Source organism: Electrona antarctica (genome assembly GCF_951216825.1).
Source record: "Electrona antarctica genome assembly, chromosome: 17".
Classification (NCBI taxonomy): domain Eukaryota; kingdom Metazoa; phylum Chordata; class Actinopteri; order Myctophiformes; family Myctophidae; genus Electrona; species Electrona antarctica.
Genome location: NC_136798.1, coordinates 48,101,929 through 48,174,017, shown reverse-complemented (window position 1 = coordinate 48,174,017; position 72,089 = coordinate 48,101,929). Strand labels below are relative to the sequence as shown.

General features: G+C 45.0%; 2 protein-coding genes across 2 annotated transcripts; both read left to right on the top strand.

Moving 5' to 3' along the window:
- The first annotated feature begins 14,099 nt into the window (after positions 1-14,099).
- On the top strand, positions 14,100-67,982 carry nyap2b (neuronal tyrosine-phosphorylated phosphoinositide-3-kinase adaptor 2b). The gene is made up of 7 exons (XM_079525639.1): positions 14,100-14,189; positions 21,348-21,559; positions 32,803-33,173; positions 53,795-55,003; positions 65,141-66,592; positions 66,723-66,826; positions 67,526-67,982. Exons 2-7 carry the CDS (start codon positions 21,378-21,380, stop codon positions 67,805-67,807), a joined length of 3,600 nt encoding a protein of 1,199 aa, XP_079381765.1. The 5' UTR covers positions 14,100-14,189; positions 21,348-21,377; the 3' UTR covers positions 67,808-67,982.
- On the top strand, positions 42,556-44,001 carry LOC306940543 (ATP-dependent RNA helicase DDX3X-like; the record flags this gene model as incomplete). The annotated part of the gene is made up of 1 exon (XM_079525640.1): positions 42,556-44,001. The coding sequence occupies exon 1, from the start codon at positions 42,571-42,573 to the stop codon at positions 43,999-44,001; it is 1,431 nt and encodes a 476-aa protein (XP_079381766.1). The 5' UTR covers positions 42,556-42,570.
- Positions 67,983-72,089: the final 4,107 nt, after the last annotated feature.

Genomic DNA, 72,089 nt, shown 5'->3' with positions numbered 1-72,089 from the left:
GCTTTCTGGCTTTCTGTTCAAACGTTGAGATTGTAAAGGGTCATATATCGCTCATTTCTCAACCTTTTTTAAAAATTAAAACATCTCCATAATCATTGGGAAGTTTGCTTTCATACGCTGTATCACACCCGACTCAATTCTTCTTCAATAAAATGCTACGAGCGAAGACCATAACATTGGGGCCGCAGCAATAGACATGGCGCACGTATGGCATTTCAACTCATTCCTTCGTCGTGACTCGAATAAAATAAAATAAAATAAATGTTATTTTACTGGTGTTTTTCAATAGAAACAAATAAAGAGCGTGTGTGCAACAGTGCATATACGTGCATGCACTATAGGCTATATTTCCTCCTTGTCGGGATGGTGAGCTTTTATCGAATTAAACAATATCAAACGAACTTGTATGTTCGGGGGTTAGACGATTCTGGGAACATTACGCATGGATTGCCAATTTGCCAGCCAATGCTGCGTGTCTACTCGCAGTTCCATTCCGATCTGAAAGGTATATGTAGGTGCCATGTCAAAGGCTTAGTTATTCATTTATGAATCAAATTAACTAGAATAAAGATTTTTACAGCTGTTTTTCATGCTTAGAACAGAAACAAATGAAGTGATGATGTGCGTATATCTCCCTCCCTTAGCATATTGCTGCGCCGCTGTAATGACTTTCCAATGAACACTGCAAGTTACTTAACAAAATAGAGACATAGGCCTACAAGCTATGCACATCATGGCTGTGACAGCTTGTGGATCTGTTCTTTTGAGGCATAAAGGTGACAGCATGCAGTGCAATAGGAATAATTAACTCAAATGTGACAAAGTCATGTCATGTCTATGGTGCCAGTCTGCAGAAATGTAATACCACTTGCGGAAAAGGGCGCATTCCGTATGAGGACATCAGCTGACTCGTAAAGAGAATAGTACGGACATGTTGATTGGGTAAAGCCTCACAACTCCCTTAAACACTCCCATGACTAATTCAAGGCCGTTTTGCTCACACCACGGGGTGTCGAAAGCGCTTCTTACCAGGCCCATAATTGTAATATGACATTGCCCACGCCTCCACGTCTTAAAAACTGTAATATGATATGTAATTAGATTTCACCTGCTTAATCGGGCCCAGAGGGTCTATTCTTTGGAACGCCGCTGATCCTAGGCTAAAAACATCTCCATCTCTATAGCTTTCAAAGCAAACTACAAAAGAATGCTCATGCAGTAGAATATTGTAAGGTTGGTTATAGTTTGAGTTTGAGTAGGTCTGTAGGCAAGAGGTTATTGTAATATATATATACTGCCATCTCGTATATACTGCCAAATCACAGAATTACGACATTAATCTCAGATTTCTGAGAAAAACATCAGAAATGTGCATAAAAGTGAATAATTTTGGAGTTTAGATAACAATGAATTATATGGTTTTGCATAATCACATTATACCCCTAAAATCATATTCAGCTGCCCTTTAGAAACTGCTATCACACAATTTAGCACTCCTGTATGTCAGACGAACAAAATGATACCACATATGTCACATATGTCCCTTTTTAGGGCAACGATATCTCACCCGGCCTAAGGACTCCAGGCCGGTTTACCAGCTCCATTTTGGTGGGGACTAACCTGGACTTGGACTACCTTCAATAAGGACCACTGGTGATCCCCTGGACCACTGGTTGAAAAGCACTGCTTTAGGACAATGTATACTATAAAGCACATAGGCCGCCTACATTGGAAAAGGTAAGATTATAATTCCTGACGATTGACAAATGTGTTTTGACGGCTTACTGACAGTGTATGTAAAATAGAAGGCCCTCTACTCTGTTGAATATGCAAGTGTTACATTATGCAACCACCAGAGGTCAGTGTTCACTGTGTCAAAGTGAGCGGAACATTTGGTAAAACAAATGGAGAGATTAAAGTATACTAACATTAGCCCAGAGGCCACTTAAGGACATTTCATAGATGGCACACAGCTACTGTGCTTGGTGGTTCAAAGAATCAATATGCTCTTAGAGGGTATGCGTGTGACATCATCATGTCACACGCATACCATGTCACAAATGCCTTCTGAGTGGCAAGAAAACGTCTTTCTGGCCTTGACAGCCCATACATCCAAACAGAAAGGTCCTATTTGATTGCATTAAACGACATTAAACAACATTAAATTAACTTTGCCACTCACTTTGCCACTCGATCTGCCATTCAGTTCATGCATACGCATATACCCTCTATATATATGAATATTACTTTTTACACACACACACACACACACACACACACACACACACACACACACACACACACACACACACACACACTGTTTTATTTACCTTCCCCCAAAGGTCTCAGTGCATTCGTAACCTTGAATCGGGCTTGATTTCATCAGCTGAAAACCCTTTGGATAACGACGGAGGGGCCAGTATCACTAATCCACTATTATTTGTATTATTGAACCGAGGCTAATCACTGACTAACTTATTTGTTAATTGTCACCACTAAAAGCCAGCAATAGTCAGCTAGAGAGCTACATGGCCTAATTACTTCAGCAACCCGTGTTCACTGTTTCTCAACCAATTTAGAGACGCGCCAATCTAAGATGTCATATTTTCAAATGGGGGGGGGTCGCTACTATACAATTACTACTACCAGCTCAGTGGCCTTGTGGTTAGAGTGTCCGCCCTGAGACTGGGCGGACACTGGGATCGAACCGCGGGTTCGATCCCCGGCCGGGTCATACCAAAGGCTGTAAAAATGGGACCCAATGCCTCCCTGCTCGGCATCAATGGGTTGGATTGGGGGGGTCAAATCAACTAATCAAATGATTCCCGAGCCGCTCCTCCTTGGCCGCTCCAAGAGATGGGTCAAATGCGCGCGGAGAACACATTTCACAGCGGTAACGTGTGTAACAAATCATACGACTTTGACTATAGTGGTTCTCAAACGTTTCAATTTAACTCTGAGAGTGTACTAATGCGGGTCCATTTGTACTCTCTCAGAGTCCTGTAAGGGTCCATTTGGAACCCCCGACCTATAGAAATCTGTTAAAGGGAACTGTTAAGGAATCGGACCGTTAACAGGGAATCGTTGAGGAACCGGAATCATTCAAATCCTGAAGGTTCCCAACCCTAGTTCTGACAGCCTGTATTATTGGTTGCTTATACAGTACCTTATAGTCCGGCAGCCGACAGGCTTCTTTTGTTTAAAGTGGGAAATTTGGTATATAGATATTTTGCATTGGCCTAAAATATTGTCTATATAAATACATTCATGAATCCACTTGCTGACCGGCTGTTAGTATTGGGCTTTTTTCTTTTTTTTTAGGCAAAATTGTCAAAAATGTCAAACTTTCCATATGCTTTAAGTAGCATGTGACATGTCAAACTAGGGGGTTTTCATGATTCTGAATCCATTTCAAGCATTAGTTTTGCACAAAAAACACTCCTTGGGCTAAAAACGGCCATAGGCATCATGATAAATGTGATGAGGTCAGCACAAATGTGATGAGGTCAGCACATTTTGGGCAAGTGGCTATGGCTGTTATTGTCTCAAGGAGTGTATTTTGTGCAAAACTAATGCTTGGAATGGATTCAGAATCACGAAACCCCCTAGTTTGACATGTTACATGCTACTTAAAGCAAAAGGAAAGTTTGACATGTTACATATGCTACTTAAAGCAAAAGGAAAGTTTGACATTTTTGACATTTTTGCCTACCATAGGATGTTAATGGTATAGGGTCACAAGAAACCCCTATATGCCCAATACCGACAGCCGGTCAGCAAGTGGATTCACAAATATATTATGTACAGTATATAGACAATATTTTAGGCCAATAAAGACTATATACCAAATTTCCCACCCGTCCACCTCGACTGCCGGACTAATATGTTGTGTTGTTTTTGCTCATAGCGTATATACGTGCATGAACCAGAAAGCACAATGTGTCTGTGTTGCCTGTATAGTGGGAACCAGGTCAAATTAGCTGCAATGTAACCAGGTCACATGGTAAATATAAAACAATGAGCTGATACCATGACCTCTTTGTTCTAACGAGCCACCAACGAGCATTAGAAAGGCAATTATTAAAGGGATAGTTCAGATTTTTTTTTAACTTAAGCTGTATGAAATACTTGCCATTAATATAGTGGTTGTAACTGTATTAATTGATTGCCCGTGTCCCGTGGTGGGAGTTCTGTTCTGGTTTTGGAGAAATATTAAACTCCGGTCATTTTGTGGGCTGTAATTAGCCCTGTTATTAGCCCGGTTATTAGCCCAGTAAAAGTAAATTAGTTCACAAAACTAACGTCATTTGTATTGTTGATCTATTTCTAAAATATTAGCGCAACTTTCGTTAAATTTTGACCCCTCTATCACATGGAACTATTTTTTGGGCGTAGTGATATGGACACAAAAAACCGTTACGTGTGATAGAGGGGTCAAAAATGAATGAAAGTTGCACAAATATTTTAGAAATAGGTAAACAATACAAATGAAATGACGTTAGTTTTTTGGAATAATTTACTTTTAATGCGTGGCTCCATCTCGTTTTTTTCCCCTCAATGAGATGGCAGTAATAAGCCTTCGTATCATTGCATTATAAAGTATTTGTTCAGTAACAGTGGTTTCCCCCGTATCTACAGCTCGATATAAAATACATTTTCAGGAGGGTTGCCATTACATCCATCAGGCAGTGTTGATTTTGTCGACGAAAACTAAATGGAAAATACATAAAATAAACTAAGCTACGATGACTAAGACTAAATATGGTGACAATTTCGTCAACAAATAAATAATAGACTAAATGTTAGGAAGGGATTGGTGGACAAGATATCATGTAATATCATGTAATATTATGTAAGTAATTTTACACTTGGTTGCATGCTGAAAATATCAGATCTGCAAGCTCACAACACGTCACAGGGCAACGCGTTGTGAGCTTGTAGATCTGATATTTTCAGTAAGTGTAAAATCAGCCATCACGACGGCATCAAGTCGACTGAATGAACTGCAGATTTGGTCGACTAAAATATTATGACATTAAGTCGACTTAAACTAGACTAACACTAAAACATTCCAGGTGACTAAAATATGACTAAAACTAAATGAAGTTTCATTCCAAAGACTATGACTAAAGCTAAAATAGAAATTTGCTGCCAAAAACAACTGCTATATAGCATGTATACACAAAATTGGAATTACAAATTGAAGGGCCTCTATTTGAGCGTGCCTGCAAAACGGCATTCACTTCTGCCCACAGGGGGCACCACAAGCCCTTGATGTCTGTATCCCCCCATGGCAGCTCTTCAGCATTGTAATCGCCCGGCATCGGACCCAAAACTCTGCCGTGGCTCGGGTCGCTCTGCTGCTCATGACTCTGGGGGTCAGCAGAGCAGAGGTCCTTCTCAGGTCCAGTAGAGTCAATAGACAGTGTGCGGAAGCATTAGCCCATCAGTTCTAGCCCTCTAAACTGGGGATTTAAGGGGCTTATATGAGGTTAACCCCCCCCCCCCCAGATTGGAGACTAGAACAGCCGCCTGTTGGAGAGATTATACAAACACTCCCCACTCCCCCATTTTCACCTCTCTGTCTTGATAGAAGGGAGTGTGTGAGTGGGTGGGTGGGTGTGTGTGTAGATGTGGGGTTGCAGTGGGGGGTCTTTAGGGGCATGTCTGTGCTTGGCGTCCCTGGAGAGAGGGAGGGACGCCGGCAGGCAGTAAATGAGTGTCGAGAAGCTTGATTATTAAAGTGGAACATGACCTCACGCTGTGCTGCTGAATGCCCATAAGTATCATGAGGATGCGTTCATTTCCAAATCTTGCTCAAAGGACTCTTTTTAACCAGATTAACACTGGCTGGCCCTCCCTATTTCCTTTTTCTTTTTCCAAATCTCTTTAGTGATTTTTTTGCAGACAACCCAAAAGAAAGTGCATAAATGAAAAAGAGCTCTGCCTTTTTACAAAACAAAACAAACGGGCCATCCCTATTTTGAGCAAATTGTATTTTTGGAGGAAAATAGGCCAAACAAAATAGGCAAATAACCACAAATATGGGGAAAAATAGGCAAAAAAAGAGGCAAATAACCACAAGAAAACATCTGTGCATGCATGTGTAGTGCCTGTGTGCGCGCACGCTCTGCTGCCCGTTGATGTGAACTTGCCATTTTCCAATTTTACTAGCCACATTTGGAGCCACTACTCCAAAAGTGTATGCGTGCGTGCGTGCGTGCGTGCGTGCGTGCGTGCGTGCGTGCGTGCGTGCGCATGGATGTGCACTGTGCAGCCATACAGGAGGCTACATCTGTCAGGTGTCGTGTGCGTTGTTGGGTCAGAGCTGGAAGCTTCTTTCCGCTCCACTGCTCTCCACACAGCGGAGATGTGCAGGAATGGAGGAGAGTAAAGCCACGCTGAAACTTTAATGAGAGTCTGACATCTTCAGCCTCCCTCCTCCTCCGTCTTACTTTTGGTTCTTTGCCAGCAGCGCCCTCCTCCTCCTCATCCTCACCTGCATACATGAGCGCTCTCCCCATGAGCAGTGTTGTTTTTGGCAGCAAATTTTGAGATTAGTTTTCATCATAGTCTCTCTCGAATGGTTTTCACTTAGTTTTAGTCACATTTTAGTCACCCGGAATGTTTTAGTGTTAGTCTGGTTTTAGTCGACTAAATCTGCAGTTGATTTTGTCGACTCAAATGTGTTTTGGCGGGCCTTGATGCCGTCGTAATGGCTGTTTTTATACTTGCTGAAAATAGCCAATCTACAAGCTGACAATAGCTTGTAGATCGGCTATTTTCAGCATGCAACCAAGTGTAAAATGACTTATTCTGGATCTCATGTCCACTAGTCCCTTCCTAACATTTTAGTCTAGTTTCTATCTGTTGACGAAATTGTCAATACATTAAGCTTAGTTTTAGTCATCGTAGCTTAGTTTTTATTTAGTTTCCATTTACTTTCCGTCAGTGAAAAAAGGTAGTCGACGAACATTTTTTGTCTTAGTTTTAGTCGACAAAAACAACACTGCCCATGAGCGCAGAAAAGCACAAGTGAGACCACAGACACTTTTAGGTATCTCCTCCTCTCCCAGAATTGAGACACACACACACTGCTGTATATATATATATATATATATATATATATATATATATATATATACACAGCAGTGGTTCTCAAATGTTTTCATGTCAAGGACCCCCACATTTGACACTCATTAGCCTGCGGACACCCCCCGACCCCCCCCCCCCCTATTTGAAAATGCATGCCAGGGACCCCCATATGAGAAGATTTCTACGGCTCTAGCAGTGATTCTCAACCCGTTTAATTTCAAGGACCACCCAGTTTGACATGCATTAGTCTATACGGACCCCCATGTAATGGCATTTCTAACTCGGAACCCCCCATTCATATTGTAAAATCAACGTTAAATGGACCCTTATGGGTCTGTAACTCTGAGAGTGTACAAAAGTACACTCTCAGAGTTACAGACCCATAAGGGTCCATTTGGTTCCAAACTATCATTTAGCTGGGGACCCCCTGGAACTCCCTGAAGGACCCCTGGGGGTCCCCGGACCCCACTTTGGGAACCACTGATCTACAGTACATCCCATATACACTTATTGAGAAATATGTTCAGAATCATGCCTGTAGTGCCATTACTTCATGTCTGACAACCGGTTCTTGACAACGAAACAAAAAAATAATAATGGATAGAAAAGTCGATGGCTTGCTGCTGCTCTCGTAATGGCTGTGGTGGTGTCGAATCGATCGGGTCTAATGGTTGCTACAGACACTTCATTACCCAGTTACAGTAATGGATCAATTCCGTGTCATTACGTGGTTGATTTAACTGCATGTGAACGGTCGCACCTGTATGATGATGGGTGTCTATTGTTCATTGTCAGTCAATTAACCAAACTTAAGCATTCATGGTATAATCTATACGTGTTAAAGTAAAGTACCACTGAATGTCCATCATGTGTAGGCGATTCCCTATATGTCCCTGACAGTCTATTGGTGCAGAATGATTGAACCCATTTAGACCTGAGGACGATTCCATACAAATGCCTTCTAAATCCTGACAGTTTTCTGAAAAAAGTTCAATGTCAGTCGTTCTCAAACGTTGTCATGTCAAGAACCCCCAAAAATATTTTGCTCTGCTGTCGGGAGGAAACCTCATAACTCCAAAATGTTCATTTTTCAGGAAATAAAAAATGAAGAAAGTCTTATATTTTAAAGCAATACAGCCTCATCAAAGTTGGTGTTGTAACTTTATATTGTCAATTACTTCCATGAGAGGGGGAGAGGTGGTGGAGTTAGTTGCTTTAGCAGACAGTTTGAGGGTCCAATGGAGTTAAGAGGTTTTGTCCAAAGCACTTTTTACTACTTTACGATATGTAATTGGCCGCCGACCCCCATCTGAAAACATGTTGTTATGGTTCGATTATGGTGGGTTGAAATTGTTATTTCATGATCAATTGATTGATTGAATAGTTTATTGAACATAAATGTGAAAATAGCAAACGAGAGTACAGTCAAACACTCAGTTCAAAAGGGATAGCACACAAGATAAAAGTCCTTGCGGTCTTGTTTCCATTTAGGCCCTCCTATGCAATTCATTCATACACATGAAGAATAACAACAATATCAATCAATCAATCAATCAATCAATCAATTAAAAACAAGTATAATCACAAGAGCTTTGATCAGGCATTTGGAACTGCTGTAGTGGCAACACAGAGCTTACATTTAATAATAGTGTAGAGTTCCACATTATAATTAACTGTCTGAAAAAAAAAAAACGTGACAGTGAGAGCATTTGGAAGGATTTTATGGAGCCAGCTCTGGTTTAGAACTGATCCTACTATCCTACTAATTATTCCATAAAATCTATCTTTTGTTCAGTTGGTACCTTACATAAATACACCATTGATGTGAGTTTTGCGTGCCTAATGTTTCTGAGCTGTGATGTGTATAAAGAGACTCGAGACGGTTTTCCTTGCAACTGTTTGGACCCAATTAAGGAGTTGCATGGTGACCCTTTGGGTGTGGTTAGGGCTTTACATGCGCAATTACACGTATGGCTGTGCTCTATAGGTTGTCTATAGGTTGTTTTTTGTCGTGTTTCCCAAAAAAAGACATAGTGCCCGATCAAGGCCGCACACATGACTTCTGTGTGCGCGCATGCGCTGCACTCCTGTTTAAGCTATACGTGGGACCCAAAAGTTATTTGTCTTCTCCATGTATGGCTGCAGGGTTTGATGAGGTCAGGGTTTGATGAGGTCAGACCGGAACATATGGAATGCCAGAACAGGTCTGCTCCATATATAGAAGGGTTTGATGAGGTCAGATCAACACATTGAATTGAATTCTGTACTGGCCATATACGGAGCGTGTCTTGAGTGTACAGGGTTTGATGAGGTCAGATCAACACATGGAATTAATTCTGTACTGGCCATATATAGAGCGTGTCTTGAGTGTACAGGGTTTGATGAGGTCAGATCGACATATGGAATTAATTCTGTACTGGCCATATATAGAGCGTGTCTTGAGTGTACAGGGTTTGATGAGGTCAGATCGACATATGGAATTAATTCTGTCTTGGCCATTTATGGAGCGTGTCACAAGGCATGATGCGGACTGACTGACTGTGACTGACTGACCGGAGATGCAGGTTTTCATAGTAAACTGTGACCTACACTACGGTCGCATAAAGATGCCTTTGAAGTATTGAGTATTGAAGGAATATTGAAGGCTTTCAATGGCTGACTGTTTAGGACATATATGCAGAACAATGCAAGATCTTGTCATCAGCATAACAGTAGAATGCACTGGAGGCCTATAGAGAAGACATAATAGAGCGCCGAAGTCCTGACGTCACTCGCTCATCCCCTGGTTCTGCCTGGTTCACGGAAGTAATTTCTCTATGGAGAATAACATGGGCTCATCTTAAAATCGTTTCATATAAGCGTTGTGGTCCAGAAATAAAGCGTTATTGCGTTATTGTCGGGGAGGTGTCTCTGTATCGTTTGCGACAGTCAGTCTCATATGATACAGTCTGTCTCTAGCGAAAATGTAACTAATTCAGCAGCAGTAACAATAGCGTTTTCTCTCAGTCAGTTGATTCTTCATATATCCATATGAGTGAAACGGCCGGGATGACATGTTTATTTTTCAAACACAGTTCTTATATGAGACGATCTAAAATCCACCTGTGGGGATTACAATGCAAATAAAAAGCACATGAACCCGTGGATTTGCGCCCTCTCTACCGATATTGACTGTCAGACTTCGGTGCTCTATATCATTAATGTAAATTAACAGTATTATTAATGGTCCAGATATTAGAACTTACAGTAACTGATCCCCGTGTGGAATGTGTTTAGCAAAAACATACCGCATTTCACTCATTTGAGCACAATATAAATTGGACGTGATTTCTTAAAGTTATATGCAAGCATGTAATTGGCTATCTTAAGGTGTGTGTGCGCACGGGAATGCCACAGGCAATTACATCATAACACTTTTTTCTCTCCATGCTGTCCCTATAAGGCAAGGCGCTGCAGCATCGCTCCCGAAACAAAGCACTGTTTTTCCAAGGATTATTTGTTTAACCCCGTCACCCCCAAAGAGTCATTTCTAAAACAAGCAGACTGTGTGCCGTACTGTCTGTGTTCACTGACCTCTGCATGAGGGGGAGATGTAAATGATTCTTTTGATATCGTACACACAAGCCGCAGGCATGCAGAGGTTAGACCAGGGCTCTTGCATTGCGTTGCGTTGCGTGTGTGTGCGTGCGTGCGTGCGTGCGTGCGTGCGTGCGTGCGTGCGTGCGTGCGTGCGTGCTCGTGTGTGTGTGAGTGTGTGACGTGACCCGCTCTGACTGTGAGCGTGAACGCCACGCTTTGTATGTGACCAGTCGACCACACGGGGACGACTGGCCCCGGCCCCCCCATGCACACACAGTATAGACGACGGGATCTTTTTGACAGTGCATTCTATTCCAATGAGATCATAGCGAGTTGCTATTTATAGCGTGGGGGGGGGGGGGGGGGTCACGCACGCACGCACACGGCGCAGAGAGAAAGCCTTTCAACTTGACGCAGAAGGAACACATTAAGTATACTGTCATAATCACAAGTTTATGACTTATTTCAATCTCCCATATTCCTCATAACGTAAAACTAAAAGTATATAATTGGGGGCCTTTGCAGGCGAGTATAGTTTTCAATCCATCACCCCCTCAGGGTTCATCCCTGACCTGCTAAATTCATTCTTCCTGTGCTGATGGCTCTTTTTTTTTTTTTTTTTACATCCCCTCCCCTCCCCCTGCTTGCTTTATATCAAGCCCCCATCATCCTCCTTTTTCCCCAAACTGAGCATCTAGAATGTTTTGTGTGTGTAAACAGGGTTTTGGTGACTCCGAGTCCTATCCACCCACCCGCCCACCCCGCTCCTCCTCTCCACACAGTATACCCATTATTTATTGCTAGACAGAGCAAGGGATGGATGGAGGGAGGGTGGAAAGTGTGGGGCTGTATTAGGAGGGGAGGAGGGAGCGGGTTGGCGGGGGGGGAGGGAGGTCTGGGGGAACGGAGGGAAGGGTTTGATGAAAACAACAGATCGCTGCTCCCCTAATCCTTTTGTGTCGACGGTGTTAATCCATCCGAGCAGACCCAGACCCTTACCCCCCCACCCCCCCCCCCCACCCCCCCCCCGTTGCCCTCACTTCTGCACCATAATGTAACCAAGCGCTCCCTCTCGTCCCACCACATAAACAACTGATACCAATACCACCCCCCCCCCCCACACCAGACAGTAAAATTCAAACAGCAATAACACGGCAGCAGCCAGCCAGCCAGCTATAGTGCACATACGGGCTCTATATCTTATCTCCCCACATGGCAAAAAAGACACAACAGCCTCAGTCTCAACTCTGTCCCGTGCTTGTGTACAGTATGTGTTCGTCTGAAATAACCATAACTCCCTGCAGGGAGGAGAAACACCCTCTGTCATCCTTTATTTGCTCACATTCTTTTGTTTTTGTATGCATAATATATTATATTTTTTTAATGTTGCATCAGTGTGCGGTTTGCGAGTGTGCAAAGTTTTTTTTTCTTTTTTTCCTTTGTCCTTTTTTGGAAATCTTTTAAAAAAAATGCACTTTTGTTTTTGTGTTTTTGGTTTGATTTTGTTGAATGCTTTGTTTTGTAGGCTTGGCTTGTTGTGCACGTAATAACGAATGCACCTGAGAGCAGCAGCATGCATGGTGCATTCACTGCCACTGTTGTATCATAGATAGATCTTGTTTATGAGAGAGAGAGAGAGAGAGAGAGAGAGAGAGAGAGAGAGAGAGGGAGAGAGAGAGGGAGAGAGAGACGGGGGTGAAGCTGTGGGTGCCGGGGGAAGAGTAGGTTGTGTCTAATGAGGTCACACCCTGGCAACCCGGTGACTCCTCCCACTCAGCCCACCTACCCCCACCACCCCAGCCCCCACCCACTCACCCCCACCCCCAATCCACTGACTAACCCCATGGCGGAGTGCTATAGAGCAGAGAGCTCTCCATGGTGCTGAAAAACAAACCCAAAAACAGACTATACACAGTTGCAGCGACAGAAGCGCACCATACAAAAAAGACCTAGGATGGGAGAATCGCGAGCGGGGGAGCGGGGGGTGGGAAGACTCAGGTATGAGTTGTTGTTGTTGTTGTTGTTATGAGACAGAGCTGGAGAGCACAAGGCAAAAAAGATGGGATCTTGAGAGAGAGAGAGAGAGAGAGAGAGAGAGAGAGAGAGAGAGAGAGAGAGAGAGAGAGAGAGAGAGAGAGAGAGAGAGAGAGAGAGAGAGAGAGAGAGAGAGAGAGAGAGAGAGAGAGAGAGAGAGAGAGAGAGAGAGAGAGAGAGAGCGCATGCGGAGGGGAGGGGGGGGGATCTAATGAGGGGAAGTAAAGAGATTTGCTGGGAGGACGCGGTATAGCTACAGTCAGGCAGGCAGTGCATGCATGGTGGTGGGGGGGCGTGTTCTTTGTGTTGTTGATCTGTGTGTAGTTTCAGGAGCTCTCGCTCGCTCTCATCTGCTGAAGCACAGGCCAGCTGAGCAGACCTGTGTTTCTGCGGACGGACGGGCGGCCAGGAAGCAGAGAGAGCAGCGACCACCACCACCACGGTCACCACCGTATAACACTCGGACGCGCACGCTGCTCTGCTCCTTCCTCGCCATCCAGCGCTGTGCACCGTGGACAGAGGATTCTTAATACTGACTTATTTCTCCCCTGTCTCACCGTGTTGTCTCTGTTTGGACAGTTCGGGTGGAACAAGTTCACGAAGGAGACAAAGATTCGACACGAGGATCAGCGGCTTGCTTAACTTGGGCTTATTGAGACGGAGCCGGTGTTCTGTTGCTGCCTGCAGCTGCGATGGGAGTTTAATGCGCGAGTGCGTTAAGTGTGTTTATATGTATGTGCCATGCCGGCAGTCTTGGGCACGGTCTGTTGTTGCTGCTGCTGCGTGGCATCTTCGCTCTCTGGCGTGTCGTGCAGATGTGTGGAGGAGGAGTGAAGTCTTTCTACATTTTTATCCCACGATTTTGCAACCCATTTTTTTCTCCACCCTGCAAGTGTGTCAATTATCTAATGTATAATCCTGGGGCGCTATACACTTCCTCCTTTGCCAACCTGGGGAGAGCAACGGACTGACCTCATGCTTCCTTCTATGCATGAGGAGGAGTCCAACAAGCCGCTTCTTGTTTTCACCTGACAGGGGAGAAGAAGAGTTTCCACCGGTTGGACATATACAGTAGCGCGTGGAACGGAACACGCTTACTCCAACCAGATACTTTTTTTCCGCCCCTCCATCAGGCACCCCCGGCTGGCCAGGGGGAGGCAGTTTGGAGGAGTGACCACCCCCCCCCCCCCCTGGCGGTGGGCCGCTGGGGATCACTGCCCAGGTGGAGGAGGTGGAGGAGTGTCTGGTGGTCCGCCTGACCCTGCCGTCGGGTCTCAGGGACGCCGCTTAGCGAGGTTTGGACCGTACGACGATGGATGGACGTCTGTGTGGATTTAAGAGGAATAGTAGTAGTAGTGCACTGGTGGTGTCGTCGTCCCGGGATCAGAGGTCAGAGTTCGAGGGCGTGCACAGTGCAGGGACTCACTCGGGGAAGACGACACATCCGTTGGTCAACAAGCCGGCAGGGACGCAGCCCCGTTGTAAGTATATACTCACAACAACACGCACGCACGCACGCACGCACGCACGCACACGCGGGAATATGTGGGCCAATACGCACTGCTATTAGATGTTCCTACGTGCATGCAAACATATATGCATACAGCATAAATGCAATCAGAGTCACGACCATTTCCGGCACTTTTGTAGAAAAGTTGATCTTTGTGCGTGATTGCGTGCGCATGTCTGGGTGCGTGTGTGTGTGTGTGTGTGTGTGTGTGTGTGTGTGTGTGTGTGTGTGTGTGTGTGTGTGTGTGTGTGTGTGTGTGTGTGTGTGTGTGTGTGTGTGTGTGTGTGTGTGTGTGTGTGTGTGTGTGTGTGTGTGTGTGCACACGTCACTGGACTGGCCTTGCGATCTTTCTGACACTGCGTCCGTATACAATATCCACGCCGCCCCTTCTCCTGTGACACAGTTGCCTGGAAACGGCCACGGTGGTGTGCCACTTTTCATTTCCGCTTTGAGCAAAGTGTGTGCCACCTCTCGAGGTACAGACCAATAATAGTTGTTGCAGGCTGTCTCGTCCGCTTTATATGAAATGGAAAGAAAAAAAAGATGAGTTGAAATGAAGGTTTGGAAGCACAAGGAGGGATGTCAATGTGAGAGAGAGAGAGAGAGAGAGAGAGAGAGAGAGAGAGAGAGAGAGAGAGAGAGAGAGAGAGAGAGAGAGAGAGAGAGAGAGAAAACGGGGGGGGGGGCTGAAACAGGGAAATAATAGCAAACAAATAAGACAGAGCTCAAGAGATGAGGGCAAAACCATTGCAATCTATTTCAGATTGTTGTTATTAAAGCGATAGCCCCCTTGAGATTCCCTCCTCATTTTCAAGGAGGGAACCATAAATATTTTTGAATGTATAACAACAATACTTCACACATTAAAAGGCTCCCGGGAGGCAGGAGAGGAGAGAGACCATGCAGTGTGAAGTGAAAAGGGCTTCATGCAGGCTGGTCAAAACAGGGCGCGATAAACAACTGATTCCAGTGCAGAGCAGTGGCTGCTGATGCTGCCATGCCAGGCTTATACAGGGATTAGGCAGAAAAGCTTAATTCAGCTCCAGCACAGCAGCGTTTGAACTCTGGGAGCCTATATCCCTATATACCTATATGCACACACTTCACACACACACACACGCACACATACACACACACACACACACACACACACACACGCACACGCACATGCACACGCACACACATTTCACCAGAACCCCTCACTCCTCGTCAACCAGCCCAATTTATCCCCCCCGTACAGCCTCACACATCTCTGCCTGTGCATTAGTGATAAGGCCTTTCACGATGAGGTGCCATGTTGACCAAGTTTGAACATGAGCTTCTGAGGAGGAGGCGGCGATTCTGTCGCTGGACGCTTATCGCTGCTCCCCGGATGCCTGTAAAAAAATATATATATAAATAAAATCACACCCGTGTGAAGTGAGGGGTGCTCTATTCATCATACATCATCGTCATCATCAAGAATGGTTGTCCCGGCCTGGGCCGTGGCTCAGTGGCCCAGGCACCTTGGCTGGTAACCCAGTCTGGCAGCGTGCCGCGGGTTCGACTCCCGATCCCGACGGCCTTTACTGCATGTCTTCCCCCCATCTCTCTCCCCATTTCCTGTCAGCCTACTGTCTGTCCCTCCATACAAAATATAAAATAAAGGCGAAAGCCACAAAAAAACAACATAAAAAAAAAATAATGGTTGTCCCTTATTGGCCAAGAGTTCCCACCGACATACCCAGCCGATTTGCTCAGACACATACAGACGTATACATTCTCCATCCATTGTCCATGGCATTTCAATGTTTGTGTTCAGACAACACAAACGTTAAACACTATAGCTGTTTATATAGGAGGGGCTGGCGCCCCTCAAAAAAACAAAAACGATACAAAGGAGTCCCGGGGAACGATGGTGTTTGGGTGCGGAGCGGGGCCCGATGAACCCAGTGACCTATACAGTACAGTGTAGCTCCCATGTGGGGGTTATTCACAGATAGACGGGCAGAGGTATAGAGGGATGCTGAGATTGGCCAGACAATGGCTGCTGCTCTCTGGCCCTGCAAGCTCCATCTGGCTGCCCTCCAACACCCGTACGCACGCACACACACACACCCACACATTTGCATGCAGGCACGCACGCACGCACGCATGCAGTCACGCACGCACACACAGTCACACACGCAGGCATGCACACATGCACGTACGCATGCGCACGCACGCACGCACGCACGCACGCACGCACGCAGAGGCAAATACAGTGCCCGCAAGCCCCCTCCCCCCACACACACACACTCACTCACACTCACTCACACACACACACACACACACACACACACACACACACACACACACACACACACACGCTCATACTCTGCTTCTCTCACACGTAAACAAGCATGAGTCTTAGGCTGATCTGAAAACGCTGACCTACATAGAGAGCATGCGCTGCAGCCTTCTCTCTGATCATCCACCACTGACTCCGACAACACATCCACACACTGGGGACTGCTGCGTGGATAGCAGATCTATACAAGCTCATAGCGCGGTACTTGGTACTATATGAGCTTGTAGATCTGCAGTATAGCATGCACGCTTTTTACACACTTGCACATTGGACACGCACGCACATATACATTATATATGCACGCACACATCATTAGCTGCTCGGTGTGATGTTTGGGGGATCTCCGTAATACGTGGCTGCTATTTTTAACCTGTTTAGTCCTGAGGACGATTATACAAATGTCTTCTAAATCCTGACCGTTTTCTGAAAAACCCCATGTTTCTATGTCAGTGGTTCTCAAACTATTTCATGTCAAGGACCCCCAGAATTATATGTATTTGGCCGCCGACCCCCATCTGAAAATATGTTGTTCCAGGGACCCTCCTCCCAGAAGCAAAGATTTGAGTTAAAAACGCCACACTTTCACGATTTTTCAAAAATAGCAGACCTACAAGTTCATAGCGCGGGACTCTGTGCCGCGCTATGAGCTTGTAGATCTGCTATTTTTCAACAGATAAAGCATAACATAATGCTTTAAAACAACCAAAAGGGGTTCCCCGCCCAGAATGGGTTAAAATACCATCCTATAAGTCGGAATGAATCAAAGCAGGGCCCCCGATGAATGCAGAGGCTATATAACTGACGTCAGGATGTCTCATACGACACTGTATGCTTAGTGAAGTCTGCTCGTCGTTCATGACAGCTTTGCCGTTGGAAAATATAGAATATAGTCCTCTACAGAATCAGGGCACATGAAGCAATAAAGGACAGCTTTAACATACATACTTCGGAGCTCCTTCAAAACATTTTGATTGATGTCGCCAAATGTGGCCAAATGTGCGTCTGTGTGCCTAGCGAAATCCTCAGTGCTCGTTTATCCATTTGTAAACTCTCGGGGAGCGAGCAAATGTAACCAAAATGGACCCTTCATCCGGGTCCATTTTGGTTATACGTTTGCGCACTCCCTGAGTTAACTTGGCGCTAAGGATATTACTGTGTGACAGTGGCACAGGGGGTAGAGTGGCCGGATTCGAACCTGGGCTCCCCCAGAGTTGGTGTCGAAGTGTCCTTGAGCAAGACTCTGAACCCCTACTTGCTCCTGATGTTGGTGCCTTGCATGGTTTCCTCTGTCATCGTGAATGGGTGAATGTAAATATATAAGTAAAGCTATATAAAACTATATAAATGCAGCATTCACTGCGTCCATGTGCATTTCAGTCCACTTAGGCTTTGTTTATTGCATTGGTGAGATCTATACGCCGAGTGTGTTAAAGTGGCCAATCTGCTAGAAAAGAGCCCATTTCGCGTTCACTCGGTTCATTCCGGCCAAACTGCCATAAAATGTTCTTTGATTGGATCAGTGGAAGAAGAGATGAGCGATCTCCATCGATCCAGGACCATCATGAAAGACCCTTGAAACCCCTAACTGGTTTATCACCCTGTGAGGGGCCTTAACCCTATTTAAAGGGGCATTGAATGCTTGTGTACAACTGTACATTGTCCAGTAAGTATCCTCATGTCTTTCCTTCAGACTAATGCACCAGTCCAGGATACATTTCTTTGCATCTTGCAGCATATTTTGGCATGAATCTATAGGAGACTATTAAGGACCAGTAGAGTCATTCTTCTCCATATCAAGACAACTGTCTGAAGTGGTCAAAGGCTGGGGGGAGGGGGTAATTACAGTGAGCTATGGCAATCCCTTGACTGTGTTTGTATGTATGGGCACCGCAATGTGTGTATGCGTTTTCGTTAGAGATGTCCCGATACTGTATCGTTATCGGAATAGTATCTGTATCGGCCCTTATTTGGTCATATCAGGTCATATGACACCCCCTGTGTCATAAGGGGTTGACACTATAGCAGGTAAATAAAATGTTGGGGCATGTGTGGAGTTTGCTTTCGAGTTCCCCAAACTGCAAGTGCACATTTGAGTGAGGAGTCTGCTATTAACACAACACGAGATATATAAACAAGATATATAGCTATAAACACAACACGAGATATATAGCTAGATAGCTATAAACACTATTCCCCGGTCGGTGGACTTCAAAATAAGATATTTTTTTCTTTTTCTATTATTATAAATATTATTCTCTGGTATCGGTATTCGGTATCGCTATCGGCTAACACACAAATTGTGGTATCGGGATCGGATCGGAAACGATAAAAGTGTATAGGGACATTCCCTAACATGTACTGTAAGAGGATGGAAGCTTTGCATGTGCTCTTAGGATAAATGCGACCGTTTCTGACGGAGGCTAAGTCATTGATTCTTTTTTTTTCATACAGTATGTAAGCCAGGGAATCATAGCTTCAAAGTGACATTGGTTGTTCAGTTTGACCCACCAGTTTTGGAGATATGGCTTATAGAGTAATGTCTTGCAGAAAACAGCGAGTTCAGAAAACAGGCTTGAAAGGTTCACTTCTGTGGACTCTTAACATTACACATTTGAAGCATTTATTTCATGATTATTATTATGTCGATTTCAGCTCTGACATTTATTTCAGACATTTTGGATTAAAAACAAAACAAAAAAACAGTTCCCGCCATCAAAAAGAATCACAAATGACAACACTTGTCATGACGCGAGGCTCCCGGCCAATACAAGCCCCACATGTGTTGTTTTTGGCAGCACATTTCTATTTTAGTTTAGTCATAGTCTTTGGAATGAAACTTAATTTAGTTTTAGTCACATTTTAGTCACCTGGAATGTGTTAGTGTTAGTCTAGTTTTAGTCGACTAAATCTACGGTTGATTTAGTCGACTGAAATGTATTTTGGCGGGCCTTGATGCTGTCGTAATGACTGTTTTTACAGTCATTACGATTACAGACAGTGTTCTTACAGACAATAGCAGATCTACAAGCTCGCGACACAATTGTGAGCTTATAGATCGGCTATTTTCAGCATGCAACCAAGTGTAAAATGACTCCCTTCCTAACAGTCTGTTTTTTTTGACAAAATTGTCAGTATATTTTTGTCTTAGTCGTCATATAGTTTTAATTTAGTTTCCATTTAGTTTTCGTCTTAGTTTTAGTCGATGAAATCAACACTGCCCCACATGCCCCGTGGGCGTGGCAACAACTAGATAGACCCTAACAACAGCAATACATCTCTTTCAGTCAGTGTGTCACAGTTCTTGTCGAGCTGATGCAATCTTGCGCCATCCCGTGTATAAACAGTACAGAGTACACTTCTCAAGACTGACCTTGGAAATCGAAGGCTGAATGAACAATTAACCGCTTAAAGTAAACCCTATGTTCTTCATCGACCGGAGTCCCCCAGGGGCCTATCTATAGGCTCCCCTCCTTTTTTCTCTTCACACTAAATCTCCTCACTGAACGATAGCATGCATCTGCGAGCTCTCAACTCGTCTCAGCTTGACGCTTGTAGATCTGCTGGTCTAGTCAACTGCACCTTATATGCACCTGCTGCTACTTGGCAGCACCTTGTGTACGCATCGGAATATAATGCTGTACATCTTTTCGATTATCTTTTATTATCTTTTCGATTATATTAGCAGTGGTTTTCAACCAGTACGGTCCGGGGACCACGAGTGGTCCACCTGGAACCCCCTGTTCCTGCAGGTGGTCCCCAGCTAAATGATGGAGAGTTGGTAACCAACTAACCGACCCTTATAGATCTTTAACTCTTGACTCTTGAGAATGAAAAACAAAATGAAACCAAATGGGTCCATTTGGTTAAATTGTACACTCTCAAGAGTTAAATTATTGTTAAATACCCGCATTAGGCTACTTAATTTACAAGACGTTAGACAATTAGAGCATGTGAAATAATGATAATTTTGATCAACGTTTGCCTTACCTCTCCTATGGTACCAAATCAATAGAGCGCCAAAGTCCTGACGTCACTCGCTCATCATGAACGTTTTTCTCTATGGCGAATAACATGGGCTCAGACCTTTGGAGCATAACGCCGAAGTATTTGCAGCTTTGATTCACGAAAATCCGGTGGAAAATAGTCCCATGGTTTGTTGTTGAAGAGAAAAACATGCCGGCATCATGATGCGAAACAAAAACAGCCTGCATGCACAGCATGTTGTAGTCCAAACAAACCCCCGTTCATTTGCATTGAACTCATTTTCCCAGAAGCCCTAGCAGCCCAGTGCATGCGGCTAGATGTGGCCCCCGGGCTGCCAGTTGCCTATGTATGGCCTATAGCAGTGGTTCCCAAAGTGGGGTCCGGGGACCCCTAGGGGTACCTGAGGGAGTTCCAGGGGGTCCCCAGCTAAATGATAGTTCGGAACCAAATGGACCCTTATGGGTCTGTAAGACCCTTATGGGTCTGTATTAAATTAATAGTGGTTTTAAGATATAAATTGGGGTACCAGAGATAGAAATTCCATTAAATCGGGCGTCCGTATAGCATAATGCGTGTGAAACTGGGGGTCCATGAAATTAATGTTTCGGAATCACTGCTAGAGCCGTAAAACTCCTCCCTTATCGGGGTCACTGGCATATGTTTTCAAATGGGGGGTCCGTGGCCTAATAAATGTTGATTTGGCACGGAAAAGTTTGGGAACCACTGGCCTATAGGCGTACATGCAGTTAACAATACAATTATGTTTATTTTTTGGGGGCAAATAGACTCAAAATGTTTCCTGTGCTTCTCCGTCAGAATGCTGCGGGGGAGGTGTAGACTTGAAGAATGATGAGCTCCAAAGAGGAGGAAACGCTCCGTTTTTTCCACTATGTCGAAGAGAGCGGTCTGAGAGCCTACAACGGCCTTCTGGCTCAGAACCTGGACCAGGCCCGGAATGAGAGGAACCATCGCACGTACCTGCAGGAGAAGAGAGACAAGAAGAGAAAACAGGAGGAAGCCATAAAGAGGTATGAGGAAAACCACAAACATGGCCAGCTGGGCCGTTTTCATGTCATATGAAAGCAGGGAATCATAGCTTCAAATTGACATATATTGGTTGTTCAGTTTGACCCACCAGTTTTGGAGATATGGCGAATACAGCAGATAACAGCGTGTGTAGAGTTTGCCTGTGCTGTGCTATTAACACATTTTGGATCAAATATAAATACATTTCGGGTTTTTCTCCTCTGGTGAAAAGCTGGAGGTTGCACGATGGCAGGCTCTCAGTCAAATCTGGTCACATATAGTGACCGATTCTAAGACGGTTCAAGGCTGAAGGTTATTGATCGGCTTTGTGACAAATTATGCAAAACTGAACGGCTGAACGATTGATCGTTCGCACATCCTTTAGGTCTCATATCCGGCATACTGTAGAACGGGTATTTTAGTCGACTAAATCTACAGTTGATTTTAGGCGGGCCTTGATGCCGTCGTAATGACTGTTTTTTTTTTCACTTGCTGAAAATAGCTGATCTACAAGCCCACAACGCGTCACAGCGCGATGTGTTGCGGTGGTGCGTCGCGGTGGTGCATCATCGTATAACAAAACACAGAAGACAGTTGACTGCATGGCCTTAAGTATAGCCTATACCTGCTGCTATATATTATTATATCACATGTTATAGCATTGTCATTGGACCATGTCATTGATCCTGGCGACGCACGGTTATATAGATTCACTGGTCGGGAAAACTTGGGATTCCAATTCTCGCGTACCAGCAGAGGTACATGTATACCGGTGGTTGGTTCAGGCCGCAATAATCGTTATGCAAAATCCCTTAATTGCAATTGTAGGGAGTTGAGGCATCACATTTCGTTTGAGTCGGTTCCACAGATAATAATTTGTAAAAATTCTATAGTTCAGACCCACCGTTTTGGCAACCGAGTTTGGACACAAAGGAAGCTTTGTCAGTTGTTGTTCTTATCCGTGCTTTCATACAAAACATAAATCTTATAGCCAAGACAACTAAACGGCTATACAGTACAATACAGTACAATACAGTCAATTATACAATTATAATACAGTCCTACTGTAGTCCTACTGTTTTCCTTCCTTCTGGATATCATCAGTGGAAAGTAAGTATACCTTAACAGGGGGCGCCAAAAGTCCCAGACAGCCACCATATATATTATTATTATATATATTTGTTTTAAATCCCCATGTTAAAAAACACGAAGAACACGACCTTGGCAGTCCAGGACATCATGAAAAAGAAGTTAACTAAGTCCTTGGCAGCCATTGAGTTTTAATTACACTTTTAGTTTTGAGGCCGTTTTACTTTACTGGAGTATTCACACTTTTCTATACTTTTACTTCTACTCCACTACATTTCAGAGTCAAATATTGAACTTTTACTAGAATTATATTATTTAAATGTAATGAAAAAAGAGAAAGCGTTGTGGGCTTCTAGATCTGCTATTTTCAAAAGAGTTTTTAATGCTTGTGAAATGGGATATTCTGCACTGCTGCAACTGTTTCCCCCGCGACCCAACTCTGGATAAGCGGTTGAAGATGGATGGATGGATGGATGGATGGATGGATGGATGGATGCACAATGAGTACTTTTACTTTTGGTAGCCTACAAATGTTTACGCCAATACTTGTGTACTTTTCACTCAAGTATTTCGTTTTTTAAAACAAACTTTTACTTGTAACAGACTATTTTTTTTACATTGTGGTATAGTGGCAAAACTTGTGAGTATATACTGCTGGATATATAGTTAGATATTCATTACAACATCTTCCTACGTATATTGTTGATCATTCCGTATCACTCTGTTCTGGAGGAAGGTAGAACTAGTTAGAAGTGTTTCTGGTGCTTGTTGGAGTATCTCGTCCTTGAGCCACGCATCCCATTTCTCAAGATTAATCTAGATGCAGATAGGTTTCAGCTGGTCCACTACTTCAGGGAAAGGGGGAGAGGGTGGTAAAGAATTGGGCCAAGTGGCCGGTGGGTCCCTGTGGCCATGCAGGCGTGGGTACGTTGCCATGTGTTTTTGGGCTGCCATGCAGTGTGTGTGGACCGGTTCACCCCCCTTCTTCTCTATGGAGGATAATTAATTGTTCACTTTTAGACTTATTTGGGACTTGTCCTTGGACCGAGGTCAGCGCTGCTCCATTTTTTGAGACGGAAAGCTTTTCGATGTAGAGAAGGCGTGAGAGGGAGTGCGGTGAGAGAAAACGTCAGCGTACCGTGTGTGTGTGTGTGTGTGTGTGTGTGTGTGTGCGCGTGTGCGTGTGCGTGTGCGTGTGCGTGCGCGCGTGTGTGTGTGTGTCAGATGGGATGCACAATATTGTTGGAGACAGTGGTGTAAAGTACATTTACTTAAACATATATTCAGTGATTTCACTTAATTCTTAATTTTTGTTTTGTTGTGATAATCCTCCCTACTATAGAGTGTGCTGACCATATAAGGAGTTCCTCCCTGTCCCCAGTTAACCCCTGGGGTCAAAAAAGCTTAGGTTTTGTTCATAGCTAGGTGGCCCAGCCTTCATCCAATCAGGATAGAGAGGGACCTTCCGCCAATCATGATCGAGTGGGGGCGGGCCTTGGTGTGCGTGCTGTTGGCCTGTTGCGTGTGTGTGTGTGTGTGTGTGTGTGTGTGTGTGTCCCACTGTAGTGCGTGCATGTGCACATCTTGTTACTGGGGCGGACCCGGGGTTTTTTCATAATCACCCAAATCACTGAATGCTCTTTTAAGTATTTACTGTACTTAAGTACAATTTTGAGTTATTTGTACTATACTTGAGTACGTCAAATTTTCAGTACTTCTACTCCACTATTTCAGAGGCAAATATTGTACTTTTACTGCACTACATTTATTTTAAAACGTTAGCGTAGTTACTTAGCATAGTAGATAGCATTGTGAGCTTGTAGATCGGCTATTTTCAAAAGATTTTGTATTGGAAAACTTGACATGGGACATTCTAGCTGCATTGTGAGTACTTTCTACTTTTGTTGTTACATGTTGTACCAACACTTTTGCCCTTTTTCTGCAAGTCAATTTTGAATTCCGAACTTTTACTTGCAACGGAGTATTTCTATATTAAAGTATTGATACATTTACTTAAGTGATACATTTGAGTACAACCAGTGGCCGGAGCTCAAACTGTTGCTGATGAATAGCATTGTTGATTTGGACGCTGGAAATGACACACGTTGCTGAACTTTGCAGTCATGGTTCATCTTAAATCAAAGGTGCCGCAACCTCATTCAGACTAAGGGCTCCATTTTCGTCGCCGCTAAACCCCTTATCCCTAAACTACTTTCTTTTTTTCTTTTTGTCTCCACCAGGCCGAAGGCATGGGGGGAGAGTATGTTTTGCACTCCGTCCGTCCGTGTGTCCTTCCTTCCGTCCGTCCGTCCTTCCGTCCGTCCGTTATCAGCTAATCTCCGGTACCGTTGGCCCGATCCATGCCAAACTGTGCACACACACTCCATGGATGCCAACGATGAACCTCTGCCCCACATATTCCTCAACGGCCTGTTATAGCGCCACCATGAGGCCGATTTAGGCAAAACACATTTCTGTAGATTACCCGTACACATTTTATCCATACATCACACAATTCGGTATACACTATCTACATAGTCATGTGATCAACACGGATTTGCACCATTTCCTATCTTCCATCCTGATTGGCTAATATTGGCTTCCAAAGCTCACATGAATGGTCCGTTTCGAACAAAATGCCACAAATCACAAAAACAGTGTGCAATTTCCGTGAAATTATACACGCACATTTCCACTAGGCCGAGGACGACATGCCACTCATTATTTTCCAAATCAGCCTCATGGTGGCGCTATAACAGGCCAATTCCTGTTTTTAGCTATAACTGCATCAATCTGTATACTTATGTATGCGCACTCCCTAGAGGCCATGGAAAAACATTTCCCCTGCATCCCTCCACATCTGCCAGTTATAGTTCCACCATGAAGCCGATTTCTGCTAAACACATTGCTTATGTTAGTCGCACAGATTTCATCCAAATCTCACGCAAGTCTGTAGTCATGTGATCAAGACGAGTGTTGGATTTCTCAGATTCTACACTGATTGGCTAACATTGCCTTCCAAAGTTTTCAGGAGTGGCCTGTTTCGTTCAAAATGCTGCACATCCAGAATTCTATCCTCAGAGATGCTATGAGTGATCTGGCTCTGCATTTCCTCAACAAAATGAAGAAAATTGTTGCAAAAAACAAACAAACAAAAAAACATGTTTATATTACTCCTAAACATTTTGCCAAACATCACACACAGTCCTATCCTCCTGGTGGAGACCTGTGCCCAGAAGGGCACTTTTTCTAGTTTTTACTATTTTGCAAAACATTTTTGAATAGTTAAAATGGCCAGTCTACAAGCTCACAACGTATCAATGTAGATAGGTGAACTATTACTAGTGTGTGTGTGTGTGTGTGTGTGTGTGTGTGTGTGTGTGTGTGTGTGTGTGTGTGTGTGTGTGTGTGTGTGTGTAGCCACTAGGTGTTGCAGCACGGACACGTGCGTGCACACTGCACATACATACATACATACCGGTACATACATACATACATACATACATAGCCTACATACATACATACATACATACATACATACATACATACATACATACATACATACATACATACAGTATACGCTTGGCCTTTACCAGGTATGCCATCTGGTGGCTAATGAACCAAATACAAATCTCAGAAGTTGAAGCAGTTTTTAAGGACCCACTTTTAGGCCAGTGCAATAGAGCATGCTCTGCTCTTGCCTTTTTTTTAAACCTTACCCATTTTAACCAAATACATACATACATACATACATACATACATACATACATACATACATACATACATACATACATACATACATACATACATACATAGCTCTGCATATAATCTATAGTTACCGGTATACTGAATAGCTACAGTATTGGACACTTATACTCTATAGTTACCGGTATACTGAATAGCTAGAGTATTGGACACTTAAGTGATTGAAAGAGGGCATGAATCAACTAGATGCATTTTTTTTGGTTTCATCCCAGAGGACGGTACATTGAGTATTACTGTCTTTTGATGGACAAACAATTAATCTAATGACACAGTACGAACAAAAAAAGCTTGCGTCCGAAAGGCTCACCGGGCAAACATTGCATCATGCATATCATAGTATCATAGAATCTAAAGTAGGAAGTATTTTAGCAGCTGCTGTTGGGAGTTTTAGCTGCGCATCAGATGATTACATTGACATGGTTTTGGAAGACATGCAGGCCATGACCAGATGTGGCTCTCCTATTATAACCGATAGGATTTATTTAGAACACAAAATTTCATCATGATCATTCATCGCATTCCTCTCAAAATTCGACTTCTTATTCGACCCCAGCAGCGGGTCCATTTGGTGTGCTAATTTTTTATTATTATTATGTTTTATCCCACGATTTTGTAACCCATTCTTCACCCCTGTGTCAATTATCTAATGTGATCCTGGACTCTACACACCCTCCGCCAACCTGGGGAGAGCAACGGACTTGAACTCATGCTTTCCTTCAATGCATGAGTGTCCAAGTCGCTCCTTTACACCTGACCGGGGGGGGGGGGGGGGGGGGGGAGTTTCCCAGATTGAAGGAACACATTATTCCAACCAGTTCCTTTTCCCGCCCCGGCTGGCCAGGGTGAGGCGCTGTTCTCCTTTAGTCACCAAGTAAGTAGCCTTGCCGGAGCCTATCTCCGGTTTCTGTAGCGTGAGGCAGCTTGATGTACAAGTACACCCCCTGGACATGACGCTAGTATGTCGCAGGGACTTACCCCCAATCCAACCCTTGATGCTGAGTGTCAAGCAGGGAGGCACTGGGTTCCATTTTTAGAGTCTTTGGTATGACCCGCCCGGATTGAACCCCGACCTCCCAGTCTCAGGGCGGACACTCTAACCACAAGGCCACTGAGCTGGTCATTTTTTAGTCACCAACCTAGCCTTATATGACTCTCCAGCTGACCCCGACTGGATGATCTACACCGTATATACCCGTAGATTCTAGTACGGGTATACACACTGGCACTCATTTTAGGGTTTTTAGCATGTTCACATGTGACATGCATATAGCTAGGTACTAGACCATGCAAGAGCTTTTAAAGGTTATAGCTGCAGTAAAATCCCCCCAAAAAATCAATCCTAAAAGGAGCCAGTGAAGTGCAGCTAAAAACTGCTGTTAGTATTGTGCTCTTTTCGCTCCTGAACTTGAATGAACACATGCATTGTGAACAAATGTGTTTAGAAATCCCTGTCGTATACACCGCATCTCCACTATAGCTAAAGAGTGCTGGGTTACGCCCCCCTAAAATAGCCGATCTACAAGCTCTTAGCTTGTACTGTAGATCTGCTATTTTTGTCCAAAAAGTGCCCTCTTAACGGGATCTCAGCCCCTGCCTCTCTCTAGCACTCTCTGCACGTCACTGACTGGGCCATGCCTGAGGAGAGGTATACAGTACGTGGCATAATAGTGTCCTGTCATCTTTCGAGGCGTCATGTCCGCCCGCTATAGTTGCCCCCGAGGCTAACATTATGAATACACCAATCACCGGAGGAAGAGGAATGAATGAATGAATGAATGGATGGATGGATGGATGGATGGCTGGATGGATGGATGGATGGATGGATGGATGGATGGATGGATGGATGGATGGATGGATGAATTAATGAATGAATACGTGGATTTATCAGGAGGCCGTTTAAATAGGTCACTGAGACGACCCATTTCGACAGTGTAACCGAGGGAGGAGGGTGCATGTGTGAGGATGCGTGAGCTGCACACGCGTGTTTATATATATATAAACACGCGTGTGCAGCTCACGCTGTATAGCGTAGTATACGCTCACGCAACAAGAGAACAACATCATGAAAGAAAAGGAAGTACGGTTTGTTGGTCAGAAATGTGCGTGCGTGCGTGCGTGCGTGCGTGCGTGCGTGCGTGCGTGCGTGCGTGCGTGCGTGCATGCGTGCGTGCGTGTGTGCGTGCGTGCGCGTGGGTGGGTGCACACTCGTGTGTGTGTGTGTTTGTGTGCGTGTGTGTGTGTATGTGTGTCTATGAGAGAGACAAAGAGAGAGAGAGATACTGTAGGAGTGCACACAAACATAATGTGCGCTATATAAATGGACATACACACATGTAAGTTCATACACATAAGGAACTGGCCTGTTCTGACATCACAACACTCCATATTTGGGCATATGCCCTCCCTGACATCACAACACTCCATATTTGGGCATGCCCTGACATCACAGCACTCCATCTTTGGGCATGCCCTGACATCACAACACTCCATATTTGGGCATGCCCTGACACAAAACTCCTCTAGTATGGATAATTGTAGGAACCATGCACACGGACGGCAGAGAGAGAGAGAGAGAGAGAGAGAGAGAGAGAGAGAGAGAGAGAGAGAGAGAGAGAGAGAGAGGCCTGTTATACAGAGATGAAGTCTCAGTAGCAGGAGATGTGTTCTGCCTGGTGACAGCTGGAACTGCCAGAGGCCAATCACATCCAAACGTGGCTTTGAGTGAGGCGGGTCTTCCTGCCTGCTGCCATTCCTGCACTATAGGTATATTTCTGGTGTTGTTGCCTCTCTCTCTCTCTCTCTCTCTCACACTCCCAGAGAGAGAGACTGGGAGTGTGCACATACCACATGTGCACACATACTGTACTAGTATACAGTATAATGCAAGGACACACTTATTTGTTTATACACATTTATTTATTTCACAAACCCATGGATGTGTGGGTGTAACGCACGCACGCACACACGCGCACACATACAGTCTTTCTCTGAAAAATAGCAGTGTGGTTTGTTCTGTTTTTGTTCAGGTGATATACTTCCTGTCACATGGTGTCACGCAGTGTTGATTTTGACAGCAAATTCAGATTTTAGTTTTATAGTCAATAGTCTCTTTGAATAGTTATCATTTAGTTTTAGTCACATTTTAGTCACCTGGAATGTTTTAGTGTTTAGTCTAGTTTTAGTCTCAGTCTCTAGTCTTTAGTTTCAATCTACAGTTGTTTTCTGATTTTACACATGCTAGAAATGGCCGATCTACACTGTGAGCTATTTTCAGTCTCAGTTTTAGTCATCGCGTTGTTTTTATTTACTTTTTATTCCATTTTCCTCTGTGAAAAAAGGTATACAGTCGACGAACATTTTTCGTCGTAGTGTGTCAGTCGACCAAATCAACACATGCAGGTGTGTCACGGTGAGAGCAGTGCTGCCCGGCGACAACTATCTGTTCCCGTCAGAGAGCACCTGTGGTCTGTCGTCCAGCCAGCCAATCACTGGGCAGACATCCTATAAATAACACAGTCACTTACAACCGCCAGTCTCTCACAACCGCCAGTCTCTCACAACCGGCATGCACGCACGCACGCACGCACCCACGCACCCACGCACCCACGCACCCACGCGTAGAAAGGCAGAGATAACGGCCTGTGCTTTTTGTCTATGCTTTTAACCACTTTGACCCTATACTTGGTTGACCCGCGAGTCCCCCCCCCACACACACACACTCAACAAGGCTCGACACCAGTAACGTTTTCCTCCCGAAAATAACATGCGTCGCAACAACCCATGGTGAGCTTCTCAGCCAATCGGGTCCCGGGGGTAATTGTTTTGAGTGCTAGGATTGTTCTTTTTTTCAAGAGATGCATCCGTATCGTGGATGGGGGAAGCGCACTTTACAGAAAATAGCAGATCGACATTTAAGATCGAAAGCTTCCCCCATGCACACACGTTTATTGTTGGGTTTTTTTAATAGATTGTCGCGACGTCACATGACACATTGTGGGCTCTGTACAGATGTAGTGGAGTATGTATAGTATCAATAAATGTAAATACTCGGGTAAAGTAAAAGTACCTCGAACTTGTATTAAAGCAAAATACTTGAGTAGTACAGTATACTTTGAACAAAATGTATAATTAGTTACTTTCCACCACTCTCTGTGGCCTATATTTTGTGGTCCTTGAAATGAAAACTATTGAAAATCAATGTTGTGCTTGTTGCTGCTTTAAAAAATAGCAGATCTACAAGCTCGTAGAGCGGCACACAGTGCTCTACGAGCTTATAGATTAAATGCTTGTAGATTAAATGCCATTAACAATAAAGATAATTGAATGTTTGTTTGAGAACTACTGCTCTCGTTACAGTACACACACACACACACACACACACACACACACACACACACACACACACACACACACACACACACACACACACACACACAAACATACAGTAGACTGTCTAGAGCTCCACGTGCACTTTGTTATTACCGTGTGGAGCAGCAGCTGGTTTTGTGTCTGGTTGGTTGCCGTGGCAACCCTGGCTGTTGCTAGGCAAAGCTAAACCCCCTGACCACTGAGCAGCATACCCCCCCCCCCCCCCCCCCCCCCCCAGTACCTTCTGCTCTGACACCATGGCTGTATGGGAGGGAGCAGGAGTCAGCAAAGACACGCACGCACGCACGCACGCACGCACGCACGCACGCACGCACGCACGCACGCACGCATGCACACAGACACACACACAGACACACACACAGTCACACACTGTATACATATCGTCAGTGTCGGGCGGAAACCATGTACTGTATCTGTATCTCCATTTTTTCGCAGTCAATGTAAAAATGTACCAAATGAATCCGGACCCAAATAACAAAATAAGAAGAATATAACACACACAGTCACTGTCCTTAAAGAGTTGAATCATATTGAGTAACTTTTAAGTCTTTTTTTTTTACAATTTCCTTATTATTTATTATTTAGTTTCCATATTATACTTTTCCACATTGTCAGTGTACTCTAGCTACAGTAAAATAGTATACTGTATATTTAAAGGCTTCAAAGTCTTAGTCATCAAATAATACTTCCCCAATAATCACCATGGAGTCAGTCATCATTAGCACTCCATTCAGGCTAATCATCTATTTAGATGGATCGATTGCGTTCAGGCCACTGGACGTGCGTGCGTGCGTGCGTGCGTGCGTGCGTGCGTGCGTGCGTGCGTGCGTGCGTGCGTGCGTGCGTGCGTGCGTGCGCGTTGCATTGTCAGAGTTTCACTCAAAACAAAGCCTTCCACTAGCTGTGACACGAATGCACAAAGAAACACACACACACACACGCACGCACGCACGCACGCGCACACGCACGCGCACACGCACACACACACACAGGTCGTCAGCTAAATGGGATTTGAAAAAGCGACAGGTTGCTCAACATAAATGTTCGTACAGGACGAGCATATATATTATGCATGAAGGTCTGCCATAGTGTGCATTGTTGACTCTAGTCCACACGCTATAGAAAGAACACAATGTTCAGGGGAAACGCTCACTTGAACCCGTTTAGACCTGTGTCCGATTCTTCTGAAAAATCTGAAAAACTCTGAAAAAACCTATGTTTCTATGTCAGTGGTGCTCAACCTTTTTCATGTCAAGGACCCCCAGAATTATATGTATTTGGCCGCGGACCCCCGTCTGAAAATATGTAACCCCCGAAGCAAAGAATTTAGTTAAAAACCTTAGCTCAGAACGAATATATATATACATATTCAAAGTTTGGGCCACATTTTCAAGATTTCTCAAAAATAGCAGATCTACAAGATCTATAGCGCGGCACCGAGCGCTATGAGCTTGTAGATCTGCTATTGTTCAATAGCTATACAGTATAACATACTGTAATCCGATTCCTTAAAACACCAAAAGGGGTTCCCTCCGTGAATGGGCTAGAAAAGGCCGCCTGAATGACAGCTTTGTAAAAAGAATAACCTCACATTTTAGATGACTGCATTTGCTTTACATGTGGAGTAATATTTGAGAGCAACTCAACATGATCTCGGTGGGTATGATGCTTCCAATCCCTTCACTCTGCAGCCTCAGTCTGTCATCAAGCATCATGTCATTTATCATTCAAAGTAACATCAATATTTCTCCTTTCCCCCCATCTCCTCTCTCTCTCTCTCTCTCTCTCTCTCTCTCTCTCTCTCTGTGTCTCTGTCTCTGTCTCTCTCTCTCTCTCTGTCTGTCTCTCTCTCTCTCTCTCTCTCCCTCCCTCTCTCTCTCTCTCTCTCCCTCTCTGTCTCTGTCTCTCTCCCTCTCTCTCTCTGTCTCTCTCTCTCTCTCTCTGTCTCTCTCTCTCTCTCTCCCTCTCTCTCTCCGCCTCTCTCTCTCTCTCTCCCTCCCAGGACGGGCGAGGACACGGCCACCGAAGGCAAGCACCTGCGCATGGGCTCCATGACCATGCCGGCCATGCCCCACCAGGTGGAGCGCGTGCCCCACCCCCACCACCACCACCACCACCCCCCGTCGCCTCACGCCCTCACGCCCTGCGGCACGGCGGGCGGCGGCTTCTCCGCCGTGCGCTCCCAGTCGCTCCACTCGGTCGGGGGTGGCGGGGGCGGGTGCGGCGAGGAGGAAGCGGGGAGCCCCACCAACAGGAAGCAGCCGCCGCCCAAGCCCCGGCGCGACCCGGCCACCAAGCTGAGCATGTCGTCGGAGGCGGTGGACCGCCACAGCCCCACGCTGCAGTCCGCCTGCCGCGGGGAGAGATGTGACGGTGAGCGCCTCCACACCACACGGCCGCCATTTTGAATTTTCGTTTTCTTCATGTCATATGACAGCAGGAATCGTAGCTTCCAATTGACATATCGGTTGTTCAGTTTGACCCACCGGTTTTGGAGATATGGCTTATAGAGTAATGTCTTGCAGAGAAACAGCGAGTTGCGAGAACAGGCTTGAAAGGTTCACTTCTGTGCAGGTCTCTACACCTAGCTACATGTTTCACAGCATATATATCATATTTACATGTAGATTTCAGCTCTGACACTTATTTCAGAAATGCTCTAGTATGTGAAGAGTCTGCCTGTGCTATTAACTCATTTTTGAAAAGCTGGTGAAAAGCTGGAATTTGCGCGATGGCAGGCTCTCAGTCAAATCTGGTCACTATATTCTTCTGTTGTTTTCCAGAAGTGATTACTCTACAAAAGGTCTCAGTCATTCAGAAATAGTGTGTTTTCATGAGCTGGTCACTGAGCTCCCATCGACTCCAGTGCATTCTGCATGCCAAACTTCCGGGTTTGTTGTTTGGCTTTGTTTGGCTCCCATGAAAGCACCCATGAAAGTGTCGTGGCGCAGCCCATGCAGTCACGTGACCATGTCCTTTCCTTCTCAAAGCTTTCTTGGGTTACCCTGCAGGGATCTCTTCTACAACTGTGGTATTTCATTACAAATTATGAACATAAAACAACAACGCGTATAAATGTGAGACAATAAGAGGAGATACAATCTAACCAACAACCAATTAAGTGCTGTACAAGATGAAAAGCAAAGCATCAATATGCATAACATACACGTGCGTGCGCCCACTGCACTAAACATCCATATGCACCAAGGGCTCTATTTTCGTCCATGCTAAACCCCTTATACCTAAACTACTTTTTGAGTGGTGCAACCACTCCAAGGAACAGCAATGCCCCCGTGTCCCATGTTTAGGGTACCAATAGGGGCAAAAGTGGCGCTGTTGTGCTAGAAACAGAGAGAGAGAGAGAGAGAGAGAGGTAGTGTTGCACTGTTGCCTGTTGCTTGCTAATTACAATGTGGAGCGTGCATGAGAGAGAGAGAGAGAGAGAGAGAGAGAGAGAGAGAGAGATCTTGTAATTCCCCCACACAGTAAAGGTCTCCACACACCGGGCGCGACACATCGGTTTTCCGAAAAACGCGGCCGGTGTGCAACCACCTTAACTCTGTCATTTCTCGACCGTTTCGGACACGGTTCGCGGCTCGCCGGAAACGGGTCGACATACGGTATATACGTATATAAAATTACATAAATAACATGGGCTCAGGTGAGATTAAACTAAAGATATGGAACATCTTGAGTAATAAAGAGAGTATAGGAAAAACGTCAGAGGTTTATAGTGACAGGCAGGCATGGGGTGTGAATGCACGTGCACGCTCAAAAAGCACATAACTATTAATGTGATATGTTTGTGCCACAAACACAGGCTGGTCAGAATATGAGTCTCTGAGGGCTGACAATTCTGCGGTGTGATTGTGTGCGTGTGTGTGTGTACAGAATAATCATAAAAACACGCAGGCTGCTGCTCCAGCAGAACGAGGTTACTGAAGGACAAAGTCACGCGAAAACACACACACGCACACGCACACACACACACACACACACACACACACACACACACACACACACACACACACACACACACACACACACACACACATTTAAAAGAGATTAAAAGAGGATAAGTTTTAGCCTTACTTGACCGCACTCAGCTTTTTTTTTTCTCCATCCACTGCCTGGGATGATCTACTACTACTAATGTCTGCTTTGTAGCTAGTTGTGCGTGGGTGTCACCGCGAGAAAATAGCCGATCTACAAGCTCACAATGTGTCACAGCGTGACGCGTTGGGAGCTTGCAGATCGGCTATTTTCGGCAGCGCAAACTAAATATTATAAACTCAGGCTTTTAATTCATTCGGCCCAGCGGAGATCCGCAAAGGGAGTGACGACCGACCGGCCGGTCCAATTTACAATGCGCCCCGTCTGAGAACTACCCATGTGGAAAACGCATGGCTCCCTGGAGTATACAGTTTTTTCTTTTTTAAAGGAGATGGCAACGTCTCTGTGTAGAAGCCATGCATGGCCATGGAGACTCCAGAGCATATTTTGTGATCATATGCCTGGGTTGGTTTGGGTTGTCATTTCTGGAGCATACTGTCTGTCCCTCGACGCGTCTGTCTTGGCCTGGAACGCTGCCCTGCGGTCCTCCTCAGTGCCGAGGAGAGTATAAGTGTCCTGATGTGACCTCGCCCGCCCGGCAGGCTCTTATAATATTTTGGAAACCCATCCCGCTTCTTCGCGCTTTTTTTGGTTTTGTTTTGTTTCGTTGGCCGTTCCATGCTCTATAGTAACCTTCGTCGCAGCAGGGTGGCAGATGGAGCAACGTGTTGCTGCATGCTTTCCTGCGGCCGGTTCGTCGTCATCGCTCACTAGTCTCATAGTCACTTGGTTGTAGTCCAAAATCACCACTTTATCCCATTTAGACCTGACCTCGAAATTTAAAAAAAATCTTCTAAATCCTCCAGTTTTCTGAAATAAATATTTTCACGATTTTTCAAAAATAGCAGACCTACAAGCTCGTAGCCCATTTTGGGTTCCCGCCCAAAATGGGTTATTATCCCCCCACCCCCCACCCTGAGCCCGGCTGTCAACGCACGCGCTCGCCAGGCTAAAGGGAAAGGGGATGACGCAAAAAAAAAAACACAAGCATATACTTTATTCAAAAATAATTCATTGAATGCAAAAATGCCATTTGGGTTTAGTGACTTTGCCTTCAGGTCATGAATGATGGTCAAATACGGATAATTCTGGGGGTCCTTGACATGAAAAAGGTTGAGCACAACTGACATAGAAACGTTTAGGATTTAGAAGACTTTAGTTTTTTTAGAATCGGCCTCAAGAATGGCTTATACCCTCGTATATGCTTACTGTAGTGAACGCCAGTCGCCTCCGTACTTTCCCTGTTCTTGTTTATGTTCCCTCTACACACCAAGGGCTCCATTCTCGTCACCGCTAAACCCCTTATCCCTAAACTTCTGTCTTTTTTTTACTATTTTGAAAAACATTTTTGAATACTTGTAGCCTGACAGACAAGTTGTGAGCTTGTAGACTGGCCATTTTGACTATTCAAAAATGTTTTGCAAAATAGTAAAAAAAAAAAAAAGGCAAAGACGTTTAGGGATAAGGGCTTTAGCGGTGACGAAAATGGAGCCCTAAATAAATCTCTTCACCAAAAACCAGCCGATCTACAAGCTTGTATTTTGCTGCTATTTTGTTTGGCCATTGTTTCCACCGGAAAAATATGGGATGGGAAGTGGTATAAAACGAGCATAAACAAGCACTGCCAAATCTGTAGCAAGATATTTAAGAAATCTCCTAGCCTTCAAATGGAGGAGCTGTGTGAGAGAGAGAAAAACTCACAGACTGAACAGTGTTGATTTCGTCGACTAAAACTATGGCAAAAAAATGTCGACTATACTTTTTTTCACTGACGAAAACTAAATGGAAACTAAATTAAAACTAAGCTATGATGACTGAAACTATAAGACTGAATGTATGGACAATTTCGTCAACAAATAAAAACTAAGATGTTAGGAAGGGACTAGTGGACAAGAGATCCACTAGTCCATAAGTCCATAAGTCATTTTACACTTGGTTGCATGCTGAAAATAGACGATCTATAAGCTCACAACGCGTCGCAGCGCGACGCGTTGTGAGCTTGTAGATCGGCTATTTACAGCAAGTTTAACAATATCCACTATGACGGCAACAAGGCCTGCCAAAATATATTTTAGTCCACTAAATCAACTGTATAGATTTAGTCGACTAAAATCGTATGACAGTTAGTCAACTAAAACTAGACTAACGCTTAAACATTCCAGGTGACTAAAATGTGACTGAAACTTAAATGAAAACTATTCAAGAGAGACTACTAAAACTAAAAAATATAAACGTGCTGTCAAAAACCACACTGTGACTGAGTTGACTCCATTTCAAGCATTTGAATGGATGCTGGGTTGCCAACGTGATGCGCAGGGAGTAAGCCAGCCCTGCCTTCAGATTGGTGGGGCTCTCTCTCTCTCTCTCTCTCTCTCTCTCTCTCTCTGTGTGTGCAGCACAGATCTTCCTGGGCAACCACGGCAACCATCCCACGGAACACAAGACCCCCCTCCCCCCTGCTGCCCGGCCAATCGCGGCGTCGCTAAGGCGTCATCCGGGCCAATCCGGTTCGCGAGAGGCGCCGAGCGTCGAGGCTGCATGCGTGCGGGCCAATGGGAGCGCGAGTGTGGGGGTGTCCCTAGGCTTGAGGGGAGGGTTGTTGCTGTAGCTCGCTGTAGCCGCCGACTGGAGCGGGAAGGGGGAGGGGCCACGTCAGAGCATAGAATTCATTCAGGAGGAGCGATTGACCTAGATTCTGTTTTTCCCCAGGAGGAGGAGGAGGGGGGGGGGGAGGGGGAGGAGGGGGGGTAAACACACCCGCTACAGGGGGAGGGGAGAGAGAGAGAGAGAGAGAGAGAGAGAGAGAGAGAGAGTGCAAGAGATGGATAAAGGATGGATTCATCATCACATCACAAGATCCATGGTGCATCTCTGTTAACACGGATGTGTGTGCACGCACGCACACACGCACGCACGCACGCACGCACGCACGCACAAACGCACGCACGCACGCACGTGTTCCACTATACTTGTTAGGACAGCGTTGAATATATCCGGAAAATAGCAGTATACTATAGTAACAGCTTTGAGCTTGTAGTTTGGCATTTTTTGGGTGCATGACACCAGCACGCAAGTATAAAGCAGGTATATACTCTCACACGCAAGAACGCACGCACAGACGCACGCACGCACGCACACACGCACACGCACACACACACACACACACACACACACACACACACACACACACACACACACACACACACACACACACACAGTACTCATATAGATTAAACAAACATGGACACACTTCATCAGCCCAGTTTAAACACACACCAGGTGCACATCTCATTAACACGCCATTAGCCGGGTTAATTAAGCAGGTTAATGAGAAGCACCTTTGGACTCTCAATGGAAAGGCACGTTCAACAGGCAAACGTGTATCTGCAGATGCCCTATATATTCATCTAAACCTGCAATGTTGAGGACCAAACAGGTGATGCAAACAAATGAATTAGCTCTATACGTGATACCTTTTGAAATACCAGTTCAAAAGCCACATCACCTCTCAGTGGTGGGAAAAAACAAGATTTTAAAAAGTAGGCTACTGTAGAAGTACTCTGTTAGTAACTAAAACTCATCCTCTTCAAAAGTGTAAAAGTTACAAAAGTATATAGGCTATTGGCTATACAATATATCTGCAGTATACAAAACACATTTATCTCATTGGATTGCATTGATTGATTCCTTATTGTGTTCATCACAGTATAAGGCCTCATTCACACCTATAAAGACACGCTTGTGGCCTGTGTCTTCTGTGTGTTATGGCCGCCTCAATGCATTTCCAATAGGAGTCACATGGTTTGATGACACAACATTTGTTGCATGGATGTCTTGTGTGTCTTGTGTCTTAGGTGTGAATGAGGCCTAAGGTTGCAGGCGGAATAGGTAAAGCACTGGTTCTCAATGTGGGGGTCTGTGGACCCCCAGGGGAACTCCTACAGGGCCTGTAATTCCTGAGAGTGTCCATTGGGCAGTCATGGCCCCCTGCAGGCACGTGCAGAGAGTGTTGTAGAGAGGCAGGGGCTGAAATCTCGTAAGAGGGCACTTTTGGCCCAAAATAGCGAAAATAGCAGATCTACAAGCTTGTAGATCAGCTATTTTCGGGGCGCAACCCAGCACTCTTTAGCTAGTGGAGATGCAGGTGTAACGACATGGATTTCTAAACAAATTAGTTCAACGCAAAATGCTTGCTTTCAAGTTCAGGAGACTTCGGGAAAAAAAAAACAATTCTCCTGAATGCTGCCTTCCGGCATGGCATGGAAAGGAGAGGAGGGCATTTGCATTTCTTTCACCATAGTAAATGATGCATACGTGGTCTGGAGAGGGCAGTTGATTTACAGATGGGTAAAAGGGGCAGCGGCTGAATCCCCCTTTGATGTCTATGTGTGCACGTCCACGATGGCGCCCACCCTCCTCCTCCGGCCTCCTCCCAGCAAGCCAAAAGAGACGTCATGATGACGTTACGATGACGTCCACCGGTGACGTTCAGGACTTCCAGGATTGGGCCAGATCACGGTTCATGTGGGGGACGATCTTTACTTCATTTCCAGGACGTCTTCACCTGTTGAAATATTTATGACTTGAAGTTGATCTGGCCTCGATCAGACTCTCTCTGTACGTCCGTCTTATAGTGGGCAGAATTTATGTTGGTTGAAATCAGGGGATATTCTGGGCCAGATATGACTAGTGTTGGTTTGACTTGATCTGGACCCATTAGGGTCCATTTGGTTCCATTTGTCCACTCTCAGAGATACAGACCCATAAGGGTCCATTTGGTTCCAAACTATCATTTAGCTGGGGAGACCCTGGAACTCCTTCAAGGACCCCTGGGGGTCCCCGGACCCCACTTTGGGAACCACTGGCTTAGCAGACTCGACCCCGTTCGACTCGAGTTGCGACCCGATAGGCAGAGAATAGTAAATCCTGTTCTGGCGAGAGCGTTTGCCCCAGACTGCCACTCACAGTGGCTATACTGGCCAATCACAGCGCGTCCTTGCACAAGTGAACTGGCCAATCACAGCACGTCCTTGCACAAGTGAACTGGCCAATCACAGCGCGTCCTTACGCAAACCTGCAACCATTTCCATGGTCACGTGCTTTTACAGAACTGGCGGACATTTTTGAGAGGCGCGTGCCCAATGCCCCTCCTAAGTCCAGCTTTGAGTGTTTGTCCAAACACAAACATTGAAGACGAAGGTGAGGACGCAAATTGTGTTTGGAAACACTCGACTGGTTCAATATTAGGCAGGAAAAAAAGAACTGAACTGGTTCAACTCCGGTGGAAAAGGATCACAAAATGAACATGATGATTGTTCCTTTTGTAGACTGTGATCCCAGAGATATAAGAATCAAATCAGACAGACAGACGCCTGCGATTTGAACTTGGGTCTCCTGAGTGGAAGTCCAACATCTTAACCTCTAGGCCAAAGGGTATATGCCTATATGGACCGGGGGAGACATTAGACTTTTGAGGCCATGCTGGCTGTGGCTCTGAGCTACATCATGCTGGGCAAGACCGTCCTAGCCTGTGTTTTTTTGGGGGGCAGATGTTGCGGGATTTTGGCGGAAGTACAGCTCAAGGAAATGTTAATTACATTGACATTGCTTTACAAATCAGTTTACATTCTCCGTGAATGAAACAAGTGTTGTGAATGGTCGAAAAAACATTGTATCCGGGGGGGAAATACCATCTGACGGATGTTCCCGGACCGACACTTCCGCCGATACCGTCTCTGCCTTAGGTTGTGACCAGGCTTTTCTCTCTGCCTTAGGTTGTGACCAGGCTTTACTCTCTGCCTTAGGTTGTGACCAGGCTTTACTCTCTGCCTTAGGTTGTGACCAGGCTTTACTCTCTGCCTTAGGTTGTGACCAGGCTTTACTCTCTGCCTTAGGTTGTGACCAGGCTTTACTCTCTGCCTTAGGTTGTGACCAGGCTTTACTCTCTGCCTTAGGTTGTGACCAGGCTTTACTCTCTGCCTTAGGTTGTGACCAGGCTTTACTCTCTGCCTTAGGTTGTGACCAGGCTTTACTCTCTGCCTTAGGTTGTGACCAGGCTTTACTCTCTGCCTTAGGTTGTGACCAGGCTTTACTTTCTGCCTTAGGTTGTGACCAGGCTTTACTCTCTGCCTTAGGTTGTGACCAGGCTTTACTTTCTGCCTTAGGTTGTGACCAGGCTTTACTCTCTGCCTTAGGTTGTGACCAGGCTTTACTTTCTGCCTTAGGTTGTGACCAGGCTTTTCTCTCTGCCTTAGGTTGTGACCAGGCTTTACTCTCTGCCTTAGGTTGTGACCAGGCTTTACTCTCTCCCTTAGGTTGTGACCAGGCTTTACTCTCTGCCTTAGGTTGTGACCAGGCTTTTCTCTCTGCCTTAGGTTGTGACCAGGCTTTACTCTCTGCCTTAGGTTGTGACCAGGCTTTACTCACTGCCTTAGGTTGTGACCAGGCTTTTCTATCTGCCTTAGGTTGTGACCAGGCTTTACTCTCTGCCTTAGGTTGTGACCAGGCTTTACTCTCTGCCTTAGGTTGTGACCAGGCTTTTCTCATCGCAGATGAGTAAGGAAACTGCAATTATAGAGATGAGACCACATTTAAGAAGACAACATCATTTGTAAGTAGAAATATATCAAATTGAAGCTGATACAGCAGTTAATGCATATTCTCTAATAATCCTATGTTAAAATTGGCTTCAGGGAGGACCGGTGTGACCTCACGCTCATGTCAGCCAATAACCATAAAAGGAGTTCCCAATGCAGCGAAACGCCCAAATATGGAGTGTTTTGTGCATCGGTCATCTCCACATATGGGCACAAACGGGGGCATGCTCATATTCGGGCATGCTGACGACATCGGGGAACTCCATATACGGGCGTGTCAGCGTGCACATATATGGGCAACGCGTTGGACCGAGCGCTCAGTCTTTTGTTCCACCGCAGTCAAGACAGCCAGAAGGTCGAATCAGCTCGGCAGCTCGACGCAAAGGATACCCGAAAGGATAATTTAGTAGAGAAGAAATCCCTTGTCTTTAGTTATGAGTCATGTGGTCGTGGATAATTCACACGGTGTAGAGCAGCAGCGCGCTGTCCTAGACCGTACCTCCACTGCGGACGGACAGGGTGGAGGAGGAGGCACTGGCAGGCACTACATTCCGCCTCACTTGAGGAACAACGACGCCTCCAAAAATGAAGGCGGAGGACGCGGCAACGGATCTGCGAACGGGTACCACGACGGCCGCGGCATGGACGCCGCCGGAGGGCGTGGCGGACCACCACTCACTCGCAGCGATAATAGGGGGTACGGCGGAGGAGGAGGTTTCGGCGGCAAAGAAGGAGGCGGCGGCGGTGCATGGGGAGGAGCTCCCAGGGATAGGGGCCAGTCTGCCGGCTTCGGTGACCGAGGGGCGGGTAACAGAGCAAGTTTCCAGCGCGCGGGGGGCTTCGGTGGCGGTGGTGGCGGTGGAGGAGGAAGCCGGCGCTGGCAGGAGGACTCCAGAGACGACGAGGATTGGTCCAAACCCACTCCGGCTAACAAGCGCGTGGAAAACGAGCTGTTCTCCGGGAGCAACACCGGCATCAACTTTGAGAAATACGACGACATTCCCGTGAAGGCCACCGGAAACGACTGCCCTCCGCACATAGAGAGCTTCCAAGACTTGGACATGGGGGAGATCGTCATGGACAACATCAATCTGACAAAGTACACTCTGCCCACTCCGGTCCAGAAGCACGCCATCCCCATCATCAAGAAGAAGAGGGACCTGATGGCGTGTGCCCAGACTGGCTCCGGTAAAACCGCCGCGTTCCTGCTGCCAATGCTGAGTCGGATGTACACGGACGGGCCCGGAGCTGCCCTGCAGGCCGCAAAGAACACCGGTCATGAGCACGGAAAGTACGGACGCCGTAAGCAATACCCCCTGGCCCTGGTTCTGGCTCCCACCAGAGAGCTGGCCATGCAGATCTACGATGAGGCGAGGAAGTTTTCCTACCGCTCCAAGGTGCGTCCCTGCGTGTTGTACGGTGGCACCGATGTTGGCCAACAGATCAGGGAACTGGAGAGGGGCTGCCACCTTCTGGTGGCCACACCCGGGCGTCTGCTGGACATGATGGAGAGGGGCAGGATCGGTTTGGATTACTGCAACTACCTCGTGCTGGACGAGGCCGACCGCATGCTGGACATGGGCTTCGAGCCCCAGATCAGACGTATCGTGGAGCAGGACACGATGCCACGCAAGGGCACTCGCCAGACCATGATGTTCAGCGCCACCTTCCCCAACGAGATCCAGAGCTTGGCGCGAGACTTCCTCGAGGACTACATTTTCCTGGCTGTCGGCCGCGTTGGCTCCACCTCTGAAAACATCACCCAGAAGGTGGAGTACGTGAGGGACAATGACAAGAGGTCCTACCTTTTGGACCTTCTGAACGCCACGGGCAAAGACTCCCTGACGTTGGTGTTCGTGGAGACCAAGAAGGGCGCCGACTCCCTGGAGGAATTCCTCTACAAAGCGGGCTACAACTGCACCAGCATCCACGGAGACCGCTCCCAGAGGGACAGAGAGGCGGCTCTCGGCGAGTTCCGCTCCGGACGCTGCCCCATCCTGGTGGCCACGGCGGTGGCCGCCAGAGGACTGGACATCTCCAACGTGAAGCACGTCATCAACTTTGACCTGCCCAACGACATCGAGGAGTACGTCCACCGCATCGGCCGCACAGGCCGCGTGGGCAACCTGGGCCAGGCCACGTCGCTCTTCAACGAGAAGAACAGCAACATCACCAAAGATCTGCTGGACATCCTGGTCGAGGCCAAGCAGGAGGTTCCCCAGTTCCTGGAGAGCATGGCCTACGAGCACCAGCATAAGGGCAGCAGCAGCACCCGTGGGCGCTCCAAGAGGTCCTCCGGTGGTGGTTTCGGAGCCAGGGACTACCGTCAGACGTCTGGAGGTGGCAGCGGTGGTGGGCGTGGCGGGCGTAGCACCAGTGGACATGGAGGAAGCCGTGGCTTTGGTGGTGGCGGCAACTACAGCAGTCATGATGGCTACGGTGGTGGAAACTACAGTCACTCTGGAAGTACGGACTGGTGGAGCAACAACTAGTCGCCATAGGAGGCCGCTATGCCAACCCCATGGAAACCACATGTTAAATTTAGCCAGACGATAACGCCGGCGTGGAGGTCCGGGCACCCTATAGGCTGCAATGCCTAGGGCGCATGCCTAGAAGTGACCTTTGCTGCATGTCACATTCCATCGCTCTCTCCATTTCCTGACAGTCAAATCTTTTAAAAAAAGTAAAAATAACAATCCTTGTTTTACCACACCCAGCAAGCCAAATGGCGTCATGATGTTGTTACGGTGACGTTCAAGACGTTCAGGCCAGATCACAGCCCATATGGGGATGATCTTTACGTCATTTCCAGGACCTCTTCGCCAGCTGGAATAATATAGCTTATTCTGGGCCAGATCTGACTAGTCTTGGATTTGACTTGAACTGGCCCCAATTGAGATGTCACTAATTCGTCAATGTCCTGACCGTGCTTGCTGGCGTTACATTGATCATAAAAAAAAATTAGAAATACAAAAGTAACATTTTTTTTTCCAGAGAGAAATTTAGCATTTAGGCGGATGCATTGTACTTACACATGAATGCACCAATCATAAAGTAAAATACAAAAAAATGCGATATACCAAATGTATTAAACACAAGTAATAATAAAAGTAATAATAAAAACTCAAACTCATTTTTAACACTCCAGTTCCTTTTTTTGTTAACCCTAGAACACTAAACACGGGTGATTTTCACCCGGATGATTACATTTTTGTAATTTTCATAACTTTGCTGATGTCCGAGGTGGGTGGGTCTTTCAGTATCTTCATGGTGCTCAGTGACATCATTGAAATTAGGTTTGTTTCCCTGCCCACATCCCTTTTCTACAGGCAGGCGTTCTGGTACATTTCACCCGTGTTTAGTGATAGTGTGATAGAGAAAAATCCCATACACCCACAACAGACTTTTTTTTCCTTCTTCACTGGACGAACCATTCCCACACGTCCCAGGAATGTGTGGACCAAAGGAGAAGTTCCCAGCTCCATTTTTGACCCTCCTATGTCCAGCTTACACTGGGCGCGTTCGGAAATACCACACCGGAGCGCACTCACCTATTAGTTTGCATTGCACAGTGGGCTCAGTGCGCTATTTCCGAACGCGCCCATTGTCTTAACACGAACATTGAATGCCATTGACAATGAATGGCCAGCTTTGAGTATTTGCGTAAACACAAACATTGAAGACGAAGGTGAGGAAGCAAATTGTGATTGGCCAGGAATGAGATGATGATCATGATGATGTATGGTGATAAGAGCGCCCCTCACTTCATACGGGAGTGATTATTTTTAGGGATAAATAATATGCACGTTTTTACCCAATCTTTTCCTCCCTATGATAGGCTCCCCATGCTATCTATATTTTGTTTTTGTTTCTTGTGAAAAGCCATGATGACATTAAAGAAGAGTACCTTCAAGTTACCATGTATTGCTGTACTTTAACATATTTTGATGAGAAATTGTTTTTATTTTTAGTGAAGGTGTGACAAAAATATGTTTTATGGTTTTATGGTTAACTATTATGTAGGAGTGGTTAGTGTCTTTTGAATTTATGTTGTCATTTCACCTAATCAACTTGGCCAAGACCTCTGAGTTTGGTAGGCTATTTGGCGAAAAGCATTAGAAATGTAAAGTCAAACCTTGGCAACACTGGGGTGTTGTGGCTCGTGCGAGGCTTCAAATTCAACTTCAAATTTATTGCAGGGACATAATGTAACATACGACACTGAACCCCTAATTGCTCCTGATGTGCTTGCTGGTTGGTGCACTTTGCATGGTTTCCGCCGCCATCGGTGTATGAATGTGTGTGTGAATGGGTGAATGTAATGCACAAATCTATGTAAAGCACCTTGGATGAAGGCGCTATATAAATGCACCATTTACCATGTTATGATTCCAGATTGGGACAATTCTCAGTGAAGACTCACTCTATATCCTCGACAGGCTCATTTTATGGACATGGTAGTCTTTGAAATAGCCTATTGCGATCTTAATCAACAAAGTCATTAAGCTCTGCAGTGCCAACACTTGCTGAGGTTTAAACGACAATTCAATGCTGGAACTTGTTATACGTGAGACATGTTTAATGCATACATGCACAATTGAAAAACGGAGTCAGTTTATTTTTTTTAATTTTCATTGAATGTTTCTTTACAAGGAGGTAGCCTAGCCTTACTAGCCTATAGGTATCAATAAAAAAAAATCAAAATGGCTGCATAAGGGCCACAGCATCCTAGAGGATATATAGCGGGGTGTTGGCATTTCCCGATAGGCGCGTGGGCCGCAGTTTACAGTGCACCACCATTTTATTTGTCAGTAGTTTTTTGTAATATTGCTGCACATATACAGATGTGGAGGTGGCCAAAGACAAAGAGTGTCCACTTCCTAATTGACTCGATCAGGGACGTGCAGAGTGTTAGAGAGGCAGGGGCTGAAAACCTGTAAGAGAGGGCACTTTTTGGACAAAAAATGTGAAAATAGATGATCTACTTGTAGATCAGCTATTTTCGGGGCGCAAACCAGCACTCTTTAGCTAGTGGAGATGCGGTGTAACGATATGAATTTCTAAACAAATTTGTTAAACGCAAAATGCATGTGTTCAAGTTCAGGAGACTTCGGGGGAAAAAAGCAATTCTCCTGAATGCTGCCTTCCGGCATGGCATGGAAAAGAGCGGAGGGAATTTGCATTTCTTTCGCCATAGTAAATCGTGGTCTGGAGAGGGCAGTTGTTTTACAGACGGGTAAAAGGGCAGGGGCTGAAGCCCCCTTTGATGTCTATGTGTGCACGTCCATGGACTCGGTCATACACTTCCAGGTGCTCGTTTATGGACATCTACAGTACAAGTAATAATCAGTTTGTGTGCTCAGCGTGGCTTCACGTTGCGCCGTTCAGAGTATGGGTTTTAATGCCGTTCAGACTATGGGATTCATGGGTATGTCTCCCAGTGTTGTTTTTGGCAGCAACATTTTATTTTAGTTTTAGTCATAGTCTCTTGATAGTTTTAATTTAGTTCTAGTCACATTTTGGTCACCTGGAATGTTTTAGTGTTAGTCTAGTTTTAGTCAACTAAATGTCATAAGATTTTAGTCGACTAAATCTACAGTTGATTTAGTCAACAAAATGTTTTTTGGCGGGCCTTGATGCCGTCGTAATGACTGATTTTACACTTTCTGAAAATAACCGATCTACAAGCTTACAGTGCGTCGCAGACTCGCAGCGCGACGCGTTGTGAGCTTGTAGATCGGCTATATTCAGCATGCAACCAAGTGTAAAATGTCCACTAGTCCCTTCCTAACATTTTAGTCTAGTTTTTATTTGTTGACAAAATCAATAGTAGGCCTATATTTAGTCTTAGTTTTAGTCATCATGGCTTAGTTTTTATTTAGTTTTTAAAAAGGTAGTCGACAAACATTTCTCGTCATAGTTTTAGTCGACGAAAACAACACTGGTTCAGAGTATGGGTTTCATGCCGTTCAGACTATGGGATTCATGGGCATGTCTCCCTATTGGCTTAGAGGCAGCCTAGAGACGAGGCAGCCAATCGTGAAAAAGTGTCCAGTATGGTCGCTACTAGAGGTCGTAGTAAATGTAGTCCAGGCGCTTTTCCAGCACCTGGCAATAAAAAAGCCTCTGGCTCAATTAAAGGGACACTTCACCCTTTTTTCAAAACTTTTAGAAGATTTAGAACACTTTCTTGGGGGTCTTTATGTGTGCAATATGTGGGTTTTAGATATTTTAGATTTTAGCAGTGAGCCCAGTGTCTCTGATGTCATGGACTCTGGGCACATGGAACAACTCTGGTCACAATGGAATGTTGACAAAGATGTCCACAGCAAGCCAACATGGCAATGATGACCCCTGCTTGTCAAAACAGTAAAGCAAATGCACTGTACCTTGAAGTAAATGAGCTAACAGAGAAGAGATTGTTTTCTCTCCTCTATAGCGCATAAACAAAATAAAGAATTGACTATAAGTTGACTTATACTCAGGCAAAAACACAGAGAACTAGAAAAAGTGCCCTTCTGGGCACAGGTCTCCACCAGGAGGATAGGACTGTGTGAGATGTTTGGCAAAATGTTTAGGATTAATATAAACATGTTTTTGAGGCATTTTGTTCCAAAAATGTGTTTTGCAAAAATCAACCTGTTGGTGGCGCTATAACAGGCCAATGTGAAAAGGGTGGGATATATTCCTCAGCCTAGTAAGAAAATGTGTGAAAGATTTCACGTAAATTGCATGCTGCGTTCATGATTTGAGGCTTTTGTTCAAAACGGGGCAATCTTGCAAACTGTGAAAGCTAATTATAGCCAATTAGGATGGAATATGAAATATCGGACAGATCCGACTTGAGCACATGACCATAGAGATAGTGTGTAACGATTTGTGAGATTTTTGGACAGAATCTGGAGGAGTAATATCAAAAAATGTGTTTTACAAAAGTCAGCCTCCTGGTGGCGCTATAAAAGGCAGATGCGGAAAATGCAGGTCAACGGTTTGTCCTTGGCCTCTAGGGAGTGTGCATGCAACGTTTCACGCAGATCGGTGCAGTTTTAGGTAAAACATGTGAAAAGCTGCCTCATGGTGGCGCTATAACAGGCCGTTCTGGAAAATGTGGGGCAGAGGTTCATCGTTGGCATCCAGGGAGTGTGTGTGCAAAGTTTGGCATCGACCGGGTTAACGGTGCCGGAGATTAGCTGGTAACGGACGGACGGAAGGACACACACACGGACGGACACACGGACGGACACACACACACACGGACGGAGTGCAAAACATACTCTCTCCCCATGCCTTCGGCCTGGTGGAGACAATAAAGTCGGAGGCAGATGAAGGCAATGTTGTTCACGGCTTCAGGAGACTAACACACATACAGATAGTTCTGGCTAGTTTATAAAGAAGCCCAATACACAAGGAATGGCTCGAACAGACAGTCGTTTGACACCCAGACCAAATGGTCAAAGTTAACATATCTCCATATTAGGTGTGGCCACAGTAAGCACAGCAGGAACTCGGGCCATTTGCTACCATCAGCAAGAGAATAGTTTTACCATAGAATGCAAGCTGTGGGGCCTACTACTGCCTATGTGTCTGACATGTCCTGTGGCCTCTCACCCATGAGGGGAGACAAGAGACTCAGGTTTACACTTTAGTTTAAAACAATTATGTATGCTATATTAATGTGAATTGTGGTTCCATAATACAAAATGTACATGTACAGTAAGGACTTGAGTAAATGTACTTGGTTACTTTCCACCATCACCTTGTTACCTATATCTGATCGACGTTAGTGTTTCTGTAGTCGTGTGTGTGTGTGTGTGTGTGTGTGTGTGTGTGTGTGTGTGTGTGTGTGTGTGTGTGTGTGTGTGTGTGTGTGAGGACAGACCAATAAGGCTGTCTTTCTGCAAAGACTGCTTTCTTCCCGTTGGACCCACCGAGATGGCATAATACTGGAAACGTGTGCATTAGTGTGCCCCAGTTTGGCTTTAGTGTGTAATGTGTGCGTGGGCATGTTGTGCTCCCTGCCTGCGTGTGTGTGTGTGTGTGTGTGTGTGTGTGTGTGTGTGTGCGTGCGTGCGTGCGTGCGTGCGTAGTAGTGGATGTGTCGTGACGTTGGTGAGTCATACGCTGCCGGGAAACCGTGCATGCGTCTGTCTGTACAGTACCATCTGGTATCTGAATTATTAAAAGGTGTAAAATCTGCAGTTTGAAGATTTTTTTAGACACGGTCCGGCTCTTAACCCGTTCAGGACGGGAGGATTAACCCCTTTTTTGGTGTTTTAATGATTTATGTTGTACTTTTATATAGCTATTGAAAAAATATCAGATCTACAAGCTCGAGCTTGTAGATCTGCTATTTTTTTGAGAAATGTGGCACAAATCTTTGAATATTATCTTCTTTCAGAGCGAACGTTTTTAACTCAAATATTTGCTTCTGGGGGGGTCACTGGAACTACATATTTTGTAGTGGGGGGTCGGCGGTCAAATACACAATAATTCTGGGGGTCCTTGACATGAAATAGGTTGAGCACCACTGACATGAGAAACATATGTTTTTCAGAAAGCTGTTTCTTCAGAAGACATTTTTTGTTTTAGAATGCATGGGCCTCAGTCCTAAATGGGTTAACTACACTTTACCCCCCCCCCCCCCCCCCATCATCATCATCATCATCAGGAAACAGGGACAGTGCTTACCGGAAGCCCTCCTAGGCTCCTCGGTTGGCTGACCTAGAAATACATACCAAAGATACAGCCATGGTACTATATATATAGTGAAAGTGGTTCTCAAACATTTTCATGAAGGATCCTGCAAGATTGGGGGTTATTTTTGTCTTTGTCTGTTATTTGAAAAGATTTTGTGCCAGTTAAAAATGTCCTAAATTATTCCTTTATTTATTTCAATATATCGGATATATTTTCTGATATAATTGATTGCTGTTATGGCCGATAACCGATATTACGGTTGTCAACATGATCTCATTCTGTATTAAAGGGATAGTTCAGACTTTTTGAACTTAAGTTGTATGAAATACTTGCCATTAATATAGTGGTTGCAACTGTATGAATTGATTGCCGGAGTCCTGTGGTGGGAGTTTTGCTCTGGTTTTGGTGAAATATCAAGTAGTTCCGGTCATTTTGTGGGGGGCACTGGGGGCCACGCAGTAAAAGTAAATTAATCCACAAAACTAATGTCATTTGTATTGTTGACCTATTTCTAAAATATTAGTGCAACTTCCGTTCTTTTTTTTACCCCTCTATCACACAGAACTATGTTTTTTGTGTCCATATCACTACGCCCAAAAAATAGTTCCATGTGATAGAGGGGTCAAAGTTGAATGAAAGTCGCGCTAATATTTTAGAAATAGGTCAAAAATACAAATTACGTTCGTTTCATTTACTTTTACTGCATGGCCCCAGTGCCCCCCACAAAATGACCGGAACTACTTAATATTGACCAAAACCAGAGCAGAACTCCCACCATGGGACTCGGGCAATCAATTAATACAGTTGCAACCACTATATTAATGGCAAGTATTTCATACAACTGAAGTTAAAAAAATCTGAACTATCCCTTTAAAAAGTTATAATAATTTTGTCCATTCTGAAAAATGCATGTAACAGGGTACATGCAGGCTTATAGGCAAGCCAGATTTAACTTTAATACCTTGTATTTAATATTGTGAGCTTGTAGATCTGTTCAAGCTGTTACTTTGGGCTTGTTTATCTCTAAAGACAATTAGACCCATTAATTAAATCGGTCCGATTGATTATTTATGCAGGTTAATAAACTAGAATCGGGCCGATACCGATGTGTTTGCCGATTCATCTCCCATCACAAATACTGTAATAACTCATTTGGGGACCACGTCTCACCCCCGCAAGGACCACTTCACCACTTTTCAACCTATCTTCATATAATAGGTCCTCACTAATAATCATGATAAAATGGCACGATTTTTTTCTACTCAGTCTGTGTCATAGGAGGGCTGTGGGCAGTTTAGAAACCGTCTTCCAGTGACATCATTTAAATTTGTATTGAAATGTATTGCAATTGTTATTGAAATGTATTGATTTATTGATTTTTACAAAAATTTAGATTAGATTTTCATTATCATGAGAACGATGGCTTCCATTTTCACATTGCAACTTTTCAGGACTAGAAAGCCTGCAGGTTTTATTAGCTTGTATTCCCCATCGATGATGTCACTGGAAGACGGTTTCTGAACTGCCCACAGCCCTCCTATGAGACACAGACCGAGTAGAAAAGAATTGCGCCATTTTTTCATGATTATTAGTGAGGACCTATTATATGAAGATAGGTTGAAAAGTGGTGAAGTGGTCCTTTAAGAACCACTGCTGTAGCGTAGAAGTGTGCCTGCGTAGGCTTATCATCACCAAATGGGAATGTATGCTTTTCAGCACAGCGCTAACTAGCCTTCAGAAATACTATAGTGTGTAAGCGTGGCTTCCCTGCACCATGTCTAAAGAGATTCACACGGCAATGCTACGTCACCGCAATCAGAAAGAAGCACCCTGCTGCTGCCGTGACCCACTTACTGTACTGGCGTACGCGTGTTACTGCTATATACACTGACGTACTGTATACTGTACTGTATAGCGGTGCTGCTGTCACTCAGGCAGGCCAGAGAACCTCTTATCTCCACATTCTAACTTGTGTTATTTTTTCGTAAAATGAACGCCCTATACTTCAGTGGTTTTCAACCCTTTTCATGTCAAAAGTTTCATTATTTATTCAGCATTTTGAGCCACGGGAGGGAGGGACATGCACCATTTGATGACATTTTGAAGCCTCTCTCCGGCCCAAAACTAAATAATATTTTGTTGTTGGAAGAATATACACGGTTCCATGCTGTGGTTATACCATTAGGAGAGATAACAGGCAAACGTAGATCGAAATACAACATATATAGTCTGTAGACTTGTTGTGAATTAAGAAATGCAAATGTTTTAACGATTATTTTAACTGTTCCGTTTGGTTTCATTTAATAGTTAAAGATCTAAAAGGGGTCCATTTGTTTACACCAACACTCCATCACCACAGGGTCACACAAAAGCAGCAGATCCACGAGCTGCGGTGCGACGCCTTCTGAGCTTGTCAATCCGCCATGTTTGCAATATTTTTTATCAATTTGAACACTGGAAAGTATAACCGTTTTGGACATAATATGAGGTTTCCACGCGACAAAGACAATATACGGTACAGTGAGTGACCTAGAAACATGCATATGCCTCAACTATGCCCATATCGGATTGAAGATATTGCTCTCAGCTACAGTATAGGCTTCACACATTGACCTACATCTGACCTGAACACCCATATGCACACACAGTTGTGGTAAATGTAACGTTGTGTGTAAACTTTGACGTGCATCGACCATTTATCTGCATTATGACAGGGAGGCGTGTTATGTGGCGGTGCGGCAGCAGCAGAGATATAATGTATACGTGGATTCATCATGTGTCAATCATATCACATCATCATTCATTATGCATCAGTGTTGATTTCGTCGACTACCTTTTTTCACTGAGAAACTGAATGGAAACTAAATGAAAACTAAGCTATGATGACTAAATATATTGACAATTTCGTCGACAAATACAAACTAGACTAAAATGTTAGGAAGGGACTAGAAGAGATCCAGTATAAGTCATTTTACACTTGCATGCATGCTGAAAATAGCAGATCTACAAGCTTGTAGATCGGCTATTTTCAGCAAGTTTAAAATCGGCCATTACGACGGCATCAAGGCCCGCCTAAATGCATTTTAGTCGACTAAATCAACTGTAGAATTAGTCGACTAAAATCTTATGACATTAGACACTAAAACAGTCCAGGTGACTAAAATGTAACTAAAACTAAATGAAAACTTTTCAAAAGACAAACAAACTAAAATCAAAATGTGCCGCCAAAAACAACACATCATATGCATTCATTTGTCAGGAAATATGAAAACCTGTGGTCGTCTAAATGGGGTCCATGCCACTGACCCTCAGGGTTCCTTGAGGGGGTTCCCTTACAGGTCTGTAACTCTGAGAGTACTAATGGAAACATTTATGAGACAAACTCAAATCTTTGAGACTGTATAAAACTCTAAACTTTGATCGCGCTAAGAAAGTGAATGAGGATGAGGATGTGGCTCAAATATGGAAGGCTATCACTTCCGTCCTGTATATGCTTATATATCGCGGATTTCTGGAAGGGCCGGGATATAGGGAATGTGTTCATTAACATTTGTGCTAATGGCGCCATTGTCACTTCTATCCATGCAGATCACGGATGCAGCGAGGACTGCCGCGCTAGGGTGCCGCCCCCCAAGCCCAAGAGGAACCCCAACACTCAGCTCAGCGTCTCCTTCGACGAGTCCTACATCAAGACCCACCACGGCTGCTCCTCCTCCTCCTCCAACAGACCCGGCACCCTGCACCACCCCTGCTGCACCTCGCCCTGCAGCGAGCGCTACGTGTCGCCGTCGAGCGACGACACGGCGAGCCCCGACTGCGAGGACGAGCCCGTCTACATCGAGATGGGCGGCATCGACGCGGGCGGCGGCGGTGGCGGTGGCTCCTCCTCCTCCTCCCGGCCGAGTTACGAGGAGGGCTATAATGAGGAGCCCGGCGGCGAGTCTGTGTACGAGGAGATGAAGTACCCGGCGCTGGACGACATGGAGTACCGCAGCGACCCGGTGGGCTGCCGCTCTGCGTGCCCCACCCCGGCGCCCTACGACCCCGCAAACGAGACGCCGCTGGGCAGCCGCTGCTCCACGCCGCGGAACATCCCCCTCTGCGACATCCCCGCGCCGTTCCCCAACCTGCTCACGCACCGGCCGCCGCTGCTGGTGTTCCCGCCGGCGCCGGCGCAGTGCTCGCCCAACTCGGACGAGTCCCCGCTCACTCCCCTGGACGTGGCCAACAAGCTGCCGGCGCTGGAGAGCGGCGGCGAGCCCTTATTATACGGCAAGTCCCCGACCTCCTCCTCCTCCTGCTCCTCCGCCGCCGAGCCGCAGCAGCCGTCGTCCTCCTCGGCCTCCCGCCTCCGCCGAGAGCTCACGGCCACGCCGACCCTCACTGCGTCGGGACGCTCCTCGGCGCCTCCCCTGCCCTGCACCCTCTACAAGTCCTCCTCCTCCTCCTATCAGCGCAGCCACTCGGCGTGTCCGTCCCCGGTGAGCATGGGCCGCTGCCTGACGCCACTCAGCCTCATGCGGACATCGGCGGCTGCCGGCGGCCCCTTCGACGCTCCCCCCGGCGGCATGCCGCGGAGCGCGTCGGCCACGCCTCACGGGAAAGGCTCGCCGCCTGCGCAGGACGGCGGGGGCGGCGTGGGGGGAGGGAGGCTCCACGGCTCCATGCAGAACGTGTCGACAGGGCGCTCGCGGACGCCCACCAGCCCTCTGGACGAGCTCACCAACCTGTTCACCGCCGGCAGGCACATGCTGAAGAAGAACACCAGCGGCAGGAAGTCCAAGGAGCCCGGAGAGAGTGAGTTGAACCCTCAGGCTACCCCCCCCCCCCCCCCCCCCCCCCTTCACATATGATTAACATTGGCTGTTTTTAATATGTTTGAGTTACATTTATATAATAAAAAAGAATAGTTTAGGCCCTACAGCTTTTGAAACATAAGCTGTCACATATTGTTTTGATTTTGCGTTTTCATGTAAAATGAGCCACCTGATCAGCTAAGATGGGCCACATTGCGTTTTAGCCTATTAGCTCCTTGCTCTTTAAAGTTGAACAGCCAATGGATGCACACGATTCTTGCCACAATTGTACTTGACATAAAACAGTTGCTTTGATTTGTCTATGGTTGTTATGGTGGGAGATGCAATGCATCACATCTGATGAGGTGCGATCACATAAGTCAGATGATGACTGTTGGCAGGTGAAAGCAATTTTAAAGGCGTTCAGCTAAAATTAGCCACTCTATCATCTACAATGCAAAAGCAAAACAGAGTAATTTCTGATAAAATAATGTCACTAGGCCTACATTGTATTAATAATACAATGAATAGCATGCATCATACAGTGTAGAATTTCATTAAATGAATGAACATGAACATATTCGTTTGTTCAACTTTAAGTCAATTGAACTCTGTGTTTTGGAGGAAATGTATGTGCATGCCAAAACAGCCCCAATCACACAGATGCAACCTATTTGCAATCACACAGGTGCAAACATGCAGAAATTACAATAGTATATTATATTCATATTTAGAAAATGTTTCAGATGTCAAAAATGATGATGATGATGATGATGATGATGATGATGATGATAGAATGGTGGATGATGATGGTCATGGAAGGGGAACCTTCTGAAAGCTTCATGGGCAAAGAAAATAAACTTCTAAAAACAAACGGTCAAAATGACCTCTCAGACATGCTAGTGTTAAAGGAAAGGGTCGCCATGTTGTGTACACAGACCATAGTATTATGTACACAGACCATAGTATTATGTACACAGACCATAGTATTATGTACACAGACCATAGTATTATGTACACAGACCATAGTATTATGCTCCTTGTGAGCGCTATAGGACCATGCAGGTTCTGACCCCTAACTGTCTCTCATGTCTATTTTGTCGACTAAAACCAAGGTGAAAAATGCTCGTCGACTACCTTTTTTCACTGACGAAAACAAAAACAAAACAAAATGGAAACTAAGCTATGATGACTAAAACTATGACTAAATATACTGACAATTTCGTCAACATATAACAACTAGACTCAAATGTTAGGAAGGGACTAGTGGACAAGAGATCCAGTATAAGTCACTTTACAATTAGTTGCATGCTGAAACTAGCCGATCTACAAGGCCACTGTGGGCTTGTAGATCGGCTTGTAGATCCGCCAAAATACATTTTGTTCGACTAAATCAACTGTCTGTAGATTTAGTCGACTAAAATCTTATCATATTTAGTCGACTAAAACTAAACTAACACTAAAACATTCCAGGTGACTAAAATGTGAATAAAACTAAATGAAAACTATTCAAGAGACTATGACTAAAACTAAAATCAAAATGTGCTGCCAAAAACAACACTAATGTCTATCCTGTCTCTTTAGGTGCAAATAAGAGCTATTTTAAGCATGTGTGCAACATGACAACTGTTTTAAAGTATTGTACAGTAAAAAACTAAAGTCTCTGTAATGTTTATGTTGTACGATTACTACAAAACAATCTAAACTAAAGGGATTTAAGATCATTAAAGCTGGGCTGTTGCCTGCAGGGTCCAATGCATTTCTGCCAACTTCCGGTCCCCATTCTCAATAGAAGTCTATGTAGGAGAGCCGCCATTGGACTGAAGCCCCATGAAGTGAACGCAGTTTGCGTAACTCTGTCCAAGCCGACTCTGATCAGGTCATTATGAATTAATCTGGAGGATTAGAGGCTATAAAGCATTAGTCCGCCAGACAGCATTTATTTTAAATACGTAAACATTGTGTTTAAAAATGCCTCCACACAAAACACTGTCAAAACAAATTCAAAGATGTAACCTGCAGACAACCCTGAATAACTTAAGAAAAGTTGCCTTAATATAAAAAAAAACAACAACTATATAACAAATAAACATAGTTTTTTTGTCTTTCCCCTCACTGTGATATGGGGGAGCATGGTGCAAATACTGTTAACCATCAGTCATGCATTAATGCTTCCATTCTCATGCATAATGCAAGCATTCTTTTCCTTCCGATGAAAAAGCTCTGGTGAGGCGATGCATTTTGAAAGTTTAATGCCCCAATGTAAAGGAATAAGATATGAAGCCCTGCCAGATCATATGACTGAGTTATTTTTAGAGATGTCCCGATGCTGTATCGGTATCGGAAATGTATCGGATCGGCCCTTATTTGGTCACATCGGGTCATATCGGTATCGGCGAATGTGCCAGTCTAACCACCGATCCGACACAGGGGTAAGGGGTTGACACTATGGCAGGTAAATACAATTTACCTGCCATAGGGCATGTGGAGTTTGCTTTCGAGTTGCCCAAACTGCAAGTGCACATTTGGGTGAGGAGACTGCTATAAACACAACACAAGATATATAGATAGCTATAAACACTATTCCCGGTGGGTGGACTTCAAAATAAGATCTTTTTTCTTTTTGTATTATTCTAAATATTATTATCTGGTATCGGTATTCGGTATCGGTATCGGCTTACACAACAAATGTGTCTTCTTTTTTTTTAACCAGTGGTGGATGGAGTAGCCTACTCAGATCTTTTACTTAAGTAAAAGGACTAAAATCTTATCATATTTAGTCGACTAAAACTAAACTAACACTAAAACATTCCAGGTGACTAAAATGTGAATAAAACTAAATGAAAACTATTCAAGAGACTATGACTAAAACTAAAATCAAAATGTGCTGCCAAAAACAACACTAATGTCTATCCTGTCTCTTTAGGTGCAAATAAGAGCTATTTTAAGCATGTGTGCAACATGACAACTGTTTTAAAGTATTGTACAGTAAAAAACTAAAGTCTCTGTAATGTTTATGTTGTACGATTACTACAAAACAATCTAAACTAAAGGGATTTAAGATCATTAAAGCTGGGCTGTTGCCTGCAGGGTCCAATGCATTTCTGCCAACTTCCGGTCCCCATTCTCAATAGAAGTCTATGTAGGAGAGCCGCCATTGGACTGAAGCCCCATGAAGTGAACGCAGTTTGCGTAACTCTGTCCAAGCCGACTCTGATCAGGTCATTATGAATTAATCTGGAAATGTATCGGATCGGCCCTTATTTGGTCACATCGGGTCATATCGGTATCGGCGAATGTGCCAGTCTAACCACCGATCCGACACAGGGGTAAGGGGTTGACACTATGGCAGGTAAATACAATTTACCTGCCATAGGGCATGTGGAGTTTGCTTTCGAGTTGCCCAAACTGCAAGTGCACATTTGGGTGAGGAGACTGCTATAAACACAACACAAGATATATAGATAGCTATAAACACTATTCCCGGTGGGTGGACTTCAAAATAAGATCTTTTTTCTTTTTGTATTATTCTAAATATTATTATCTGGTATCGGTATTCGGTATCGGTATCGGCTTACACAACAAATGTGTCTTCTTTTTTTTTAACCAGTGGTGGATGGAGTAGCCTACTCAGATCTTTTACTTAAGTAAAAGGAGCAAGACACAACGTAGAATTGCTCTGTTAGGGTGCACTCACACGGTTAATGCAATTCTCTGTGCTAAATGAAAACTAAGCTATGATGACTAAAACTAAGACTAAATATACTGACAATTTAGTCAACAAATAAAAACTAGACTAAAATGTTAGGAAGGGACTATTGGACAAGAGATCCAGTATAAGTCATTTTACAATCTGTTGCATGCTAAAAATAGCAGATCTACAAGCTCACAACGCGCCACGCTGCCACACGTTGTGGGCTTGTAGATCTGCTATTTTCAGCATGGATCAGTCATTTACGACGGCATCAAGGTCCGCCAAAATACATTTTAGTCGACTAAATCAACTGTAGAATTAGTCTGTAGACAATTAGTCTGTATGGCCTGTAGACAATGTCCCCTAGCTGTCCCCATATGGCCTGTAGACAATGTCCCCTAGCTGTCCCCATATGGCCTGTAGACAATGTTCCCTAGCTGTCCCCATATGGCCTGTAGACAATGTCCCCTAGCTGTCCCCATATGGCCTGTAGACAATGTCCCCTAGCTGTCTCCATATGGCCTGTAGACAATGTCCCCTAGCTGTCCCCATATGGCCTGTAGACAATGTCCCCTAGCTGTCCCCATATGGCCTGTAGACAATGTCCCCTAGCTGTCCCCATATGGCCTGTAGACAATGTCCCCTAGCTGTCTCCATATGGCCTGTAGACAATGTCCCCTAGCTGTCTCCATATGGCCTGTAGACAATGTCCCCTAGCTGTCTCCATATGGCCTGTAGACAATGTCCCCTAGCTGTCCCCATATGGCCTGTAGACAATGTCCCCTAGCTGTCCCCATATGGCCTGTAGACAATGTCCCCTAGCTGTCCCCATATGGCCTGTAGACAATGTCCCCTAACTGTCCCCATATGGCCTGTAGACAATGTCCCCTAGCTGTCTCCATATGGCCTGTAGACAATGTCCCCTAACTGTCCCCATATGGTCTGTAGACAATGTCCCCTAGCTGTCTCCATATGGCCTGTAGACAATGTCCCCTAGCTGTCCCCATATGGCCTGTAGACAATGTTGTCTTAATTTGTCAGTTAACACCTGTGTACCAGTGGTGGGAGAGAGTACTCAAATGTTTTACTTTAAGTAAAAGTATCAATACTGCAATATAGAAATCCTCCATAAAAGTCCGGAATTAAAAATATACTTGAGTAAAAGTACTCATTGTGCAGAATGTCGAATTTCACAAATTTTCAAATGATGTAATGGTGATGGTGCCAACACAAACATTAAACGCCATTAACAATAAAGAGACAATATGACGCAATGAGTTACAACATTACGTAAGTTTTCCCTTCATTGTCAATGGCGTTTATAAAACAAACATTGAACTAAAGACAAACATTACATCTGAATATAGGAGAAAAAATCACACCCGTGTGAACTGAGTGGTGTAAGGTTTTATAAAGCATGATCAGCTGTGGTCTGACGTAATGTCTGACGTAATGAAATAAGGTAAGGTATTATGTAGCCTGATCAGCTCTGATCTGACGTAATTAAATCACACCCGGATGTGATTTCACAACTGGCTTTTTCTGTGCAGAGAAAATGACCATGGTTGCTACGGTCATCCAGTTCACCCGGGTGTGATTTAATTACGTCAGAAATTATTTTGAACATAGCAACCATGCTCATTTTTTTCTGCACACAAAAGCCAGTTGTAGGAGTGGTTTACACCACTCAAAAACTTGAAAATAGCAGATCTACAAGCTCACAGTGAGCTTGTAGATCGGTTATTTTCAAATGGCCGAAATGAAGTGATTAATGTATGCTTTGTAATAATAATCAAAATCTACAAAGTTAACTATAGTAGCTCAAGTTTTCAAATAAGTGTAGTGGAGTAAAAGTACAATATTTGCCTCAGATGTAGTGGAGTAGAAGTAAAAGTGCTGGAAATTGGAAATACTCCGGTAAAGTATACACATGCCTCAAAATTGTATACTTATATATGTCAACATTTTAATGACTTCGTTTTTTATTTATTAATAATTACATTTACTGTGCTTAAAGCTGCTATAAGCAATAATATGTCAACATTTGAATGACCTTTTTATTTGTATTTATTTTTTGGTATTCAGACAGCCAGCAATGAGTAAAACGCTCGCAGATAAAATGTAGTCTCTGTGACATAGCCTGGTTAATAAACCAGACCGAATCAGCCGTTGGCAAATAAAAGTTGCCTACCAGCGGATTACGGTCTGGCGAGGCTCAGTAGCACGCCTCTTTCCTACAGCAGAGAACAGGTCGGACCAATCGGGACACGGTATGCAATATAGGCGGGCTTTGGTACAGTGACGTTCAATGCTTGAGACTTTTGACTGACAGTAGCTCTGACCAATTGCGTCAAAGAGAAAATGTTCCCCGGGAAATGAAATCCAAGTGGAGCCAGCCCAGACTGATATACCGCGACAGTGTTGTGTGATATTAGTCTGGCTTATTAGCCAGGCTATCTGTGACACATCTAGGGGCCACAATGTGCATTCAAAGATGTTCCTAGAAGCTTTGTCATTGGTCGAAAATAAACACGGTCGAAATGATTAACCAATCAGGAAGTAGACGGGTAAATCAACCAATGACAAAGCTTCCTAGATGTGTCACAGAGACTACATTATTTTTGGGAGCGTTTTACTCATTGCTGGCTGTCTGAATACCAAAAAAAGAAATACAAATAAAAAGGTCATTCAAATGTTGACATATTATTGCTTATAGCAGCTTTAAGCACAGTACTTAAAGGACCACTTCACCACTTTTCAACCTATCTTCATATAATAGGTCCTCACTAATAATCATGAAAAAACGGCGCAAAGTGTCTCATAGGAGGGCTGTGGGCAGTTCAGAAACCGTCTTCCAGTGACATCATCGATGGGGAATACAAGCTAATAAAAACTGCAGGCTTTCTAGTCCTGAAAAGTTGCAATGCGAAAATGGAAGCCATCGTTCTCACGATAATGAAAATCTAAACATTTTTGTAAAAGAATCTTGTTTAAAAAAAAAATCTGCCTAATGATGATGTCACTAGAAGACGGTTTCTGAACTGCCCACAGCCCTCCTATGAGACACAGACTGAGTAGAAAAAAATCATGCCATTTTATCATGATTATTAGTGAGGACCTATTATATGAAGATAGGTTGAAAAGTGGTGAAGTGGTCCTTTAAGTAAATGTAATTAGTGACTTTACGTTACTGCTGTGTCTGTGAACTAGGTTCCACATGGAGCTGAGAGAACGACAGGTTGCCTGCGGGTTGCTCTCGGATTGGCTGTCGATGGACAGCTATACAGCAGTGTTGTTTTTGGCAGCACATTTCTTTTTTTTTTTAAACTTCATTTAGTTTTAGTCACATTTTAGTCACCTGGAATGTTTTAGTGTTATAGTCGTTTTAGTCGACTACATTTCCTATGATTTTAGTCGACTAAATCTACGGTTGATTTAGTCGACTGAAATGTGTTTTGGCGGGCCTCGATGCCGTCGTAATGACTCACAAGCTCACATCGCGTCGCGCGGTGACGCATTGTGAGCTTGTAGATCTGCTATTTTCAGCATGCAACCAAGTGTAAAACGACTTATACTGGATCTCTTGTCCACTATAGTCCCCTTCCTAACATTTTAGTCTAGTTTTTATTTGTTGACGAAATTGTCAGTATATTTAGTCTTAGTTTTAGTCATCGTAGCTCAGTTTTCATTTAGTTTCCATTTAGTTTTCGTCAGTGAAAAAAGGGAGTCGACGAACATTTTTCGTCTTAGTTTCAGTCGACGAAAACAACAGTGCTGTACAGACTGCACACATTCGTGGAATCGTGTGGTTTTCAACAATTTTTATATCAATTAAAGGCAAACGTTGATCAAAATAACAATTCTTCAATTATGTATCAACGTCTTGTAAATGAAGTAATGCAGAACAATAATATAACTCTTGGGAGCGTAAAAATGAAACCATGCGTTAACGATCTCATAAGGGTCCATTTGGTTACCAACTGTATATATTTGTCTCCACCAGGCCGAAGGCATGGGGAGAGAGTATGTTTTGCACTCCGTCCGTGTGTGTGTGTGTGCGTGTGTGCGTCCTTCCTTCCGTCCGTCTGTTACCAGCTAATCTCCGGCACCGTTAACCCGGTCGATGCCAAACTTTGCACACACGCTCCCTGGATGCCAACGATGAACCTCTGCCCCACATTTTCCAGAACGGCCTGTTATAGCGCCACCATGAGGCAGCTTTTCACATTCTTTACCTAAAACTGCACCGATCTGCGTGAAACGTTGCATGCACACTCCCTAGTGGCCAAGGACAAACCGTTGACCTGCATTTTCCGCATCTGCCTTTTATAGCGCCACCAGGAGGCCGACTTTTGTAAAACACATTTTTTTATATTACTCCTCCAGATTCTGTCCAAAAATCTCACAAATCGTTACACACTATCTCTATGGTCATGTGATCAAGTCGGATCTGTCCGATATTTCATATTCCATCCTAATTGGCTATAATTAGCTTTCACAGTTTGCAAGATTGCCCCGTTTTGAACAAAAGCCTCAAATCATGAACGCAGCATGCAATTTACGTGAAATCTTTCACACATTTTCTTACTAGGCTGCGGAATATATCCCACCCTTTTCACATTGGCCTGTTATAGCGCCACCAACAGGTTGATTTTTGCAAAACACATTTTTGGAACAAAATGCCTCAAAAACATGTTTATATTAATCCTAAACATTTTGCCAAACATCTCACACAGTCCTATCCTCCTGGTGGAGACCTGTGCCCAGAAGGGCACTTTTTCTAGTTATAACTGGGGACCACCTGGAACCCCCTCAAGGACCACTGGTGGTCCCCGGACCACTGGTTGAAAACCACTGGTGTAGCCTATATATGCTAAATAGAGGTTAATGGTGTTTACCTCATTTACTGAGACAGTGAGGCAGGATCATGCAGCTAGCATGACCCACTTTTACCAATTGGTTAATCACTAGACTTCTCTCTCTCTCTCTCTCTCTCTGCCCCCCCCCCCCCCCCCCCCCCCCACACACACACACACACAAAGAGTAAACCAGTGTGTTCATTTATAACTCTGAGAGTAGGAAATGGATCAAATGGGTCCATTTACACTCAGGGTAAAAATGAACACGAGCATATTATTTGTTACTGCGTGCACTCACACACTCAAGTGGCATGTGTGACACTGTACTGTCAAGGGACCTCTGTAAATGGTACATGGCTAGGCCACATACGGGTCAGGCATTAAAATCCATCATGCACATGAATTTGTTATTGGTGCACGGGCAGCACGGCACAATCTATATCTTTATTGGACCTTGAACGAAAGGTCACAGATGAGACGCGCTTCTCTGCTTTTGGCTTCCTATACTTTTAAGGGTCATGGGGTACAGTGACATATGCAGTCATCACATGAGCCTTTTTCACTAGAGCAGACAATATAAATTTGAAAACCAATCGGTGACAATATCTGTCAACAGCTGTTGCCCACCAATTCAGGCAGAGTCTCACCCATGGTCTCCTCTATCTACCAGAGTTGGTAGAGAGTGACACCCAGTGGCTAGTTGTTGGTAATGCAGTGACTCAAAGCTGCAGAACTGCACTTGCTCATTGTGAGTTTTCTTTCTAGAAATAGTATCTAATTTTATACGTAGCGTTTACTTTTGGTCATATTGTTTCATACAGCACATATTATACTGTATATGGGCAACTGGTGCGGCCCCCATGCGGCCCCCAGCATCACTTAATGTGGCCCGCAAGTTAATCAGAATACTGATATATTATTGATTTCAGCTGTTACAATTCCAAACATGCAAACATGACCCCTTTAAGCCTACTTCAGTATAGTATGTAGCTTAATGAGTAGTATTAAAATGTAATTGTCTTTTTATGTCCAATGTATTTGGACTATAACTGCAAATAAAAAGATTTATTTTCAGGATTCCAATTCAAATTTAGCAAAAAATTGCTGATCTTGTAGATCGGCAATTTTTGCTATGACAGCAAATATGCAATGTGGCCGTCTGGAGTGAGTGTGGACATATAGTGGCCCTCTGGAGTGATTGTGGAAATATAGTGGCCTTCTGGAGTGAGTGTGGAAATATAGTGGCCCTCTGGAGTGAGTGTGGAACTATAGTGGCCTTCTGGAGTGAGTGTGGAACTATAGTGGCCCTCTGGAGTGAGTGTGGAACTATAGTGGCCCTCTGGAGTGAGTGTGGAAATGTTGTGGCCCTCTGGAGTGAGTGTGGAAATATAGTGGCCCTCTGGAGTGATTGTGGAAATATAGTGGCCTTCTGGAGTGAGTGTGGAAATATAGTGGCCCTCTGGAGTGAGTGTGGAACTATAGTGGCCCTCTCCATTGTCAAAGTTGCTCACCCCTGATATAAGAAACAAAAACTTTTATAAAATGTGATGACATCATCTGTCCCCTTTTCCCCCTGTCCTTTCAGCCGAATCCAAGAGCAAGTCCCACGGCGAGTCCAAGCGCGAGGGCAAGGACCGCCACGGCCACGGCAAGGAGTCAAAGCACGAGTCCAAGGAGCGTCACGGCAAGGAGTCCAAGCGAGAGGCCAAGGAGCGCCACGGCAAGGAGTCGTCGTCCTCCCACCACCGGCGGGACGGAAAAGACCGCGGCTGCAGCTCCGTGGAACCACTGCCCGCCCGCCGGGACAGTAGGGACCGCGGCTGCAGCTCCGTGGAACCACTGCCCGTCCGCCGGGACAGCAGGGACCGCGGCTGCAGCTCCGTGGAACCCGTCCTCGTGCGACGGGACTCTAAAGACAGAGGCTGCAGCAGCTCTGTGGAGCCCGTCCCTCTGATGAGGAGAGACTCCAAGGAGAGAGGAGGAGGCGGAGGAGGAGGGGGGGGCAGCGGTGCAGGGGACCCGATGCCTCAGAGGAGGGACAGCAAAGACAGGAGCGGAGGAGGCGCAGCGCACGGCACGGAGTCTTTGGCGAGGCAGGACGGCAAGGACAGAGAGAGGCTCGAGCTGGCCCCCGCCGAGCTCTTGCCGAGGCAGGACGGCGGCAAGGAGAGGACGAGGAACGGACCGGACGGCGGCCGGCACGAGAGCAGCAGCAGCAGAGAGAGGCTGCCGGATCCGCCGCCGCCCGATCTCATACCCCGACAGGAGAGCAAAGAGCGCAGCAGGAGCGGCGGCTGCCCCGACTCAAAGCACGAGGGCAGAGCGCCTCCTCCGGAGCTCCTGCCCCGGCAGGACAGCAAGGAGAGAGCCAGGGGCGGAGGGGAGTACAGGCATGACGGCAAAGAGCACGCGCCCGAGCTGCTGCCGCCGCGACCGGACAGCAAGGAGAGAGCGCGCAATGGCATGATGGAGCACAGGCACGACGGCAGAATAGACCAACCGCCCGAGATCCTTCCCAGGCAGGACAGCAGCAGCAGCAGCTCCAGGAGTGGCCTGGAGTGCCGGAGGAACAGCAAGGATCGATACCCCGAGACGGGCCGAGGAGACCGGAGCTGTTGTTACAACAACAACAACGGCGCGGTGGTGGAGCCCCCTCCTCCTCCGCCTCCCCTGCTGCCCAGACAGGACAGCAAGGACATGCAGGGCAGAACGGGCCTGGAGGTCAGACGGGACAGCAAGGACAGGAGTCTGAACGGCTCGGAGCAGCAGCAGCAGCAGCAGCGCTGTGAGCCGAAGGACGCCAAAAGCCCCGATGGCTCTCTGGAGTACCGGCGCACTGCCAAGGAGAGAGGTTCGGCGGAGGCCACACCCTGCAGGCGAGAGAACCGGGACAGAGCGAACCACATGAGCGCGGACCAACCGAAAGCACAGGAGAGGAACGGCGGAAGCACGTCGGGACAGCAGTCGTCCACGGCCACGCCTACTCGCCATGGGAGACCTGCCGGCAGCCCACCCATGGCGCTGGGATCAGGAAATGGTATGGGAATTCAAACATGAGCAGCACAAAGAAACATTTAGTTCAAATGCAAGACGTTTATGCATTTTATGTATTATATTATTGGCATTTACTAAAGTCTAATGTGTGACTTTGTTATATTTCTCTGAAGAACTGAAACTGGCATCCAGGTATGGACGTTCACCTTCCCTGCCCGGCACTCCCTCTCCAATGGGCACGCCACAGAGGAAAGCAGCAGAAGCACACCAGAGTCAGGTAGGCAGATATCTCCATCTTTCACAAAATCACAATGAAAGGCATTTAGGCATTAGGCATTTATTCCACCTTATTAGCTTAACCACTTAAACCCAGTCTAGACTTAGTAAACTGGACCTGAGCTGGCTCTGTATTTGGACAGCTTTTTCCCTTTTAGCCAAATCTCTTCTTTGTTCAACAATCTCACAATACATTGTGTTTTGTGACACGGGCCACTTCACCCTTTTTGCAACCAGAGCTTATTTGAATTATGTTTAGGACACACACAACACTTTCCTGGGGTTTTTATGTGTGTACTATGTTTTTTTTTAAAGATATTGTACTCATGACACCATGTTCATGACCAAAAACCTGTCATGAAAATGTGGAATTTTTATGACATGGAATTAGTGTTATTTCTTCATTCAGAGCATGCCGACACATTACACAGCAGAAGAGAGAGGTGATGGAGCAATCGGTGTAAATGCAGGACAGTTTATTTCAATAAACATGGTTATGACATGGCGTTGTAGACACGCGGAAGTGTAGGTTCTGCCGTAGTAGGAACGGCTGCGACGGCAAGCAGGTTTATGTATCGAGCACTGATCCATTTCCGGTTGCCGGAGCGGACTGCCGTAGCCGTCGTTGCTTAAAGTCCCTAATAATGTCCCTTTTTAACTTGTGACAAGTGGCTAATCCTCTCCTCTCTCTCCGCATTAGATGCCCCAGATGCCGTGGATGTGTGGAGACAACACCATGCTGGAGCAGATCGAGAGGAAGCGCACCCTCTGCAAGGAGATTCGCTCCAGGCAACATCCGCACCTGCAGAGGTCCCTGGAGAGGCCCCCGCACTCCGCAGAGAGGAACCACGAACCACGAAGTCAGTGCAAGCTGCAGGAGAGCGGCACGCCCATTCACCCAGGATGGGGCAAGGGCTCCAAAAAGCTCCGTCCTCCACCTTACCCCACGCAGACCACTGTGTTCTGGGACACGGCCATCTGAGAGGATCGATGCATCCCCCCCCCCTGCCCTCCCTCACTCCCCTCTCCTGTGAGGCTGTGCTGATGGATCCCCGTGCACAGGGCAGCCGACGGGACTCGCTGATGTCAAAAAGGAACAATGGTGGTTATGTAGCAATATTTCTGCTTGTTCAGGTTGTCATGTGTTTTTCTTATCATCACCCGGTGATATTTGATATTTTTCTATTTCCCTGTGATTGGATCCTTGTAATATATACTTAGTAACGATCAATAGATATTTTCTAAATCAAATGGGGATTAAAAAGCAGTTCAAATGATGTATAGTTGATGTAGATTTGCATTCCAATGTTTGTTTTCTTTTTTGTTTATGTTTCGTTTTGGTCATTTACATTTGAAAAGCATAATCTATCAATACGTGTACTGTAGTAGCATAATGTTCTTATGCGTGACTCAATGATTTTGCGTTTGTGCTGAAAAAAGCATCAACATGAATGGACTCGATTCTGACTGTCAACATAATAATACTCTATATTGTGCACTGTTTGTATTGTAAATTGAGGAGTTGAGTTCAACGTATTTTAGATTTCCAAGGACCTTCCGTGGGTGCTCTGGGGTGTTCTAGAATGTACAACAGGTGATCCTAGAATGGATACGGAAACTTTGTACACTACACAGTTTGTAATGTTACAGTAACAAGCTGGGTAGTCACTAGGGGTGTAACGATACATTTTAACAGCGATACGATACATGGTTGATGATACGATACATGGACGATATTCGTTCGTTATGGCGATCCGATATGATCCGATTTTAAATCGATACAGTAACTATTAAACTATTAATGAACTATTAACTATTAAAATACATTGACATTATCTTCTAAAAATTGCTATACCATGCACAGAAATGTAGTATTTATACAATCGATTATTTGCATAGCAAAACGATTCGATACCGATTATTTGCATTGCAAAACGATACGATACATAATCAATGATGCTGTTTTCATTTCGATATACTACGATTAATGAAATTAAAATCGATTTTTCGATGCAGTTACTATATCGTTACACCCATAGTAGTCACACTATGTCGAAGCCTTTTGAACAGGTGGACTCTTTTTTTCTATGGAAACACGTTGGCTGGCATATTGTAGAGGAGTGAAATGAAAGCGTGAAATGTTTTTACTGTATTCTATAAGATAGAACATGAGGGTGGGGTTATTATGGTAGTACATTAGGGACAAAACATAAACAGATGAATTCCCCCAAACCAGCCAAAGCCTATTAAAGTGAGATATGGGTGTGGTTGCACTTTGGAAGGTTGGTTATCTGAAATGGGGTTGGTGGCACTAGCTGGCAAATACCAGCATCCTTACTTTGCCATGCACATTGAGAGCACCGTCCCAGGCACCCTGGCACAGGAACACAAATGGTGTGATACTTGATCGATGCACACAACCAGCCAGTACAATCAACACCTGAGCTTTTTTAGAATATTTCTTAATTTTAATGCAGACTATAGTAGCCATATGCACTTGCTTGAGATAATAACTGTCAAGATTATGCTTATATATTTTTTAAAATGTTAATGAGTTAGTGGAGCTGTGCCATGTACGTTTTGAGTTTTAACTTATTTGCCCGGGAGGATGTAAAGGCCTCAGGTTGATTGGCTATTATGTGACACGCAGTCATCTATGATTGGCTGTCTGTGACAATGTTTTCCCCTTAACTCGATTGGCTCCTTATTGGCAGCCATATGTTAGAGATCAAATGATATGATAGCTATAAGGACCTATGGCATGGCCACAGCTCTATACCCAGTAAAGGACCGGGGTTGCACAAATTAAGGCCTAAACATCACTGAGGCTTTGTAAAATAAAAAAATAAATACAAAACAAATATAAATAACTTCACCACCCACCACCATCCTCCAGGCTGGTTACATACATGTCTCTCTCCCCATCCCCCTCTACCTCAACCTCCCACTCACATCATCCATAGTGGTTCTCTTTTGCACGCAGAAATGCAATGTCTGCATTGCCAAAATAGTATGGAATTGACACGTGGGCTATGTAGCCTAATTTTATACTATAGTGCGAAGGTGTCGCTTGCCAAAAAAAAACAAAAGAGGAAAAAAAAGATTTTCAAGCTGACTGTATAGATTGGTTTGTACTTGTTGGCAAGCCACACATCATGCGGGTATAAATTAAGCTTGAGTGCAGTAACCCCTTTCTGGTTAGAAATAACGAGAATCCAGTTCCCGCGGAGGTTCCTCTGTTTTTACGGTATTTGTACTGTACATGTGCGAGGAGAGAGTGAATGTGTGTGTGTGTGTGTGTGTGTGTGTGTGTGTGTGTGTGTGTGTGTGCGTGCGTGCGTGCGTGCGTGCGTGCGTGTGTGCCAAGCTACACTGTATGCAGGTCGGTTATACAAAAAAAAGAAGAAAAAAAAAGATTGTTTTAAGACATTCACTTTGTCTGTCCCGCATCCATGTTGTTGGTGGGTGCAGGTTGGAAATGTAACGATGATGATGATGATGATGATGATGTACAATCTTTGTGTGTAATAATGTGCACTGTGAAAAGGTAGAGAGCACCGCACTGTCAGTCCTCTGTCTTTATTGCACTGAGTGTCCTCTTTTTTTTCTTTTCTTTTTGTTGGGGGGGCGTAAATAATATATAAAGAAAAGAAGAAGAAGGAAAAAAAAACATGTTTGAGGGAGAAACCTTTTAAATAAAAGAAGTACTGTATGCTGATTGTCACTTCATGGGTTCTGTTGAGAGAAATAAATAAATATGAACTTGAAATCTGCGGTGGAATACATGATGGTCTCATTTGCAAAAGATTTGAACGCTAACATACCCTGCAAGCCAAATGACGCCATGATAATGTTATGATGACGTCCTCTGGTGCCTCCGGTGACGTTCAGGACTAGGCCAGATCACAGCCCATATGGGGATGATCTTTACGTCATTTCCCGGACGTCTTCACCAGTTCAAATAATATAGCTTATTCTGGGCCAGATCTGACTATTTATGATATTACTCAAGTTGATCTGGCCTCGATCGGACTCTCGGATTCATCCAGGGACGTCCGTCTTAGTGGGCACAATTTATGTTGGTTGAAATCAGGTGATATTCTAGGCCAGATCTGACTAGTCTTGGTTTGACTTGATCTGGCCCCAATAGAGCGTCGCAGTCCCGCCCCCTCGAGAGACCAGTTTACGCCGCGGACAAAGCCAACTGTTGTCGTGACAAATCATGAAAATAAACACAATGTTTTGGGCAAAACAAAGAATTAGAAAAACACTTTTTTTTGTTGTTTTTCTTCTTTGTAATTATTTGTTTGATCCAAAATTTGTTGTCATGATTTGTCACAACTCGAGTTAGCTTCGTACGACGCTTAGAAGGTCTTTAAATAAATGCTTTTTGAAATGTCTATGGGAAAAATGCATTGGGAATTATTTCCTGGGCCTGGCGTCGTCATGAAAGGGGGCGGGACTGCGACGCTCTATAGAGACGTCACTAATTCGTCCAGGTCCTGACCGTGCTTGCTGGGTACATTCAAAAGCACTATATAAGAGACCTTGTCAAGGCGCAATGGCGCGTCGCGCTCGGTCGGTTGCCTCTGCTGCAGACAGGTTGCAGGTACAGATGCTGCAGACAGGTTGCAGGTACAGATGCTGCAGGCAGGGACGTGCAGAGAGTGTTAGAGAGGCAGGTGTCAAAATCCACTAAGAGGGCACTTAGCGAAAATAGCAGATCTACAAGCTCACAACGTGTCGCGCTGCGACGCGTTGAGAGCTTGTAGATCAGCTATTTTCGGGGTGCAACCCTGCACTCTTTAGCTATAGAGATGTACTGTCATGGTCACAGACTTTGCCCATCTAGATGTTGTATTTCTTTGTTCTTGTTCTAGTTGTTTTAGTTCTATGTTGTCTTCCCCAGGTGTTTCTCATGTGTAATCAGCCCTCGTGTATATTAATCTTGTTCCCCAGTCAGTCCTTGTCGAGTCATTGTTTGGTGTCAGTTCATCATGTTAGTTTGAGTTTGTGTTATCTGTCTCTGTTCAGCTTTATTAAAACACCCAACCATGGGTTTGATCACCACCTGCCTGGCTGTCCTGCGTTTGGGTCCTCACCTCACGACAACGTGACATGTACGACATGGATTTCTAAACACATTTGTTCAACGCAAAATACTGTGTTCAAGTTCAGGAGACTTCGGAGAAAAAAATTCTCCTGAAAGCTGCCTTCTGCCTTTCGCCATAGTAAATGCTGCATATGTGGTCTGTTTTACAGGC

Bases quoted from the DNA above. Each gene is read 5' to 3' on its own strand.
- nyap2b (XM_079525639.1), top strand. From the start codon at position 21,378: ATGATGAGCTCCAAAGAGGAGGAAACGCTCCGTTTTTTCCACTATGTC. The intron at 21,560-32,802 runs GTATGAGGAAAA...TCTCCCTCCCAG, and splicing joins CAGGAGGAAGCCATAAAGAG to GACGGGCGAGGACACGGCCA. The intron at 66,593-66,722 runs GTATGGGAATTC...ATTTCTCTGAAG, and splicing joins GGCGCTGGGATCAGGAAATG to AACTGAAACTGGCATCCAGG.